This window comes from Zootoca vivipara, chromosome 3 (assembly GCF_963506605.1).
Source record: "Zootoca vivipara chromosome 3, rZooViv1.1, whole genome shotgun sequence".
NCBI classification, from domain to species: Eukaryota; Metazoa; Chordata; class Lepidosauria; order Squamata; family Lacertidae; genus Zootoca; species Zootoca vivipara.
Window position 1 is genome coordinate 7034727 of NC_083278.1, and position 65019 is coordinate 7099745.

Sequence of the window (65019 nt, forward strand, 5' to 3'; positions counted from 1 at the left end):
ACAAAACAAAACATTCCACAACAAACACCACACACACAAATTTTCTCTATTCATCTATCTCAAATTCCCTGTGCTCTGTCGAGCTTTGACTTCCCTCCCTCCCCTCATCTGGTTTTCTTATCAACTCTTAACTCGCAGTTCCTTTACTCCTTCTACTTAAGGTCATTTCGTAGGATTTATTTCAATCCTGCAAGTGTCTTTAAACTTCTACAGTTCCTCTCCATATAGTTCACGAATTTACTAAAGTCTTTTTTTAACCTTGCCTCTCCCTGGTTTCAGATCCTGCTAGTCAGTCTTGCTAATTCCGCATAGTCTATCATTTTTGTCTGCCACTCTTCGACCGTTGATAACTCCTGAGTTTTCCATTTTGGGGATAACAAAGTCCTTGCCGCGGTTGTTGCGTACATAAATAATACTTGATCTTCTTTTACAATCTCTTGTCCTATATGACCCAATTAAAAAGCCTCCGGTTTTTGGGGAAAGGTATATTTTAAAATCTTTTTCAGTTCGTTGTATATCATTTCCCAAAATCTTTTAATTTTTTCGCATGTCCACCACATATGATAAAATTCACCATCCTTCTCTTTACATTTCCAGCATGTTTTACTACTCATCCTATACATCTTGGCTAATTTTACTGGTGTTAAATACCATCTGACTTCGTTGTTGTTCTTGACGAAACAGACGACCTGCCTAGAAACTATAACCATATAGTTTACCAGAGCATGGTTACTTTTTGCTGATGGAAGTTCCCCCTTAGTTTTAACTTTTAATTAATTTGATAAAGTCATAGTCTCTTAAAGATACCCCTACACTAATGTAAGGCTTCCAGTAGGTTCCCATTAGTTAATTTGAAACAAGAACAAAACTCCAACAGTGAAGTATATACATTTAAAACCATGTATGAGAGGGATAGGCTTTTTGTAGCTGGATTCTTAGAATAACCATACATCCATATTTGCTTCCATGCCTAAACCAATGCAATTTCTGTTAATCATAAAAAGGAAAGGATTCCTCCCTTTTCTTTATCCTCCCAGTTCTCCTCCAGCACATGGAAATTTGGTAGCACCCACATTCATAATTACAGCAAATAAAAGTAGAATGTTCCTAAAGCAAAACCCTGCATTTTAACAACTTTGCTAATGTGGGAAGCAACTTGTGCAGAATAAATATGCCCTACAATTAGTTGTGTGCTGTCATTATTTATGGTTACCTTATACATAAATAAACTCAAGCCTCTGACATTTTCACCCTGGGGGCTTTTGTCTCCATAGCCCCAGATCTGCAGACAGATTTGTTGTAAGTAACACTATCATCGTAATAAGTTTGAAAACCCATTATTGTTCAAATTCATCTGCTTTTGCATCTGCATAGCTCCAGGCTGAGCCCATGGTCCTGATATTGTCTGTATGATTAACAGTCTTCAAGTCACCATTGCAGCTACAGCTCCCCAAAGCATGTAATTTCACTGAGGCTAACAGGAGGTGACTGGGCAAAAGCAGTTTCACCTGAGGGTGGCCGGGGTCAAAGGCCACTTGTAATAGCTTCTACATGCATCTCCAGACCTGTAAATGAGACCAGAGCCTGCCTCACTCGACTACACTTTCTTTGTCTTAGACGGATGCTCTAATCAAACAAATTACCTAGCTCGTGATCACAGTCACTGATCCAGAGATGTTTTCGCAGACGCTTGTCTGGAATGTTCCAAGCCTCCTCAACCATACAGCATTGTTTAAAAAGAAAGGCTAATGTGTTCAACCAAAGGTAATAAAAGATGTGCATTTTCTTGGTTAAACCAGCCTCAAAGAAATCCCTCAGGACAATACATGACACATTTGACACTCTCTGCGCAGCTTACTTAACTGAAGGGCATGTCTACTGCCTTCCAGTAACGGTGGGGGGAGGGGGGCTAATTTATTACAGACTGGCAATCTTCCAGAACAAAAAAAATCCTAATCCTAATGCTCCCCACCACCACCCCCGCCAGTTGCCATGCTAAATCTTACAACAAACCTGTAAGGTAGAACTGTATTACTTACTAGAGATGGGGGAAGGGGAAGAAGGGGTTAAGAGTATGCCTCAGACTACATTAGTTGTACACTTGTCTGCCCAGAGAACTATTGGAGGAAATGTATTACAGTGGAACCTCGGTTTATGAACACCTCGGTTTATGAATTTTCAGTTTACGAACGCTGTGGACCCATCTAGAACAGATTAATTCACTTTCCATTACTTTCAATGGGAAAGTTCGCTTCAGTTTATAAACGCTTCAGTTTATGAACAGACTTCCGGAACCAATTACACCCATGCTTCAGGTTGAGTACTCTGCGGACCCGTCTGGAACGGATTAATCCACTTTCCATTACTTTCAATGGGAAAGTTCGCTTCAGTTTATGAATGCTTCAGTTTAAGTACTCCGCGGACTGTCTGGAACAGAATACTCCACTTTCCATTACTTTCAATGGGAAAGTTCACTTCAGTTTATGAACAGACTTCAGGAACCAATTGTGTTCATAAACCAAGATACCACTGTATTATTATTACTACAGGTAGGTAGCCGTGTTGGTCTGGTGTAGTCGAAACAAAATTTTAAAAAAATATTTCTTCCAGTAGCACCTTAGAGACAAACTAAGTTTGTCATTGGTATGAGCTTTCGTGTGCATGCACACTTATTATTATTATTATTATTATTATTATTATTATTATTATTTCCATTTCTATACTGCTTTATATTTTGAAGAAAAAAATCTCAAAGTGGTTTACAACACATTAAAACATCAACTAAAACAGAATAAAACATCACTGAAGAAAGTCAAATATAAAGTCTATACACTTCAGGCATTAACAGGAAGTGAAAACGTTATCTTAAAGATTTCAAAATAAAACATTGCAAAGGAGGTCAGCTACGGAATGCACATTTAATACAGCATAGTTAACAAACAAAAAAGTTATCTTCAACATTTCAAAAGAAAACACAACTAAAGGAAGTCAAATATAAAATGCACATTTAAAACAGCAAAATTAGCAAGATAATAAAATATTATCACAAGTAGAGAACATATCCGCTGCTGTTTGAAGCCAACCCTGCCAATGATGGCTCATGGTGGGCGGTGGCTGTGGAAGCTGAGGCTCAATGAAATGGGTCTGCACTAAGAGACAGCCAGGATTTTGTTTAAAAGATGTTTAAAAGACATATCTTGGATGCAACATTATGGCTGCAATCAGTGAAGCTGCGATCTCTGTATATGCTCATCATATGTGCAACAGCCATCTGAAATGTACACACCTCGGCTTCACCATGGCTTATGTTTTCCAGTTGGATGGAATCTGGCTTGAGGGGAAATGCAACATACAGCAGTATTTCTAAAGAAGGTACAGGTACATACGGATTGTGGCTAATGTTATGTGTACTTGGCATCAAACACCAGCAATGGGAGTGCGCTGGAACCAAAGTAAATGGCAATGTGTACACAGCCTTCTGCATTGTAACAACACAAATGCTGATTTAACAGCAGCAAAACAGCCTGTTTGTATGAATCACTTCTAAAGGGCTTCTATCAGCCTTCTCAATATTCATGTTCCTCAATGAAATGGCAATGCAAACCATTTGGAATATTTGAAACAGCTGATTGGCTAACTTACAATTTTAAAAAAACACGGTGCTTATTCTGAATCCACTGGATATGGAACGGATCTGTGGCAGGATTCAGCCTCACACAATTCTTCTTGTTCCGTCAGTGCAAGCATTTCTGCCTTTCTTTTGTTAACTTTTAATTGTCCTTTGCTCGGAGAAGGAGCTTCATTGCATCTTTTCCAGCTTAGGTTGTGCCCCAAAGTGACAAGCAGCTGGAAGTACAAATGACATAGCAAAAGAAAGAGAACATGACCCACGATCTCTTCTTCCTTTCTTTCTGTAATGGCTATTTCTTTTATCAAAGAAAAGAAAGGCAGGCAGATGATTAGGTTCAGCACTACCTGGCTTTACCAAGGCACTGTGCATGTCCATGAGGAAGAGAGGAGGAGGAGGAGGAGGAGGAGGAGGAGGAGGAGGAGGAGGAGGAGGAGGAGGAGGAGGAGGAGGAGGCAGGGATTAGAGCAGACGGGAAGTGGTGGGGCATGGACATTTAACCTGGGAAACTGGCCTGTGCCCCATTCATACACCAGGCATTTGAAGCAATATGGTACCACTTTGAACAGCAATGGCTTCCCGCAAATAATTTGTAGTTTGCTAAGTGTGCTAAGTCAGCTTCAGGATCTGTCCTTCCAGTGAGCACTCAGGGCTGATTTCCTTCAGAATGGATAGGTTTGATCTTCTTGGAGTCTCATGGACTGCAAGAATATCAAACCTATCCATTCTGAAGGAAATCAGCCCTGAGTGCTCACTGGAAGGACAGATCCTGAAGCTGAGGCTCCAATACTTTGGCCACCTCATGAGAAGAGAAGACTCTCTGGAAAAGACCCTGATGTTAGGAAAGATTGAGGGCACTAGGAGAAGGGGATGACAGAGGACGAGATGGTTGGACAGTGTTCTTGAAGCTACGAACATGAGTCTGACCAAACTGCGGGAGGCAGTGGAAGACAGGAGTGCCTGGCGTGCTATAGTCCATGGGGTCATGAAGACTGAACGACTAAACAACAACAAGTGTGCTGAGCATTGATGGAGACCCCATATTCTCCCTCACAGAGCTCCAATTTCCTAAGTGGTTGAACCATCAAACCCTCTTAAGAGGGAATGCTGGAACTGTGACCTTGAAACTCTCAGTGCCCTTAACAAACTACAGCTCCCCGAATTCTCTCAGGGGAACCAACTGTTTTAAAGTGGTGTTATAGGCAGTGCTTTAAATGTGATGGTGTGAATGGGGTGTCAGTATGCTGCAGATCACATGCCTACTTCACACTGCGACATGAACAGGAACAGATTAGGGGAGACGTAATAAGGTGGGTGTGAGGAATGTCAGGACAGGCAGCTGTCAAAACGGACAACAAAATTGTGCACTTTGCTGCCAGGTCTGAATGAGCCCTAAGTTAGCCATTCAAGAGTGATCTTCCCTCCTTCTGCCTGCTCCTAGTCCAAGCATATGGGTTCAGCTGATATGACCATTCCAAAGTGCTATTCTTTTCCAAAGTGAATGAAGTGAAGTGCAAATAATGCTCCACAGGGATACGTAGAATATCCCTCCCATATTCTAAGATGCTTGGCATCCTTAGGCATGCACTCTCATATGTTTACATGATTTTAAGCAGGCTTGCGGGATCTGCACCGAGGCATGAATCTCAATGAGCTGAAACAAGCAGGGCTTTTTTCCAATAGTGAATAATATTTGCATTTTAAAAGCTCTGACAAACCTCAGTTATGGCTGCATACATGCATTTTAGGCAGAGTATGTGCAGGGCAGAATGAGTCACAGTTGTCCACTATCTGACTCAGACTCCTTTGAAGGCCAGTTCACATGGCCCAGTTGGTGTGATAATGGCTTCAGAAGATTTTTCTGCATTTACACCACCCCGGTTAGCCCATGAGCCAATCCTCATTTAGTGCACCATTAACCCAATTTACAACAACTCCCATTCCTAAGAAGGACAGAACCCTGTCTAAGGCTTGGTCATGCTTTGCTTACAGCTGGGCATCGGGCATGCTGGAGACCTTGGCTTTGCCACCCAGGAATGGTAGATTGTTGGTGGGAAATGTGTTGTGAGCCCCACAATGCTGACAGGGTGGGGTCTGGACTGGCAGGCCCTGAAGAATCAGCTGTGAGGGGGGCCTGAAAGATGGGAAACTAGATTGGAGGGGGGGTCCTCCTCTTTCCGCCTCCTCTTTAGCCACTTTGGAAGAGAAAGAAAGGGCGTCAGCTATTTCCCTTGACCTTCCTGTGGAGCAGAGAGCCTCACTGGATGTTGGAGTTAGCTGTGAGCAGCTGTGGGATGAGGCAGTACAGGAAGCATAAATTACAGAATGGAAGCCTGAAGAGCAAGGCACAGTCCTGTCACTTAAAACCAGGTTCTCCCAAAATATGGCGTGTGGAATAATTTAAATCTATATTTGGTGTAAAATGAAAAGTATAAATAATTTATTTATTTTTAAAAAAACAAACAAACCAGGTGCTCCCTATTCTGGGCATTTGCAATCCTAACATTTCCACAGGGCAAACAAGTGTCGTGAGTGAGTATGCCATGCCTCATCTTTAAAAGCTTGGTTGGTGGGGTACGAGAACTCGTTGGGACATCTTCATAGCTTCCATCGAGCCCTGAGCTTCTTGGCTTATTCCTGAAGTCCTGAATTGTGATGCCTGAGCTCTGTGTACTGTTACTTGCCTGAATAACTATCTATTTATTTACTGCACATAAGAGCAGAATAAAATGAACAATACTGCAACATATCAGTCTGTGGCTTTTCTTCACAACTGCAAAGTCCCCTTGCTGCCACAGAGGGTCTTTTGGAAGTTTCTTGTCAGTGCTGCTCTTCGGCCCTGGGTCTATGTTTAAACTGTACTAGGTCTGCCTCAGTCAGAGCTGTGACAGTCAAATGAGTTAGATGCTAGCTACTGATATGGGCATTTCAGCCTTTAATATGACCAAGACATATTTTGTGGCTGAGGCTGGGGCAACAGAGCGTGCAGATGGAACAAAGCACTCTTTCTTACTTCTTCCTGTCTATTCAAATATAAGTCTTAAAGACCTTGTCCATAATTTATCTGATGGTGAGCAGATTGTATATCAATATCTTGTGAAACCATACTGTAATCTGAAGTCCATATTCAGAATACCAGATTTTTTAAAATGAAAATACCACTTTGGCCTTGACTGTGCTGCTTCAAGTCTACAAGGGCCACTATAAATACCGTGTTTCTCATATTATAAGACACGTCTTATATTTATTTTTTCCTCAAAAAAACACACTATGGCTTATTTTCAAGGGATGTCTCATTTTTTTCCTCCTCCTCCTGCCGCGGCGGGCATTGCTGCTGCGCCTATCACTATGTCTTATTTTCGGGGTATGGCTTATATTCCTTGAATGCTTAAAAATCCTGCTATGGCTTATTTTATGGGTATGTCTTAAAATATGAGAAACAGGGTACATACATGCAATTTATATTGTCTGTTTCTTATGCTGCTGTGCATGTTATTTATTGCACACAGTCCATATTTGGTAGATGAAAAATGACTCCCTATCTAAGTAGGTGAGCAGAGTCAGGTATGAAAGTACAGCCATGCACCCATGTGATCAGATTTGGCATTCCTCTGCAAAGGCCAGCTCAGATTCTGAGTTTTCAAATAGGGTAGGAAAGGCTTACCATTTGTTGTGCTACCCTGCACCCCAGTATAGCTGTGCCACCCTTTCTGGCAGATAATGTACCAGTAATTGCCTGGGAGAAAAGGAGGCCCTTGAACCACAATTCAAAAAAAAATTCAAGAGTTGCAGGAGACCCAATTGCATTTCTTAACTTCCAAAAGAGAAGAAAAAGGCACACAGATCTCTCCAAGTGTTAATCAAGACCAGCCCTTCTGCACAACTGGCATTTTAGTAAATCCACGTCATTTCTTTCTTTTTCTTTGTTGATTTGTCTAGGGGGTAGGAATTCATCTCTTTTCAATGCAGATTTTATCACACTGTTCATATCCACTTAGTCAATGTAGAGGAATCTCAACCTTCTCTCCCAATCCAGCAATATGCTTGAGTAATCGCTATGTAACAATAATGATCTTACCCAATGGATATCTGTGTATAAATTTGAGCATAATTATCTGCTTGTGTTTGTGGTAAAAATGATCTCAGAGCTTCATTTCTGTTCACAAATAATATCCACATTTTAAAATAATTTCCTGGCAACTTCCAACAAGTGACGTGTACTCCTGCAACCTCTGCTTCAAAAGACCAATTGGGAGCAATAGCACAACATAATATAAAGGTGTAGTTGGCATATATGTCACGTGAACAGGATGAAGAAGATTCTGTGCATTGGCAAGGCCGCATTTGAAAACACCATCAAAATAGTTCTCGCTCCATGATACTTTGAAACGAAGAATATGCACAAGATGACAAAGTCAACCAGTTTATAAATGCTTTCAGCCTCATGATCTAAGTGCCTAAAACCATCTTGTAGAACAGGAGAAACTTCCAAACAAGGTTAATGGGATTATTTGAATAAGGTCCATAGGGAAGGGACCCTAGGACAGAGATGGAGAACTTCCCTCCTCTCTAACTATTGGCCATCTTGACTTTGATGGGAGTTGGTGTCAACCAACATCTGGAAGGCCACATGTTTCATGTTCCTGCCATAGGGCATTTTGAGTTGGTCTTCATGGCACTCACAGTATAGGTCATCCTCTGTGATGCAGCTCAGCATCATTGCATTATTAGACTTAAGAAAAGTTCTGTGCAACTTTTGTCTCCTGTGTGCTTAGGCAGAGGCATCAATACATAACCTGTTTCTTCGGTTTTATGCTTCCAAACCTCCTAAGCCAGTGATGGCGAACCTATGACACGCGTGTCAGATGTGACACACAGAGCCCTCACTGCTGGCACGCGCCCCATCAACCCATTTGTGCTGGTGTTGTTGTTGTTGTTGTTGTTGTTGCCCCCCCCATTTGTTCTCCCGCTCCTCCTACAGCTTGTCTCCGCTAGAGCTTGTCTTTGCTGCCGCTTGTCTCCACTGTCGGATCCTTTTTGTTGTTGTTGCTGCTGCTGCTGGTAGCCAGAGATTGGTTTTTAACCCTTTCTGTGCTGTTTTTCTGGTGCTTTGGCAGACTATGATTGGGTGTAACAGCGTTCATTTTTTAACCCGTTCTGTGCTGGGTTTTTTTGCGCTTTGGCAGACTATGTTGGTGCTGCGTGTTAGTTCCTGTGAATGTATTATTCATCATTTATTTCTGTTCTCTCTCCCCCCCCAAAGTGCAGCAGCTTTGGGGCATCCCCCCCAAAAAAGCAAAGCAACTTTTGCACACACACCCCAAAAAACCCTCCAAAACTTTGGTCAGCAGCTCCCCCAAAAAAGCTCAACAACTCTGGGCGCTTTGTGATAAATAAGGGGTTTTTGGTTTGGTTTGGTTAAATAATTAGTTTTTGGTTTATTAAATACAGTTATATATTACAATTATAAATTTTTGTTATTTAAACTATAAATATCGTGAAATTATGGTTTTTTTCTCGAAGTGACACACCACCTGAGTTATGCTCAGTTTTTTGGCGAATTTTGACACACCAAGCTCAAAAGGTTGCCCATCACTGTCCTAAGCCCTGGTCCCGCAAAAGTCATGCTTAAGTCCCATTGAGTTTTGTAAGCCATGGAAATTTCATTTATTCATTATAAGTATTTTTAGACTGCCCGTCGGTCATCCCAGAGTGAATTGCACACAAAAACATAGACCAATCAGCAAGATTACCGTAGTTATTTAGTTTATTTACTTAAAATTTAGAGTAGGACAAATATACAACAATGAACACTACAGTTCCAGTAATGTTGCATAATATGATTTAAAATGGCGTTGACACACAATTTAAAATTGTACCTGAACATTCATGAAAACCAAAAGGTCTTTGCCCTAATTCTGAGAAGGTAATAAGGTGAACCTTTTTGGAAAGAGCATTTTACAGCCGGTGTGTTTCCACAGAGAAGGTGCTTTCACCAAGTGGAACTTAGTGTCATTGATTTTAAATAGACAAGCTCAATGCACTTTTATTTGGGTTGATTCAGGCCCCTCTGCTATGCTACCCTAGCACTGGTACAGCAAAAGGAAAAAAGGACCAAGAACATGACCTCTGATCTGCCACCCTGACCACCAAACGCTAGCAGCGCTTCAAATACTCCAGTGTCTTTACTGCCCTGAAAATCCCCTGGGCAAGGATAAGATTGTTCTGCTTGCTGTTGAGAATAAGGAAGTATGTTTTCCCAGAGGACTTCACTATTCAGTAGAAAGCACAGGAGGTTACCCCTTGCACCACATTGTAGCGCAACACGGCAGCAGACCCTTCAACTGTCCCTATTTTCCAGGGACATTCCTGGATTTACAGAAGCCATCCCAGTTTCTGATTTGATCCTGGAATATTCTGCTTTTCCTTAGTACGTCCCTATTTTATCAGAGAAATGTTGGTGGGTATGGAATTACAGTGGTACCTTGGTTTATGAACACAATTGGTTCTGGAAGTCTGTTCATAAACTGAAGTGTTCATAAACTGAAGCGAACTTTCCCATTGAAAGTAATGGAAAGTGGATTAATCTGTTCCAGACGGTCCGCGGAGTACTTAAACTGAAGCGTTCATAAACTGAAGCGAACTTTCCCATTGAAAGTAATGGAAAGTGGATTAATCCGTTCCAGACGGGTCCGCGGAGTACTCAACCTGAAGCGTACTTAACCTGAAGCATGGGTGTAATTGGTTCCGGAATTCTGTTCATAAACTGAAGCGTTCGTAAACTGAAGCGAACTTTCCCATTGAAAGTAATGGAAAGTGAATTAATCCGTTCCAGATGGGTCCGCAGTGTTCGTAAACCGAAAATTCATAAACCGAGGTGTTCATAAACAGAGGTTCCACTGTATGTGACCCCCCACCCCACCCCCAGCTAAGAAGATAAGCTAAGGAGATAGAACCTTTAGAAGACATCTGAAGGCAGCTCTGTATAAGGGAAGGTTTTTTAATGTTTTGTGTTTTATTATGTTTTTATATATGTTGGAAGCCATCCAGAGTGACTGGGCGGGGTACAATTATTATTATTATTATTATTATTATTATTATTATTATTATTATTATTATGGATGTCACTATTTTCATTGGAGAAATGTTGGAATGTGAATAGGCCCTATGAATGTATGTGCATAGAGGAGAAATTTCCCATGAGGGAAAATCCTGGGCCAATTGCCATGAGGGTAAAGGCTAACCAGTGTGGCCCCATAACTCCCTCATGCATGCTTTCTAATGGGTTGGTTGATTGTGAATTACTTTGGGTTGCCCAGGGCAAGATAAAACAACTACAAATTCAAGTTGTTGTTGTTGTTGTTGTTGTTGTTGTTGTTGTTGTTGTTTTGACACTTGAAGCAAGTCGTGTGAACATCCCTCAGTCAGTGGTGAAGCTGCATGCTCCACTCCTGGGAGCGGAGAGCAGGCGGGGGTGTGGCTGGCACCCCCCTGTTCCTTCGGTCAGGAGATACAGAAGTATAGTCAGCCGCACCTACAGGTTAAAGAACAGTTTTTATCCGTGGGCTGTTGGGCTGCTGAATGAAGAAGAAAAAATAGTGGTGCAACTGACTTCCGACAATTTCGACTGCGAACAAGACTCAGTGGGGGGGGGGCTCGGTTAATTTCACTGCACACAGGTGGTGTAGTGACAATAAAGGTTTATTATTATTGTTGCTGTTGCTGTTGTTATTATTATTATTATTATTATTATTATTATTATTATTATTATTATCCCGGGGGCTTGGTACACCGCTTGCAGGGGTGTGGTGCATGTCCTGGGGGTCTGGCGCACCACCTGTGGGGGCGTGGTGGCCAGCACGTGGGGGGTGTCTGGGGGGGCGTCGCGATGGCACCCTACTGGAATAGTGGTGCCGGGGGCGGTCTGCTCCCTCTGCACCCCCGTTCCTCCGCCAGTGCCCTCAGTAGATCTTTCTTTGTCAGAAGAGTTTTGGGAAGCAAAGAAGAGCCTGCTTCTGCAGTCTGATTTACAGTTAGCGTCCACCAATAGAAATTTCATGCGGTCGTCTTCCAAGGCGATAAGCGAAGGAATTAGTATGAGGAGCCTTGGTCTTATTGCGTCGTATAGAGGGCAGTGAAAGAAAAAATGGATAAAATCCTCTATCTTTCCCTTGTTGCATGGGTATAGTCGGAGATCAGGGGGAGTGTTGGAAAATATACCCTCTAAAAATGCTGTGGGAATGGAATGGAAGCGGGCAAGTGTGAAGGCCCTTCTTTGTGAAGGGTTCGTCAGGTCGCTCAAATGGTGAGCCATAGTTCTTACTGCCTTCACACGAGGATACCACGTGGATAGGTTGGCCGCATTAGATAGGGCCAGGGCCAGCGCTTCGTCCCTATCTAGAATCCATTTACGGATTTCATCATTGTCCCAAGTGATCAGAGCAGAGAAAGCTGGGAGGAAATAACGTTCACAGATGGCCTCCATGCTATTACCAGATTATTACCAGATTACTTGTGGGCAGGCAGCCGTTGCTATTATTATTATTATTATTATTATTATTATTATTATTATTATTATTTAATGTTTTATGTGCTATGTGCTATGGCCAACCGGCTAATGCAATAAAATTTTGATTTGATTTGATTTACAGTTATTGTATGGAAACCCATACAAGAAGTAGAATCATAGAATCATAGAATCATAGAGTTGGAAGAGACCACAAGGGCCACCCAGTCCAACCCCCTGCCAAGCAGGGAACACCATCAAAGCATTCTTGACATATGGCTGTCAAGCCTCTGCTTAAAGACCTCCAAAGAAGGAGACTCCACCACACTCCTTGGTAGCAAATTCCACTGCTGAACAGCTCTTACTGTCAGGAAGTTCTTCCTAATGTTTAGGTGGAATCTTCTTTCTTGAAGTTTGAATCCATTGCTCCGTGTCCACTTCTCTGGAGCAGCAGAAAACAATCTTTCTCCCTCCTCTATATGACATCCTTTTATATATTTGAACATGGCTATCATATCACCCCTTAACCTTCTCCTAGATAATCCAACACATGGCCCTTTGTACATGGATGGGGAATGGGAATCACTCTTAAAGTGGCTTCAGATCTAATATGGCTCCTAGAGTAAAATGTAAAAATGCATAAAAGGGAGCAGAATTGGGGCCATTATGTGGTTTAACGGATAATGAATAAAAACATTCATATTTTACCTAACTTGGAAACGTCTCTCAGAAAAGAAGAATTGGTGTTAGACAGTTATTACAGCAGAAGCGATAGATCTTCCGGATCTTTCTTGCAAAATACTCTTTGCTCAAAGATCATCGCGAGCCCATGTGGGCAAGCAAGCTGCTTTCACTTTAAATGGGGAATGTTCACAAATAATGATGCAGTTAGAATTTGATCCAATGGGTGGAAACAGGGAGAGAAATCTTTCGCTCACACACATGAGATTTTTTCACACCCAGAATGCGCTTCCTTGGAAGCCTTGATGTCAGTGGAATTTGCTTTTAAGTCAATGTACAAAGCATCGCCGCCTGTGTGTGGCATAGGCATGCTTTCAATTTGACTCTGATAAAATGATTGTTTTTATTGCTAAAGCTGCTGTAGGTAACACAGAAATGCACAGTGTTCTGTGTGACGTACATACAACAACTTTGAATTGATTCCGTTTGTGCTATGCTCTTAAACTGCCTCTTTAAGACCAGGATCTTTGGAACATTTACGGGGGAACTACAAATTGCTGTCACATTTCAATTTGGGGGAGCACCTTCTCCCTCTCAAAAATAAAAACCCTCCACCAATCCAAACTTCCATATTTTTCTTAGAAACCAAGCCAAGGATTACGGCTGTGAGTTCTAGGTGACATACACCATGTGTGCCCCATAGGAATCAGCAGTATGAACATGTATAAATATTATATTTCACTGCACAACAGCATAGAGTCAGGTCAGTTTAAGCCAATCTTTCTGAACCTGGAACCATCTAGATTTTTTGGACTCCTACCAGCCTCTATTGAGGGACCATCTATTGAGGGACCCAGGTGGCGCTGTGGTTTAAACCACAGAGTCTAGGGCTTGCTGATCGGAAGGTCGGCGGTTCGAATCCCTGCAACGGGGTGAGCTCCCGTTGCTCGGTCCCAGCTCCTGCCCACCTAGCAGTTTGAAAGCACATCAAAGTGCAAGTAGATAAATCGGGACCGCTCCGGCGGGAAGGTAAACGGCGTTTCTGTGCGCTGCTCTGGTTTGCCAGAAGCAGCTTTGTCATGCTGGCCACATGACCCGGAAGCTGTCTGCGGACAAACGCCGGCTCCCTCAGCCTATAGAGCGAGATGAGTACCGCAACCCCAGAGTCGGACACGACTAGACCTGATGGTCAGGGGCCCCTTTACCTTTACCTTTACCAGCCTCTATCAGCATAGACAATTACCAAAATTGATGGGAGTTATGGTCCCATACATCCAGAGGGCACCAGGCTGGAGAAGGCCAATTTAAGCCCATTGATTACAACTGGTTCAGGGTACTCCTAATTATCCTGACCAGAATGTGGTCTTGAATCCAGTTCTCTACCAGAGGCTTTCATACCTGATATGTGCTCTACCACCAAACTGCCCTTTCAAAGGCATAATATCACCCACTGCATCATCACTTGAACCATACATAATCTTTCTTTTGTTGGACATCCTATGCATTCTCCAAATAAGTCATATATGCTTTCATTTTGTAGTGAGATTTGAGTTGCTCTGAGAGAGCCAGTGTAGTGTAGTGGTTAAGAGCGGTAGACTCGTAATCTGGGGAACCGGGTTCACGTCTCCGCTACTCCACATGCAGCTGCTGGGTGACCTTGGGCTAGTCACACTTCTTTGAAGTCTCTCAGCCCCACCCACCTCACAGGGTGTCTGTTGTGGGGGAGGAGGGGAAAGGAGATTGTTAGCCACTTTGAGACTCCTTTGGGGAGTGATAAAGCGGGATATCAAATCCAAACTCTTCTTCTTTATCCAAGAATATATCACCAATTATAGGCTACACTCATGATTTGAAAGTGACTCAGTAAAAGATGGCTGGCTTCCTTATATAATGTTATTGATTGATTTAAATGCCATAGATTACTCTGCAAAGGGCAAAATATATAAGAAGAATGTGCCCTGCCAGGGGGCATGGCTACCACAGCATCACTTTCTGCAATGCTACTGTGGGCATCAAGTAAAAATGTGGCATTGCTGCCTACACTTAGATTTACTAATGTAGGGTTACCAGACGTCCCCGACTCCCGGGGACAGTCCCCGGATTGGCAAAACTGTCCCCAGACATATTCCATCCCCGTAATGTCCCCAGATTTGCAAATCTGTCCCTGGGAAATGTAGCAGTGGCAGCCTCAGCAGCCCGGAGCCAGCCTGGTAACGCAGTTGGCTCTGGCTGGCTTCAGGAGCTGCTCGCTGCCGTGGTGCCCGCCATTTTTCTTCGCCGGAAGTCCCCATATGATGTGTTGCAACATATCATATGGGGACTTCCGGCGAGGAAAAATGGTGGGCCCCACAGCAGTGAGCAGCTCCTGAAGCCAGCCAGAGCCAACTGCATTACCAGGCTGGCTCTGGGCTGCTGACAGCTGCTGCCACCGCCACTGCCAAAGAGGAACCAGGGACGTCCGGCAGTACACATCTCCTGCCCCCTTCATCCTTTGTTTTGACTGATTGGGGCATAGCTGCCAAGTCTCCCGTATTCCCCGGGAAACCCCCGTTTTTCCAGCTGTCCCTAGACGAAAAAATGATTTTTTTTGTTTTCCCCCGGTTTGTTCTGGCGTGGCGGCCATTTGGGAACTGGGTGGAGCATGTTCAGAAGCGACTTTTGATGCTGCTTTGCCCAGTTCCAAAATGGCTGCAGCGTGACTTCTGGTGCGGCATCCATTTTGGAACAGGGCAGAGCAGCATCAAAAGTAGCTTCTCAGCATGCTCTGCCCAGTTCCAAAATGGTGGCAGCGCTACTTCCGGTCTGCTACTTCTGGTCCAGTCCCTTATTTCTCAGGCCGGAACTTGGCAGCTATGGATTGGGGGAGGCTCAGGAGTTGTGGGCAGGCAGCCGTTGCCCAGTTTTTGAAAAAACTCTGGGCATTTATGTTTCACAGGGTGCAAAAGAAGGGCTCCGCACCATTCCTGGCAGAGAAACCGTGTGCCTTGCGCCCCTCCTGGGCAACGGCCACCTGCCCGCGACTCCCAAGCCTCCCCCAATCTGTCAAAACAAAGGGGGAAAGGGGAAGGAGATTGGGGAAGGCTTGGGAGTCATGGGCAGGTGGCGCGCCGTTGCCCAGTTTTTTAAAAACTCTGCACATTTATGTTTCACAGAGTGTGAAAGAAGGTCTTTGCACCTTTACACAACATGCATGTGTACTTGGGCCCAGAGTCTTCTGCCTCACCATCCCCACTACTGACTTGCTGTTGCTACTCAGATTTCCCCCCCCCAAAAAAAAGTGTCCCCGGATTCATTGAAAAAAATCTGGTAACCATATACTAATGCCAACTACGTCAACCCTTTGCTGTAGGGCACATATCCAGTGCAATACTCCATGCAACCCTTTTTGCAGACAGTTCTTTGCAATGGTGCTCAGACGCATTTGCTAAACCAGAGAGAGAGAATTGTCAATGTCATAAATGCTCTGCATAATTTAAAAGGAAAAACATCTGCAGTTGATTTAAATGTAAGTATAAATTATAGTTTCCTTCAGCACTCCTAAAACAAATAATGTAATGGAGCATTTGAGTTCCAGGGCTCCACTGGCAAGCTATATGTTTTTGTACCACATCTTCTGTTTATATATGTTCTTGCTTGTTTGACTACAAATTCATTAAGCAGCCAAAGCAGAAAAGCATCAATGTTGGTCATCATTTCTGGAGCAATTACAAATGCAGCTTTGGTATGTCGTCGTCTGTTGATGTGGATTCAAAAATGCTTTAAGTTTTAAGTCAGCAATGTCAAACTCTTATTAGTCAACAAAATATTAACCCTGCTGCTGTTCTTACTAAAGTCAAGTTTGGATATTCAGATAGATTTATTGGGCCACATCATTCTTTTTTAGAGTGTTCACACAGCATGAAATTGGTCCCTGGATCAGCTCAGCATGATGGTCTCTGAAAGCTGTTTTCATGATGTCTAAAAGCAATAAACACCCACCACCTGATATGCATCTTGTCTATTAGCTGTAGAAGTACTCTAAATTCTCTTGATTGAGTTCTCCAGAGGAGTAAAGGAGTTATAATTTAGCTAAGGCAGAGTTGTACATTTGTTTGCAAAAGTATCAGTTTATTCATTGAGGCCATCATTCCAACTCAAACTCTCACCATATGTATTTATTGTCCTAATCTGATTAAAGGTATAATAATCAGATTCGCTTATGTTTGTCTCTTTGTCTGAGGTTTAAAGTAATCTAGACCTAGAGCTGGAATGGTTGGCTTTGAAGATTTCCTCTATTTCTAGGGCGCAATGGCACCATCAGGCAACCCCCAAATTTATCACATGACCAAGAAATTACAGCACACAACTCTCACCATTTTCTAGGTTAAGGAAGTTGCAAGCAGATTTTTTCTGAAAGCAATTAATGCAGAAACGAACACCCAAGTTACATTAGATTTAACTAGCTTTCCAGAAGAGACTTTTACATCATGTAAATGATCACATAAAATGTGACAATTATCAGTCAAGGGAAAGTTGGGACTATGGAATGAAGTGCTGTCTGAATGCAGCCATAGACTTAATTAATTTAATTTTTGGGTCTCAGTTTTGAAGATTGCAACGCAGGGTTTTTTATTATTAATAGACTTAATTATAGCACAGCATAGTAGAAAATTATGCTAAAGAGTTTGCGGAAAAGGTGTATTTTGAGGAGGGATTAGAAGGACATGAGTTGAGGAACATCACACTAGTGTTCTGCGAGGAAGTTTCAGTGATAATAGGTAAAAAGACAGATGTCCTATATGAGTAAGGAGGAAGCATTGCGACAGTTCAATTGCAATTTGTTGTTCTTTAGTCGTTTAGTTGTGTCCGACTCTTTGTGACCCCATGGACCAGAGCATGCCAGGCACTCCTGTCTTCCACTGCTTCTCGCAGTTTGGTCAGACTCATGTTCGTAGCTTTGAGAACACTGTCCAACCATCTCCAACCATCTCGTCCTCTGTCGTCCCCTTCTCCTAGTGCCCTCAATCTTTCCCAACATCAGGGTCTTTTCCAGGGAGTCTTCTCTTCTCTTGAGGTGGAGACAGATGAGGTGATCAGGCACTCCCATTTCTTTAAGAGCTTGCAATAATTGCAATATCCTTATCCTTTTAGGAGCTGGGATACATTGAACTATTCTCAACTGTAATAAGCAAAAATCTGCTCTTATTCCCTTATGGGGTACACAAGAGCCCTTATTGGGTTCTCCATCGGTCGGAGAATATAACAGAAGCCAACCAGAGAATTTTGAGAAGCAAAGCCTTTATTTTTGCTGTTGCAACAGGGTCCTTCCCCTCACACAAGAGATCAAGGAAGGAACCCAGAACAAAAGAGAACCTCCACTTTTATCAGTTTTCCCATCCCCAAGAAACAACCCCCAAATACATCATTCCTACATCACCACTACGTAATCAATACCTCACTAAAAGGGAGAGTTCAAGGTAGAAATCCGAGCATCTTTGACACCTCTCCTAGTCCTCCTCTCACCCATCCCAGGTGTGAATTCCTAAACACAAAGAGAAATTGTTGTTGTTGTTTAGTCGTTTAGTCGTGTCCGACTCTTCGTGACCTCGTGGACCAGAGCACGCCAGGCACTCCTGTCTTGCACTGCCTCCCGCAGTTTGGTCAAACTCATGTTCGTAGCTTCAAGGACACTGTCCAACCATCTCGTCCTCTGTCGTCCCCTTCTCCTAGTGCCCTCAATCTTTCCCAACATCAGGGTCTTTTCCAAGGATTCTTCTCTTCTCATGAGGTGGCCAAAGTATTGGAGCCTCAGCTCCTAAAAGTTGATCACTATCTTTTGTTCGGAGGAGTCTTCTTGTGAATGAGATGGCTAGTAGTCTGGCACAATTGATGGGGAAATGTCCAGTTGGCAGAGCCTCCGGTTTACAGGATTATGGCTCCCAAGTTGATAGTCATGTGGAAATGTGTGTGTGATTCTGGTCAGAGAGAGTCAAAATGGTGTCAGTCAGGCCTGTCTTCCTGTACTGCTTCAGACATGTGCCTGTACTGTACATTCATGTACATGTTTATGAATATATATATATATATATATATATATATATATATATATCCTTAAAATTTACAACACAACCAACTGGAAGTTATTGACAAAATGGTTCTGCATCCACTTGCTTCTAGTCACCATGTAATCAAAGATCCTCACATATACTCCCAGGGCCAGGGCACCATATAACAGGTTATGAAATTGTTTCATAAATGCGTTCTAAAAAACCTTAACTCAGGTTGCCATATTTGAACAGATTAAGTTAATGCAAACAGCAGATGAATTTTGCAGCAATGAGACAAATGTTTAGCTAAATTAAAGTTATTCACATGCAGTCTCCCAGGAAATATTTGCATGATATTTTACTAATTGCTCGGAAATCTGATTGAGCAAAACAAACAGAGGGGGAGGAGGGAGAACCCAAACAAAGATTAGCCCCAGGCCTCTTCAGTTATGAGTTCCCAAAGCCTATCTCCAGCCACGAAGCTTTTTCCCTCTCTGTGAGCCTGATGTTATTTCCCAGTCTTCCAATCACTCTTTTTCAGGCCCATTATCCTTCTGCAGACACTCACAGTTTCCCCCTGGTGACTAAATTTCTTCCAAAAAACACTTGGTTTTCTCCCTTCCTTGGAGTCCAAATCTCTTCTCACCGACTTCAGGGATGTCTGCTTTGGTTTCCTAACTCCAAGCACACACCATCTGAGTCCAGCTCACTGTTCGTCAAACTTACTAAAAGTATTCAAAAAAGACTGCTTTGGGTTTTTTGTTTTGTTTTTGTTTTTTGAGAAATATGGGCTCACCCACACTGAAGTTTAATGTGGATTTGAAGCTGCTAATGTGGATTTGATACTCTCTCCTTTGTTTTATTTTTTCCCTTTAGACATCCAAGTGGCAGACTGCACTTGCCTCCAACTAAATCAGGCATCCCCAGACTTCGGCCCTCCAGATGTTTTGGGCTACAATTCCCATCATCCCTGACCACTGGTCCTCTTAGCTAGGGATCATGGGAGTTGTAGATAGCCAAAACATCTGGAGGGCCACAGTTTGGGGGTGCCTGAACTAAATCAAGATGTTCCTGATGCACCAATAATGGGAGGGGGGGAATCCAATATAAAGGACTTAACCGTCCAGGGGTCCTTTACCCTGTATGGAAGTACATTGTAATAATGAGCTAGCTACTGAATGTTCCACTGAAATGATTGACTGATTAAAACTACCTTTCAGGAGCCTAAAACCCCTACGGCATGTACCATTTGAAGGAAGTCAGCTGAAGAATTTGGGAAGCCTCCTCAGGTCTCTGTCAGCTATCACCTGTGCCCTTCAAAGGTGTCTGTGACAATCATTTCATACAAATTACCAGGTAATGTCATTTAAAAAAAAAAAGCCTGTATTCCTAGATTCAGCAGTTCATTTTTACGATTAACAGCAAAGTACAAAGGGTGCCAAGAAAGAGATGGGGTAGGTTGGGCTCCACAGTCAACATACCAGTACCAGTATCACCGTTCTCACTGCAAAGGTAAGCTACACATAGTTTTCTTGTAAAGTGAATATTTTATGAAGGTCTTCAAAGTAGCAGACAGCTGAATATACAGTGGTACCTCGGTTTATGAACACAATTGGTTCCGGAAGTCTGTTCATAAACTGAAGCGTTCATAAACTGAAGCGAACTTTCCCATTGAAAGTAATGGAAAGTGGATTAATCCGTTCCAGACGGTCCACGAAGTACTTAAACTGAAGCGTTCATAAACTGAAGCGAACTTTCCCATTGAAAGTAATGGAAAGTGGATTAATCCGTTCCAGACGGTCCGCGAAGTACTTAAACTGAAGCGTTCATAAACTGAAGCGAACTTTCCCATTGAAAGTAATGGAAAGTGGATTAATCCGTTCCAGACGGTCCGCGAAGTACTTAAACTGAAGCGTTCATAAACTGAAGCGAACTTTCCCATTGAAAGTAATGGAAAGTGGATTAATCCGTTCCAGACGGGTCCGCGGAGTACTCAACCTGAAGTATACTTAACCCGAAGCATGGGTGTTATTGGTTCCGGAAGTCTGTTCATAAACTGAAGCGTTCATAAACTGAAGCGAATTTTCCCATTGAAAGTAATAGAAAGTGAATTAATCCGTTCCAGATGGGTCCGCAGCATTCGTAAACCAAAAATTCGTAAACCGAGGTGTTCATAAACCGAGGTTCCACTGTAATGGCACTTACTTTGGAGTAACTGTGAGAGCCTCAGGATTGGAGCCTTAGTGAAAAACTCGCAGGTCACATAGTTTTGCTGTAAAAAGTGAATGCGCTGGATTTGTTGAGATCAGATTTGGTGAGGTGGAAAAGACAGATATGTTGTTGTCCTAGTTTCCCTTCTGCAGCTTTCAGAATTTCCCCCAACCTAATCCAGAGTCTTCTGAGTAGGAGGAAGAGAGAGATTTTCTGTTCCTGAACTATATGTTTTCAGGTTGTCATAGTCTTACTCTTTTCCTCGCCTCCAATTTCCTCCAGCTACTAGAGAAGCACAAAGAAAGGATATGTTTTATTGGGAATCGCTTGAAATGAAGTACATGAAACACACCCTTTCCTGCTACATAACATCCCTGATGCCAAATCACAGAAATGAACCACAACTTCTTATTTCAATTATGGAAGACAGCCCAAAGTGTAATATTCTTTCAGGAACCATAAATTGTATTGCTGGAAGTAATAGCAATCTCCTTCATAGAGTCCCCTAGGAATCCCTTTATTGTCTTTAGTCAAGGACTCCATTCATACGCCTGTTGCATGTACTTCAAACAAGATGAGTGTCCTAAAACTTTGCTGTAGGGTACAGACAATTGGAGAAAATTCTAAAAAGTTGTGTTCATTGCTCTTGCTAAAAACCAAAATTATAAGTTTTGGAAAGGCCCAGCTTCATTGCTTTGGACCCAATCGCCTTCTCAATCCAGCCCGCGGACGGTCAGGGGATCAGCGTGTTTTTACATGAGTAGAATGGGTCCTTTTATTTAAAATGCATCTCTGGGTTATTTTGTGGGGCCTGCTTGGTGTTTTTACGGATCTTATACATTACCTCCTCCATTGCCCCATTTACTCGGGCTTTAGAGATGCGATGCTGCAAACTATACCCAACTCTATAATCAATCCTGAAGATAGAGTAAAATTTTTGTTAGTTGATGCTAACCCACGAATTACCCATGTGATAGCGGTCTTTGTGATGAAGGCCATGAAAGCCAGGGAAAGATTTATGGATGATAAAGCAAAGACCCCTTCATCGTCTGTTTAACTCGTTGCTTGTTTTCCTTCTCTTTCTGTTTTGTGGGATGAAGGTTTTGTTGGGATAGTATGTAATGAATTTTAACATTTTTAATTATTGTTTTTAATTATTGTTGTATTGATATTTGTGTACAGGCATGGTGCTCACAATAAACGGTTTTGTTGTTGGTGGTGGTGGTGGTGTTTTTACATGAATAGAATGTGTGCTTTTATTTAAAAATGTGTGCTTTTATTTATTCTGGGTTATTTGTGGGGCATATGAATTTGTTCATTTCCCCCCAAAAAATATAGTCTGGCCCACCACATGGTCTGAGGGACAGTGGACCGGCCCATGGCTGGAAAAGGTTGCTGACCCCTGAGTTAGAGTGATACAGTTAGTTAAGAAGTGTGTAGGTGTCTTGTGAGGTTGTTGTTGTTGTTGTTGTTGTTGTCATTATCATTAACAGTAGTCAGCAGAAGTCAACTTGCATATGAATCAGTAGAATCCCAAAGGCCATGCTGTGATGCCATACACTATTAATTGGATATTTCATCAGAGGTCATTGGTCCTTAGTTATAGTCCAGTCAGATGGAATCTTTGATTAGTTAGATGGTTCTGGCTGGAGACAATAAAATGTATGACACGGTTTGGAGAAGACTCTGAAGAGAGTCCGGTTGGAGAGAAGGAAGAAACTGGAGCTAGCAAGCAGGGGAAGAAGCTGAAGGACAATTAAGAGCTTAGTGTCCTTGGTGGCAGCAAGCTGCTGTTCAAGAACAAGCAGCTGGGATACAAAAGCTGAAATCACTGAAGTTAGATACTCCAGGAGCAGTCCTTCAGCAGAGAGGAAGACAAATTGTCAATGGTGGCAGTGTTCTGACTCTCAGATCTACTTCTCCAGTTCATCAGAGCCAGATAAGGTCATATGAACCCCTACATTGTTTATTAGAGCCAATAAACTGAACCTTTATGCCAGCAATGTGAAGTTTAGTTGGTACATAGTTTGTCAGACTGGGTAGATGGTTTGCAACCTCTCCTGGATAAGTTTTTAGGCTCCTTAAGATAAGGTCCACAGTTTTAAGGGTACCGATAGATCAAGCATTGTCACTGGATATCCAGGTAGTATCAGCCCTGAGTGCTCACTGGAAGGACAGATCGTGAAGCTGAGGCTCCAATACTTTGGCCACCTCATGAGAAGAGAAGACTCCCTGGAAAAGACCCTGATGTTGGGAAAGATGAAGGGCACAAGGAGAAGGGGACGACAGAGGACGAGATGGTTGGACAGTGTTCTCGAAGCTACGAACATGAGTTTGACCAAACTGCGGGAGGCAGTGGAAGACAGGAGTGCCTGGCATGCTATGGTCCATGGGGTCACGAAGAGTCGGACACGACTAAATGACTAAACAACAACAACAACATCACACATTGTGTGACTGGTACAACGGTTGCAACTCCTTTGGAGTGGAATTAGCTTGGACAGAGTTACCCATTCTCTAGTAACCTCTGCCTCTCAGATGACCTGTCAGAAACTTCAGTTAGCATAAAACCCAGTTGCTAGGCTGCTAACTGGGATGAGATATAGATTAGATGTAGATATAGAGCACCAGTGCTGAAATGGGTATAAATAGCTGCCCGTCTATATTGAGGCACCATTGGGACTCAGCTGTGGAAGGGCCTATCTTAACCTATCTTAACCTGAAACCTCTGTTCTTCATCTGGGAGCCTCTGCCAGGTCCTCCTCCTATCCAGGTTTCAGAAGGTAGTAACTAGAGAAGGGACCTTTTCAGTTGTGGTGCCCCTCATATGAAATGCCCTCCCCAGGGAAGCTTACCTGCTGCCTGCCTCATTGTCTATCTGTCCCTGGGGCAAGGTTTTTTCTTTATCTTTTGCCCAGGCAATTCAGAATGTTTTTCAGCTGACTTTGGATTCTGCTTCTCCTCCTCCTCTTTATTCTTTATATCTCAGCTGGATTTTTATAGGGTTCCTGGCTACCCTTGCTGTGCTTTTCTCTTTGATGTTTTGGGAGGAATTAAACATTGCACTACTACACCAATCATTCCGTCGGGGGCAAGCATTTAAGCCTGCAAGGTGGTGTGATCCACCCTCTGCCTCCCCCCTTACATGTTATTCTCGGGGTTTTCCCAATACATACACCCTGAGCCAAAGTTTTGGGTGGGGGCACAGATAGAGGAGAGGCAGAGAAGCACTGCACAAGCTAAAGTCCTTGTGCAGGCAGGCCTACCTCTAAGGAACTCATTAGTTGAATCCTGCTCTTTGTTCTAATGTTTTTTATTAAAATGCAATTACCTGGGATTTTTATATTGCGGGGAGCCTAAAACAAACAAATGGCTGGAGGTTTTAAGAAGGGGCTGGGTGGCTATCTGTCAGGGAATAATATACAGTAATTGCATCCTGCATTGCAGTTCCTGTACTGAGCAGTAGGGTTGAATATGACATCTGGCGGAGCTTCATGCTCTGGCACCAAGGGGCAGAGAACAGGTGGGGGTGGGGCTGGCACACGTCCTGGGGGCGTGGCTTGCATCCTGGGAGCGTGGCATGCCACCTGCAGGGTGTGGCGCCCAGCGCGGGCAGAGGGGCAGCCACAATGGCACCCCACCGGGATCATGCTGCCAAGGGCAGTGCGCTCCCCCCGCACTCCTCTTCCTCCGCCAGTGCCTTCAAGGTCTCCTGCAACTCTAAAATTCTATAAACAAACAAACAAAAATAAGACATGCAACTTTAATTTCCCCCTCCCATAATACTTCCACATGCATTGCGGAATAATAATAAACTGCCACATGCACTGGCCCTCATGACTGAGCCCTGCCTGGGGCCAAGAAAGTGCTTAACATGCTAATGTGCACTTTATAAGGGAACAAACCGTATATTTTGGGTGTGCAGAGGAAACATTCCAGCGTAAATACTCAACTGGCAGCTAGTTGGACACTTGCCACTTGAAGAGAAATAGCTCATCATGGCCAATGGTGTCAGGTTAACATTTTCAAGCTGGACAACGTACAAATGGTGTTCTTGGAATGGAAATGGAAATAGATTAAAGTGATCTCTCTGCAGTGCAAAATCCAAACTGGCACCCAGCTGGCCACTGGAAAAGAAAAGGCTGCTGCTATGGGAATGTGCTTAATGGCAGAAATATTTTGTTTTGGAGATAAGGATTAACAGTAGGGATAGGAGAAGGAGAGGTCTTTAACACAAACCATATTATCCTATCTTGCAGCCCCTTCCATGAAAAGCAGTTCATCTCCTGTCTTCAGTGAGAGTAAGTGCACCTCATTTTTCCTTGGGAGAGGAAATATTTGAAGGCATATCTCAACATCTTGGATTATAATGCAGGGTTTTCTTTGGTCTTTTCAGAATGACACTGGTCATCTGGGTAAAATGTGTTCATTGGTAAACATGCATATAAAAGGAGGAGAAGGAGCACAAGGATAAAGAGACGACCAAGGGAAAAGAGAAGGAAATGTAAGACAAAAGAAATCTGCAGAAAGGGCTTCCAAGCAAGTGTAAGGCAAACTTTGCTCACCTGGTGCCATCTTCTAGGTGCAACTTCCATCAGCCACAGCAAGCATGTGCAAGACTTCATCCACCTGCAGCACCAACTCTGCATCCATCAGGTCCTCTAAAGAAGCATTGCCACTGACTGAACTGGAAGTATTTCCACTCTGTGTCAGTTGGTTATGGCACTCTAAGTTGGATGACAAATGCAGGCTAGATGTACTCAGGGACACTATTTTCTTTATGAATCACCTACTATTGATTAGAAAACAGATGAAGAGCCAGTTAACCCAACTAAGTGTTATGTCTAGATTTTTTAAAAATGAGGAGGCAGCATGCACTGCGTGGTCTTTAAGTATGTTCAAGGTTTGGGCTACATCCTCATCATCCAAACACCTCCAGAAATCACAAGTAGGACACATAGCAAACACCTATAGAATTTATAAATTGGGGTATTTGTATTTATTACTGCATTTATATTCCTCACAGTCCTCCCCTCATTTCCTCACTAAAACAACACTGTCCGGTAATTTAGATTGAAAGATGGTGACTGACCCAAGGTCACCCAGTGAGCTTCATGGCAGAGTGAAGATTTGAACCCTGGTCTCCCAGGTCCTGGTCCAGCACATCACACGGGCCACACCAACTAGTGAACAACCAGAGTACAGTGGTACCTCTACTTACGAATTTAATGCATTCCGAATGCACATTTGTAAGTAGAAAAAAATTGTAAGTCGAATCCCATAGGAATGCATTGGGAGGAAAAAATTCGTAAGTAGAAGCAAACCTATCTAAAAATTTGTAAGTAGAAAAAATCCTATCTAAACCGCATCCAAGATGGCAGACAGAGCTCCATTCATAAGTAGAAACATTCGTAAGTAGAGTTATTCGTAATAATAATAATAATAATAATAATAATAATAATTTATTATTTATACCCCGCCCATCTGTTTTTTTATAATAATTTTTTATTCAATTTTTCCAAATTAACAAATAAAACAAACAAAACCACATTTTTAGCACAATTCATCTTAAATTCAATCATCTCAATTTGCTCTGCCGAGCTTTGACTTCCCTCCCTCCCTTCCCACGGTTTTCTTATTTACTCCTGTCTTGCAGTTCACTATTGTCCTAACTTCAGTCAATTCGTAGGATTTATTTCAATCCTGCGAGTGTTTTTAAACTTCTACAGTTTTTCTCCATATAGTCCACAAATTTACTCCAGTCTTTACGGAACTTTGTCTCTCCCTGGTTTCGGGTCCTGCATGTCAGTTTTGCTGATTCAGCATAGTCTATCAGTTTCACCTGCCACTCATCAATCGTTGGTAGTTCCTGATTTTTCCATTTTGGGGCCAACAAAGTCCTAGCCGCGGTTCTGGGTGGCTTCCAACAAAACACTAAAATACAGAAATCCATCAAACATTAAAAGCTTGCCTAAACAGGGCTTAGTAGAGGTACCACTGTAACTAGTGAATCTCCAGTCCATAGTCCAACTGCTCAAGGGCAAATGATATACCCTAACCAATTTGATATCTGTTTGGAATGGGGCATTTCGGTGTTGCCAGCCAATTATCAGTGACAGAAGCCTTTTATTGTTGCATCTAGACAGGTTTGTGCTGCCCATTTGGGAGGAACTATGAGAGCTCTGGAATGTGGGTAGCCTGCCCAGAAGGAAACCACCTTGCTCCAAGGTGCCGCCGCCCCAAACCCCTCCAAAAATGGGATGTGCTGAATTCCACAAGCACACTGCGTATACTTTTGCAAAAGCACAGAAATTTCCCTTATCGCCCTAGAAGACTGTAGGGCAATCAAATTTGTTAACACTTGTAATTCACGGGCTTAAAAGCGAGCTAAGGAAAAGATGAAAGGGGCTTGACAAAATAAATACCTTTTTTTCCCTGGTTGGTACTCTCTTTATCTCTGAAACTCCCCGAGCAGCCCATCGAGTACCTCACATAATAAAAACTTCAACTTCAGCACTAATCCCTCTTTATTCTGTCCTGTTATATTAAGATTGAAAACAATGCAGCACACTAATAGCTCAGTACACTTCGGTTGCATTTCCCCCCTGGCCTTGTCCTGTTCTGTTCAGAGTGGGGAATATGGGCAGTGAGTGATGTGGCGTCAGAGCAAAGGTGATGGCTGAGATGCCTTGCATATGTCTGGCCCAGTCTGGGTCTGTAGCATTACACTTTTAGAAGTCACCACCACCACAGTGCCCATGCTGTCAAAAGATCTTCACCAAGAGTGAGAGTGGCAAGTGGATCCAGTATGCGCTTAAGAAAAAGGAAAGGAGGCAGATGTGTTGAGTGGACACCCCACTCCTTGACCTGGTTAAGCTGCAAGATTTGGATTTAAACTAGCTAAGACCCAGCGAAGGCAGTGGAACTAAATTGGGAGAATTAAATCCAAGTATTTCAAGTATTTAACTGTTTTGTGGATATTCTGCAGGGCACAGGCCCAGCCTGAGTGGAGCCCCGATAGAGAAGAAGTATATTCATGAGCCTGCCTTGCTCTCTGGGCTTACTTCCTTTAAAATTGCCCATAACCCAGAACACAGGAACTATTTCTGCATCGCAGATATATCAAAAGCCTGACCAGCATGACTCTCTGATCACAGCAGATTTCAGCTGTGCGGTAAACAGTGTTAGGAATGTCTGCCTCCTTTTGAGTCTCTCTAACTGTCTGCATGAGTAGGGGGTGATACATTTTCATAGATCCCACTCCTGGGCTTTTAAAGAATTGTCTGATTTACTACATTAATTAAACAGGTAACTTTCCCCCGCCCCCAAGTCTTCCTGCTATAAACACGACAGCAGTTGTTAAATTTACAGAAAGTAAGGAAGAAAAGATGTAGGGAAAAGGGAGTGAGGTCAAAAACTGTGGAGCCCGTTAACAGGATTTCTTGAAAGTCATTTGACTGCAAATTTAGAACTTCTACATTAGGAGATTAAGACTATGGTCAAGATTTTTACCAATAGGCAGTTTCTTGCATTTGCCCCCCCCGCCCCCCCCCCCACATTTACACAGGTTTATTCTGCACCAATAAGGGACCCAGGTGGCGCTGTGGGCTAAACCACTGAGCCTAGGGCTTGCTGATCAGAAGGTTGGTGGTTCAAATCCCTGTGACGGGGTGAGCACCCGTTGCTTGGTCCCAGCTCCTGCCAATCTAGCAGTTCGAAAGCACATCAAAATGCAAGTAGATAAATAGGAACCGCTATAGCGGGGAGGTAAACGGCGTTTCCATGTGCTGCTCTGGTTTGCCAGAAGCGGCTTTGTCATGCTGGCCACATGACCTGGAAGCTATACGCCGGCTCCCTCGGCCAATAATGCGAGATGAGCGCGCAACCCCAGAGTCGGTCACGACTGGACCTAATGGTCAGGGGTCCCTTTACCTTTACCTTATTCTGCACCAATAATCTGCATACCTCAAGTGGACCAAAAGCCAAATGCAAGCATGTACATATCATGTCCTCCCAGGGCACTCACAATAATAAATATAATACACACAAATTCATAAATGGATAAAAACATTTTATATCAGTAGTATTGTGAAAGCATTGATCCCAGAGCAGAGTAAAATAGAGGAAGTGAGACAATGTCTATTTTTTTTAATTGACATTTCAAAATGCTGGAACCAAGATCTTGAAAAATACAGAATTGCTCCTTTGTTTTCAGCATCAAAGCAAAAAAGAAAAATGAATGTTACATACTTGGGCTGCTCTTTCTCTACCTGAAGCTTTGCTTTTCGGGAACTGGTTTGAGGGAATTAGATGTTTTCTATCAGTAAAAGGTTCAGAGCAAAGACCATGCATTTAGTCTTCTTCATTTTCATTGTTCTTTTTCATCTTTGATAGCATTTTTAGGTTCATTCACTGCCAATTTTGTTTCACTCTGAAGCATCAATAGCCAAGGTGCTCTGAAAGTAGTACATCTCCTTGAACATAAAGCTGAAATAGAAATATAATTTTTAAAACCTCTGCATTTGAAGGTTTTATGGAGGACAGGTGCTCTTTTCATTATGTTGTACCAGCAGCCAATTCTCTGCCCCTCTTCTGGGGTTCTTTTTATGTATTTGATTTTATTTTGTTCAGATATATATTATTAACAGGAAAATTGCCCAAAGGCAAAGGTTGCCTTTAGGCAGTGCTGAACCCCATGGTTCAGTGCTAGAACCTACACCAGGCATCCCCAAACTGTGGCCCTCCCATGATCCCTAGCTAACAGGACCAGTGGTCAGGGATGGTGGGAATTGTAGTCCAAAACATCTGGAGGGCCAAAGTTTGGAGATGCTTGACCTACACCATCTTACTAACCATGGTTTGTGAGGAGCTGCCAAACCAGCACATCAGTTCATGATTTGAAATCGGTTTGCAAGCCACAGTTTGTGCAAACTGTGGTTTGTGATATGTCTGGGTTCACAAACTGTTAACCAAGTAGAGTTAACCCCACGGCTTCAAGTCAAGAATCTGCTGCATCACAGGAAGAGGACTGATCTTATGAAGCTACAGTAACTGCTGAAATGGAAAGCAGACAAGTAGCAGCACCATTCATGGGTGGCCTGGTATGGCAGCAGTATTCATCTGACCTCCCAACAGCTGAGTCACTGCTCTTTTCCCGGGAAGGGGGCAAGTGAGGCTGCATTGCAGACACACTGGCACGAAGGCTGGATTTGCAAAGTAGCATGAATCCAATAAACATTTGTGAAGAATCAGAAGAGATAAAATGTTGTTTTTGTTGTTTAGTCGTGTCCGACTCTTCGTGACCCCATGGACCAGAGCACGGCAGGCACTCCTGTCTTGCACTGCCTCCCGCAGTTTGGTCAGACTCATGTTGGTAGCTTCGAGAACACTGTCCAACCATCTCGTCCTCTGCCGTCCCATAGAATCATAGGATCGTAGAGTTGGAAGAGACCACAAGGGCCATCCAGTCCAACCCCCTGCCGAGCAGGAAACACCATCAAAGCATTCTTGACATATGCCTGTCAAGCCTCTGCTTAAAGACCTCCAAAGAAGGAGACTCCACCACACTCCTTGGTAGCAAATTCCACTGCCGAACAGTTCTTACTGTCAGGAAGTTATTCCTAATGTTTAGGTGGAATCTTCTTTCTTGTAGTTTGAATCCATTGCTCCGTGTCCGCTTCTCTGGAGCAGCAGAAAACAACCTTTCTCCCTCCTCTATATGACATCCTTTTATATATTTGAACATGGCTATCATATCACCCCTTAACCTTCTCTTCTCCAGGCTAAACATACCCAGCTCCCTAAGCCATTCCTCATAAGGCATCGTTTCCAGGCCTTTGACCAGGCCTTTGTCCCCTTCTCCTTGTGCCCTCCATCTTTCCCAACATCAGGGTCTTTTCCAGGGAGTCTTCTCTTCTCATGAGGTGGCCAAAGTATTGGAGCCTCAGCTTCATGATCAGTCCTTCCAGTGAGCACTCATGGCTGATTTCCTTCAGAATGGATAGGTTTGATCTTCTTGCAGTCCATGGGACTCTCAAGAGTCTCCTCCAGCACCATAATTCAAAAGCATCAATTCTTCGGCGATCAGCCTTCTGTATGGTCCAGCTCTCACTTCCATATATCACTACTGGGAAAACCATAGCTTTAACGATACGGACCTTTGTTGGCAAGGTGATGTCTCTGCTTTTTAAGATGCTGTCTAGATTTGTCATTGCTTTTCTCCCAAGAAGCAGGCGTCTTTTAATTTCGTGACTGCTGTCACCATCTGCAGTGATCATGGAGCCCAAGAAAGTAAAATCTCTCACTGCCTCCATTTCTTCCCCTTCTATTTGCCAGGAGGTGATGGGACCAGTGGCCATGATCTTGGTTTTTTTTATGTCGAGCTTCAGACCATATTTTGCGCTCTCCTCTTTCACCCTCGTTAAAAGGTTCTTTAATGGATAAAATACAAGGTAGCAATCACCCATTACAGAAAGCAGAGGTTCCATAACCATCAAGTACTGCAGCAGAAAAAGCTTATGAGCAATGCAGTACTGTATATGGAAACATTTTCAGAACTCCCTATGTTGGAGCTATTATAAGCAGCAGCAGTGCCAGAGAGGAGCATCATCAGCCCTTGCATGCCAGACTCCCTGGAAGTAAGGGTTGCATTAAGAGTAAGTTGCTTGGCTCCCAATCATATTATTATTATTATTATTATTATTATTATTATTATTATTATTATTATTAGTTTCTCTGCAGAAACCAGTCCCAACCAATAACACAGATCTTGCCACTGTACTGTAGGTAAAATTCTGTGGTGGACACTTGGTGCTTAGGATAATAATAATAAATAATAAATTTTATTTATATCCCGCCCTCCCTGGCCAAAGCCGGGCTCAGAGCAGCTAGCATCATACAAGTAAGACAATGCATAAAAACAAGCAAGCAATAAATTAAGATGCATCCCACAATTAATTCAAACAAATTAAAATTAAAACTGGACAAGTGGCAATCTTCAGGTTAAAATTGAAGGCGGTTCCCAACTGTTTCCACTGATATTATCAGCACCTGTGAGTGGACTGGGAACCTCCTTCATGCTTGTTCTTATACAAGGAGAAAATGTGTCAGACTGAACCACGACCAAAGGCCTGGTGGAACAGCTCCGTCTTGCAGGCCCTGTGGAAAGATGTCAAGTCCCACAGGGCCCTAGTCTCTTGTGAGAGAGCGTTCCACCAGACTGGGGCCATGGCCAAAAAGGCCCTGGCTCTGGTCGAGGCCAGTCTGATCTCTCTGGGGCCCGGAATCTTTAGGATGTTGTTATTTGCAGACCCTAAGGTCCTCTGTGGGCCATACCAGGAGAGGCGGTCCCATAGGTACGAGGGTCCTAGGCCATATAGGGCTTTAAAGGTTAAAACCAGCACCTTAAACCTGATTATGTACTCCACTGGGAGCCAGTGCAGCTAGTAGAGCACTGGGTGAATGTGATCTAGGAGTATAGTGTCTAGATCAAGGGAAGTAATAGTAACACTGCATTCTGCTCTGGTCAGACCTCACCTGGAGTACTGTGTCCAGTTCTGGGCACCACAGTTCAAGAAGGATACTGACAAGCTGGAACGTGTCCAGAGGAGGGCAACCAAAATGGTCAAAGGTCTGGAAACAATGCCTTATGAGGAACGGCTTAGGGAGCTGGGTATGTTTAGCCTGGAGAAGAGAAGGTTAAAGGGTGATATAATAGCCATGTTCAAATATATAAAAGAATGTCATATAGAGGAGGGTGAAAGGTTGTTTTCTGCTGCTCCAGAGAAGCGGACATGGAGCAATGGATTCTAACTACAAGAAAGAAGATTCCACCTAAACATTAGGAAGAACTTCCTGGCAGTAAGAGCTGTTTGACAGTGGAATTTGCTGCCAAGAAGTGTGGTGGAGTCTCCTTCTTTGGAGGTCTTTGAGCAGAGGCTTGACAGGCATATGCCAAGAATGCTTTGATGGTGTTTCCTGCTTGGCAGGGGGTTGGACTGGATGGCCCTTGTGGTCTCTTCCAACTCTATGATTCTATGATCCCGTGGTGATGACCCCGTAAGGAGTCTCGCCGCAGCATTCTGCACTCGCTGGATGATAGCTTTAAGAATTTATTTAATTAGCAGGGTGTTCCAACACCTTGATTCCCCTTACCTTACTTTATCCTTATATTACCCATAAAGCCTGCAGATAAAGAAGAAATGCATTCTTGGGAACCCTCTTCATACTACTCATTGGTGGAGTCTCCCACAAAAGTTGAAGAAGACTTGGCCCTATTAAGAGATTGCAGTAGCCTAGTAGGGTGATCAACTCAGTGCTGAACCTGTGAAGGTCGAGGTGACATCGTGGCGGGGATGTAATATCAGGACTAGGCCAAAAACACTGCCTCACTCCTTCAGCATGAATGTTCTCAACACTAGTAAGCATGTCAATGGGACTCAGTGAATGCGATCTCTGGGGGAGACGTTGCATAAAACATGGTGGATTCGGTGCTTAGAAAATGTGGTTCCTTGCAACTCAAGCTCCAGATTAGACTGTGCACAAAAGAAACAGGTATATTCATTCCACAAACCACTGGTTGCCTGGAAAGCTAATCATAACAATGGCATGTATTGCTAGTGTTCACACTGTGAGTGTGAATGAAGTAGTTGCTGCATTCCCTTCATCGCAAGCTTCTCACCTCAGTTCTGTAAGAAACCACTCCGCACTTCCTTTTTCCTGCGCCGGCCATTTTTTGCCACCTCTCACTGGTGTGCTTGGCAGATGTACACTTCAGTCATTCACATGAATGGTACAACAAGACAGAAGGCAAAGTTCAGCGGAGAGCAGTTAACTTATCAGATGAGCTCTTCGATCTTCCTAGAATTTCTCCTTCCTTGAGGTACAATTTTGCCAGAGGCGTGAGAGAATCTGACCCTCTTCTTGCATTGTGCTATTCTAGAAAATAAAATAAAAACATTTGTTTTTGTTTTTACAGCATGCCTCTCACCACTAAGTCTTTAAAACGACTACCATCATATTGCAGGTAGAATGCATCATAAAATATTAAGTGGTGCTTTGCAGGACTTCCCTCTGTCAGAGGAGCTCCAGACACAGCTTGATCAGTACTCATTTAGCTACTACTTAAGAAAAAGTTGGCTACAAATGTTCAAAATGGCACAGTGCCTTTGTACTACCAAGACCTCTTAATAATAATAATAATAATAATAATAATAATAATAATAATAATAATAATATATTATTTATACCCCGCCCATCTGGCCGGGTTCCCCCAGCCACTCTGGGCGGCTTCCAACAAAACATCAAAACACAGAAATCCATCAAACATTAAAAGCTTCCATAAAAGAGCTTTATCTATGCTCTTTCTGTTGACAGTACTGACACTGGATTATTTCATTTCCTGCTGTAATAGGTGACTTTGAGCAAGTCAGTGTGTGTGTGTTTTACCATTTCTCCATAACCAAAAGGGTATTAATAATCCTATATCACAAAGGTGTGGAAGAGATAGCATGACCACATGATAGTATTGTCTTACCCATCAATATGTTTTAACTGTGTCTGCCATATTTTTTTGGACAGTGGATGTCCTTGACAAATGTAATTATATTATTACCTTGTAAACAATTCTGTGTGAATCTTTCCTCAAACCCAACTTCCTACTGAAATGTCTTGGCCATTCACCATGTTCCTAACATGTGCCCTGCATCTGGACATCAATATAACGCCGGAATAATCTCATGTTTTTGTAATATCCAACATAGCTTTGGTATGTACCAACCTAATCAGGGCCAGCCATGAGGCACTTACCTTCCAAGTCCCGGACTGCAGAATCCGGGACCGGCAGCCGTGTGACACCGGAAGTTGCGTCGACGTAACTTCCGGTGTCGCTTTGCCCTTCTATGGGCACAAAAATGGCCGCCGCCAGCTTCGAAAGTCGCTTGTACGCATGTCAGGAAGTGTATCGACGCAACTTCCGGTGTCGCTCCGCCCATCTATGGGCACCAAAAATGGCCGCTGCCGACACCGGAAGTCGCGTCTATGCACTTCCAGACATGCGTAGATGCGACTTTTGAGGCCGGTGGCGGCCATTTTTGGTGCCCATAGAAGGGCAAATCGGAAAGAAAAAAAATGGCCTATGGCAGGAGAAAATAACGGAGAAAAACGGGAGACGGAGTGATACGGGGGACCACCGGGAAAAAGTAAGTAAAATCAGGGTTTTCCTGGAGAAAACAGGGTACTTGGCAGCTATGATGAGGCAGACTGAGGCAAATGCCTCAGGTGATGGAAGCCAAGGAGTGCTTCTGTGGGTGCCCAACACCACCTCTGCCAGCGAAGGAAGGAGAAGCAACTGCAGTGGCTTCCAAGTTCCAATGAGATCTTACAAGACACCCACGAGAAGGCTTTGCACGACCTTCCTGAAACCTGTGTAAGTGAGGCAGAGTGTCTCCCTTACCAAGGTCCGAGGAAGGTCGTGCGAGGCATCTGAAGGTCTCTGCGCAATCTCACAGAGCTCTCACAAGATCTCGCCAAAACCTCGAAGTCACAGCCATGTGAGCCTGGTAAGTGAGGGTTTGGCGGGGGCAGCAGGGGGGCACAGCATGGGTCAGGGGAACACCTTCCCATTTTGCCTTAGGCAGGAAAATGGGGCACACACCCCGATCCTAATGTGCTGACATAACCAATTTGAGAATCCTTAGCGCTTAGCTTATTTCTAAATGACCGTAGGAGCAATTCATTATTGCACCAAGGTGATCATTGGAAGTCCTGTGCAAGATCTTCTGCTCATACATTGGGGCTTCCCCCTCTCCTCCTTCTGCGTGCTGTTCCAGGGGTTCTGGAACCCTTCCAGAGCCAATTTCAGGGAACACAAAAGGAGCGGAGAAAGGGGAAGGAAGCCCCACAACACAAGCAGGAGTCCTTGTGGAGTGCTTCCACTTATGGGATTTAGTTGACCCCTACCCTGTATGTGTGGGTATATCTACATCAACACACATCAACATAGTTCATCTGGGTATCCCTTGGTTTTGTTTTTCTTTGAGAACTTAAAGAGTCTCCTGCAGCCACCCTAGACATATTTAAATATAAATTTATAAAACAAATAATAATACAGTGAATCTCTTTGTCCACATTTATATTCTTTTAAATCATACTATTGAAAATTTCCAACAGCGTTTTAACTGCCTTCTAGCTTAGTATATTTTAAACCTCTGAATGAATTTATTGATGGTGGCAAAGAAAAAATATGTAGGAAAATGAATGAATTCCCTTGAGATACATGGTATGTCATGAACTTCCTGAAGTTATTTTCAAATGTTTCTGCCAGCACCAATAAATCCCTCAAGTTTCAGAATAGACTGTATTAATTAAAGAACTGGATTAGGTGTTTTAAAGTTGCTGAAAGTTATATCTGCAATCGGTCATGTTCGAAGTGTATGTTCAAGATGAAATATCTGCTCTGTTAACAAGCAGACATACAAACCAGCAGCAATGGCATTTCAGATGTTTGATTAGTCATATTCTTCTTGTAATTTTGGTTTACAATGTGTGTGTTTATCATTTCCATATACAGCATGCATGCCCACAGAGTCTAAGACTCTCCTAAACATATTGACTCTAGTTTTGTTTTTTTTATAAAAAGAAATCTTGAAATCTTTATGAGAACCAACTTTACTACTTCTGTTTCTGTGCTACTCATGAGAAGCTGGTGAAAAAGAAATGGGCCTTCCTTGAAGGGCTGTTGTGCACTTGTACTTTGGGACTCTTTAAGATTTAGATCCAATATCCATCATTACTATATCAGAAATAAAAGAAATATATCAAAGACAAGCATACAGTAAAGTCTCCTCTGTAACCAGAGGTAGCACTTTTAAAAGTTTCTTCTGAAATTTTTACAGCAAACTGCCTCTATATGATTTTCCTTTTCTCTAGCATAAGGAAGATTAGACCCCTGCTCATCATATTCTGACGTGAACAATATAAACCTCATAGCTTTAAAAAATTCCCCATATTATCTGCTAGAAAGGTAAAATTTTAAATTGATTTTAATATTGTAATATTGATTTGTGAGATGGAAGACGTAGTGAATGAATATTGTATGTTATTGTTGCAACCTCCCTTGGGTACGAATACTCCTGCTACTACTACTAATATTTTTTATGAGATGAATCAAAAATATCACATACATGGGGATACCTGGACTACCACAATAATAGCTAAAAGTCCTACCAATTAAAAAAATTTAATTTGAGCTGTTTTAAACCATTTTAATGGGGAAAGCTTGCATTACTAAGCACAGTTATAATTTGGAAACCAAGTTCCACTGAAACTCCATGAAGGGGGGGCGGTTTAAAGTGCCATTTGTTTGAAACAGAATTACCTCAGCCTCAACCTGTTTGTGGATAGCAGCTTGTTCTTATATGGTGCAAGTCACTAATTTGGAAACGGGTAATGTACCAATGCGGACATTTTTGACATGGTAAGTACTAGACGTTCCCACAAAGAAAGAATAATGTAAGTTTCCCAACCCCTGAAGGAAACATAATCCTGAGTTTATATCAGATGCTTTATGGAAGTTTATTGGAATATCCAACAGGGTTCATGTAGTGTGTCACAAGGTAAAGCCTGTTCATTGGTGATTTAGTAGCAGCAAGTGCCAGTGTTACTGTAATTTATAGAACACAGATGGCCAGGGAGTTGCCCCTGCTGGCTTGTACCTCAATAAGAAGCGAAGCCCCGCACGTTATGCGCTGTGGATACCTCTAGTTGACTTTCCGAAATTATACGCTGATACAGAGATCTCTCCTAATGTTAAAAGATTCCAGGAACCAGCAAACTTGCAATTAAGAGGCCTATTTGCGAAAGTGGGGGCAACTGCAAACGAGTAACGTTTACAAAGGCAGATACAAATGAACTACATGAAAGGAAAATGAATTGTAAGAATTATAGCTTCCTTTCTCCAGGGTTGAGATTTTAAACTGATGCTTTCTGTCATCTGGCAAATCGATAAGGGGGGAAAGGTTAACGCTATTATCTCGAGTCTCTGCAAAATAAGCATTTGGTTTTAGGTTTTAGTTTAGTTCACTGTTTTTGTTTGTTCCTTATAATTTAATGGACGTGACTCAACCAATGTTAAGCACATCTAGATCATGTTAATTTCAATGAAAGGGTTAAGTACATGCTTAAATATTTCTTGTATAAATCAATGGGTGTTAAAGAGCACAATCCTATGCAGTTCTACTCAGCAGTAAGTCCTACTAAGTTCAATGGGGCTTATTTCTAGGTAATTCTAGGGTTCTATGTTGGCCTCCAGTGGGCCTCCACCCCCATCGTTCTGCCCGGACACTGAGGTCCAGTGCCGAGGGCCTTCTGGCAGTTCCCTCACTGCGAGAAGCCAAGTTACAGGGAACCAGGCAGAGGGCCTTCTCGGTAGTGGCACCCGCCCTCCCACCAGATGTCAAAGAGAAAAACAACTACCAGACTTTTAGAGGACATCTGAAGGCAGCCCTGTTTAGGGAAGCTTTTAATGTTTAATAAATTGTTGTATTTTAATACTTCTGTTGGAAGCCGCCCAGAGTGGCTGGGGAAACTCAGCCAGATGGGCAGGGTATAAATAATAAATTTTGGGGAGTGGAGACGCTCCTTCGGGTATACTGGACTGAGGCCATTTAGGGCTTCAAAGGTCAGCACCAACACTGACCACTAAGAAGGAGCCAGCGGCCACTGAAGCCATGTTGTCCTGGGCTCTGGGCTCGGCCTCCTCCTGATGATGCCATGTTGCATGCCTTATGTCACATGCACACAATGTGCACCTTGTGCATGACATCACACATACAACACATGGCATCACATGCGCACTGTGCATGCCGGGCTTCCTCCATCTTGGGTGCAAGTCAGTGTCTTGTGTCTCTGGCCTTGTGTCACAGACTGCCTTGCAGAGCACTTTCCCACTAGGTAACAATAGTAGTGTGTTTATTGCGACCAACCAGCCAATGACACAAACTGGAAGATCACAGCTTTGATCAGGAACAGCAGACTAAGACCTACCAGATGAAGCAATTTAAAAAACCAATTATTTTTAAATTTCATCTGCTCAGTGAAAATGAATATTTGTCCCTTCAAGAGAAATACACGTGGGAACAAAACCAAAATCTTATCTTGTTCTGTTTGTTCTTTCTTTTGTATTCACATGATAGCCAGTTCTTTGTGGTCTGTGCAGAATATGGTGTGTATGTTCCTTTAAACAAACAAAAAAACCACCTTAGCGATGATAATAACACTTTGACCCCATCACTTTGCAAGAAGCATATTTTTGCTATAATGTCCTGTTCCCGGGTGCTGATTTTTAGAACAATAGTATTTGTTAAAGTACCCTTATTCAAAAGAACACTTGTGGAACTTAGTTCCAGGAGAATGTATTAGAAAGAGACTGCTTTCTATATGAAGTGAGGAGAGAGCAATTTAAGCAGCTAAAGAAGAAACTATATTAACTCACATATTAGAGCTCTTTGGGGGGGGTGTATAATCTGCTTCATTGTATTTGTTTCAGATAATTAGCATTGTATCTAGATGGTGTTAATGTTCTTCATCCTCTGCTTTCAGGCAGAAAGGAAATGTTGCAGGTGAAATGAGAACCAAGTTGAATAACTGGGCAGCTGCAAACACAAGCAGCAGGAACACCTTTTGCATTACCAGGTGATGATGTTCTTGACAATTTTGCTACAGATCCCCAGCTGGGGTGTGTCAGTTTCTATTTTCTCAGAGCTGTGCTGATTTACACCAGCCAAGAGCCTGGTCCATTGTCTACTCCATTACTTTTAGCAGGCAAATCATCTTGCTATGGAATGCATCTTCTGCATGCAATTTGTCAATGAAAGTATTGTAATATATATCTATACATACATCTATTTATTTATCTCAGTGTGCATGTGTATGTACACACACACACTCATCCTGGACAGTGTTAAAAGAAGCTACTATATAGATTGCTTCCCATTAATATCAGTCATTTCTACTTCTGGGGGGAACAGTTTCCATATTAGCAGCCTGGAACTGATACACTTTTAGTAGCCCTACCAAAAGCTTGGAAGATATACGTATTCTCAATGTAAGTCGAAGACTTCTGATTCCTCAGAACGTGGATTCTCCAAATTCAGATGCTTCTTTTGATAAATATTGTTTGACAATATTTAATGTTATATACAATTACCACCTGAATACATAAAGACTACTGGATGACCAGTATCACCTCCATATTTCCAGTCATAAAAGATTGTCAACATTGCCTCAAGGATATGGATTGGTTCCACATTTTGAACACATAACTATAAAATATATAGAGCACTCTGGTAATCAAAGGCTAAGATCAAGGGAGGTTGCATTTGACATAATATGAGGGACAGAATAAAGTTTGAGTTTTGAATGAATGATATTTAAATAACATAGATTTCCATGTAGATTACTTGTTCTGCTTAATGATGCTGATGAGAATATACGCTGAACATTTGGGGTAAATGGGGAATGGGCAAGGAGGATTAGATTTAAGAACAAAATAAGCCCACACAGAGAAAAGAACCAGAAGGAGAGCTGTAAGGCAAATAAAATTGACAGCCTCTCAAAACTCAGGTGGCACTTTCTCTTTCCAGTTAATTACAGTTTTAATTACATGGCTTCTTGTGACTCCTTCATACCTAATAAAGTAGACTCTGTGGGGCGGCAAAGTTGGGTTTTGCTTGAACTGCAGGTGTAAGGCTCAGCATGAGACATAAATCAACTTCTTAAACATGTTGCCAGGATATGTTCTGGTTTTTTCTTCCCATTCACTTGTAAAATTATGGCATCTTTTCACCATTTGTCCTCACAGAACCGTTCAAAGGGGCTGTGTGTCGAATTGCGTCTATATTTTCACTGTGTCGGAATATTTTCACCTAACTATATTCTATAGTCCTGGGGCCACTTTCATGATGTGCAAAATCAGCTAAACACATGGCAAGGTGGAATCTGGATGGTGGCTGAATGAATGAGTTCATTTTCAATAAAGCAAGAGGAAAATCAACCATCTGCCCCCTATTCCATCTTGCCATCCTTCTTTTTGATTTGATGTCAGTTCAAAGTAACTTCAATATGAACAAATCTGCAGCCGGTCTTGCAATACCATTTACCACTTGGTAACTTACCTATGTGCAGGTAGCAATTTAGTTACCCAGGCATCTCGGCTGTCCTACCAAGTGGCGAGTATCTTACTGCTTTGATAAATTTCTGATCAGGTGCAGAAATGTGGCAAAGACTTTTTCGTCTCCACTCGGCGAGAAATTACAGCATTAAATTTCCAGTTTATTTCATGTGCCAGTTCTAATACTTTTTTAAAAAATAAAACTGAAATTCAATTGGCACAGTAATTTAAAGTGTTTTGCAAGGAAATCTGTCTGGCAATAAGTACCGGTAATGGCAGCTGAGTTGTACTTTTTCATGGGGTTTCTTCTTCTTCTTCTTCTTCTTCTTCTTCTTCTTCTTCTTCTTCTTCTTCTTCAAGACTGCTAGGCACTAATTGCTAATGCAGATTCAGGACCTATAGAATTTCTCTGAACACAATCACAGGTACTTTGTCAGTTGTGAGGGTGTTTTTTTTGCTTTTGCTTTTAAAAAAGCATCTGCAAGGATGCCTAAATCAAATCAGAACCACAATGCTGTTGGTGAGGGCAAACAGTAAGGAGGAGCCAATGGAATAATGGAGCAGGGGATTCAGTCAACTCCCACACCCACCTACTGTGGCTACAATTATTAAAGGTGAGCTTTTGTGGGGGGAGGTTTATTAAAAAGATAATAGTGAAACTTGGAGATAAAATTACATCAAGCCTGTTGTCACATAAAGTTTGGCTCTTCATGTGCTGCCAAAGCAAAGAAATGTGGGGAACAGAGAGAGAACAGCCTAAGAAACCAATTTAGTGAAGAAAGCAATAACACATAAGTAAAGAAAGCCAGGTGTGGATCTTAAGCAGCAGCAAATGATCTTTAGGGACATCATTAGCTGATTAATTTAACCTTGCTATTATCACTATAAAAATTCCACTTTGGGAAGAAGAGTTTAATGGGGAAAGTGGTCCACGAGGAATAGCATGAGACTCAAGCGTAAGCAATTTTGAGTTTTCTCAACTCTGCTCGGCTTGTAGGGAGATTTTAAAGAAACATGATCTTAACTAAGTTTAAGGAGTTGAAGAGAATGCACGTGTCCATTTTGTATTCTTATGGGAGCACTTCTATGAGAAGCAAAGATAAATGTGGAGAATGAAGCAACATGGATCCAGGGGGTCATTATTTTAAGGTTGTTGGCAAACTGCTCTCCAATTATGGTTATTGAATACAAGATTCTACCCAGTTCCACCCAATAACCCAATCAACTGGAGAAAGCAATTTATTTAAAAACTTGACATAAGTTTTTGGAACTCCAAGCACAGTTCTTTCAAGGCCATAGTTGACATCTTAATCAGTTTGAGGTTTGGAGGAGAGGCTGGGATTTGTTCTAACCCAATTTGGTTTGTTTCTGCAAAAGATACTCTCCTACTCTGCATTCACCCCGATTAAGTTCTTGTGATGTACTGACTTCTAAATCTAGAGAACTAAGATGATTCTGTTATCACCAGTTACTGACATTATGAAGTGTCACACAATTTCTGTTTTGTATTCATATAAGCTCTAATTGAATTGTCACAGGCTGCACTTTATTTATCTCATTTGCAATTTAACGTCAAACTTTACAAAGACTTCTAGATGCCCAATTGGCCCTACCTGCCAACTGAAGATTGCATTTCATGCATCTGATGAAGTAGTAGTGTCTGGTCCACAAAAGCTTATGATTCTGTTGGGCATCAAGGCAGGGAAGGAAGCCTGTGATCCTCCAGATATTGTGGGACTCCAACTCTCATCTGCCCCAACCGGCATGGTCAAGGATGATGGAAATTATAGACTAACAACATCTGTAGGGCTGGAAGCTCAAAAGTATTAAGTTGCCAAAAGAGACACTTTTGTTCTTGGCACAACAGACTAACACAATTGCCCCTCTAAAAACAAAGATATGGTTATTACAGTGAAACTATTTGAGCTCGAACCATCAGCCACATGGGCCCCCACTCCGGAAGAAGGCCAGGATACAAGTATCCCAGGCCATAAATGTATTTTGGTTTTATTGACAAGTCTGTGGAAGTGAGATTGAGAAAGTGGAATCAGTTTCTCATGTCTCCATTTTTCAAGGAAAGATCACGTCTTGACTCCCCCCCCTATAGCCTTATACATGAATACTACAATAATGTTGTTCCAAAGGTTCACTCTATTTTTATAAATACCAAAATTATATTGCAACAATCATTACATTACTTCCTCCACCATGAAAAACAGTCTGTTGCTTTAGAACAGGCATCCCCAAACTGCGCCCCTCCAGATGTTTTGGCCTACAACTCCCATGATCCCTAGCTAACAGGACCAGTGGTCGGGGAAGATGGGAATTGTAGTCCAAAACATCTGGAGGGCCAAAGTTTGGGGATGCCTGCTTTAGAACATTCACTATCTCTCTGCCTAATCTACCTCAGAGAGTTGCTTTGGTAGGCACCAGGGAGAAGCTTGTACTGTATACCACTCTGAACTCCTGGGTGTGATAAAAATAATAACAATAAGTAATCTGAACTTCATATTTTAAAACACCTTTAATGATGTGTGGATGGAGAGGTGGAGAGGGAGGGTATATTTAGGAGAACATCTTAATGGACGGTCCTGTCCACACTTGAAGTAAATGAGGTAGGTGCAAATGAAAGGGCCTTCTGTGTGGTGGTGCCCCATCTCTAGAATGACCTCCTCCAGAAGTGTATCTGTCATGCCATTGGGAGCTGAAGATCCACTCTTCACCCAGGCCTTTGGAAGAGGGCAATCATAACACCAGGTTTTGAGAGAAACTTTACTGCCACAATCCTATTAATTAATTAATTAATGGATTGTATTGTGCTGAATTAGTTTTTACTGTCCTGTCCTATTTGGCATACTGTATTTCATATATCATAGTGATGTATGGAAGTGAGAGCTGGATCATAAAGAAGGCTGATCGCCAAAGAATTGATGCTTGGAGGAGACTCTTGAGAGTCCCATGGACTGCAAGAAGATCAAACCTATCCATTCTGAAGGAAATCAGCCCTGAGTGCTCACTGGAAGGACAGATCCTGAAGCTGAGGCTCCAATATTTTGGCCACCTCATGAGAAGAGAAGACTCCCTGGAAAAGGCCCTGATGTTGGGAAAGATGGAGGGCATAAGGAGAAGGGGACAACAGAGGACAAGATGGTTGGACAGTGTTCTGAAAACCTGGCCCTGAATGGGGTGGACAGTAGTGCAAGAGTTTACGAGGGATGGGAGAACGGAATAAAATTCTCCCCCTTCCTCTTAGATGTTTCTGCTGGAATAAAAGTGAAATGGCAGCACCGCATGTCATCCACATATCATAGAGATATGGGAAGAACAAAAATCTGATCAAAAGTGTGTTAGCAAAACGTAAGTTCCTCATTGCAGGGAAATCAAAGTAAGATAGAAATTACACACACCCCACCCCCCAAAAAATGTAAAAAAGAGTTCCTGGAAGGTAGATCTTAGTACAGAAAGCTAAAAGGAGAGCCTATTGGAGCAAATGGTCTGTAATCACCCAGTGCTACAGAGCTATTGAATGTTGAGGGTTGGGCTGGGTTGAGCTTTTGGTCTTCAACAGCTGCAAAAAGGCATTCAGCATAAAACGTTGTAATTTGCTTCCAGGGCTAGTTAAACTAAATGGCCCATACTTATGGAAAGGAAACACCAAAGAATTATGAATATAACTGAATTAATGATTTCGGCATATCTTCATGAGATGTTTTTACTATGTACCCAACTCTCATTAATGTTCTCAGTAACATCCTTCAGAAGTTGGCAGTACGGAAGTCACAGGAATTTTAAATATTACAGATGCTGGTTTTAAAGGAACAAATCGCTCGATCTATAGCCTTGCCCAGAGTGGTGCTATGCATTGGATTTGCACCCCATTAAACCCTTCTCTATAGTGGTGGTAAATCTGGGGCTCATTAACATTTAGAGATCCAGTTTGCTCATAGCCAGATGACTCCATCTTATTCTTTGAGATGAATGTGCCTTTACCAAAAAGGGGGGGGAAACGCGATAATTGATTACAGAGCTGTGCTATTTGCAAATTCATTTTATTGGCCTTTCATTAGCTCAATACTAGCTCTTGCAGAGCATTTTTAATTAGTGCAGTACAATAAAAGGATCAGAACAACTTTATGGTGGATGCTATTAATAAGAGAAAAGGTAATTTTTAAGTAACCCTTGGGTGAACTGGTGGGGAAAAACCCCCACCCCCATTCCATGTTTGAAGAGGTTTCCTGTGCATTCCATGCGCCAGGAGTCTCTGTAGGGCTGTTTGAATTTTACCAGCATTTCTAAAATGGGTTCTCCATAGGTAAGATTTTTAAAATCCCTGACCACATTTGAGTTTGAAGTTTTAAAAACCCGGCCTCCATTTATTTTTATTTTATTTTTATTTTTTGCTTACTTCAGCACTGAGATGTGAATGTCCTGAAAGTATTATATGTTTCATATGTACGAATAGATTTAAAAAAATCTGAATAACTAATAAAACAAGACCCTCAAACTGAAACACATTCTGCCCTGGGCCCAGCATGTTTATAAATGACTAGGACAAAGGAATGGAGCGGATGCTCATCAAATTTGCAGGTGTTCCCAGTCTGGGGCTTAGCTCCCTGAAATTTCACTCTCAGTGTGGACTTTGATGTCGAAAGCGATCCTGCCTGAAAGGAGAACTATAAGGAAACATAAGCAGCAGGAAGTACAAGGAGAGTTCAGCTCCTGTCACCAGTGTGCTGCCTTCTGCCCTAAAAAATCTACTCCACTCCAGCTTTGGAGCAGACGAAATTTAAACAAATACATCTGTAACCATCACATAGCCTAATCCTGGTTTAAACATGCAGTAAGGAGCTGGCAGACAGTACCATCTGCTATAGACAGAACTATTTCTCTTTCTATCAGAATACCAAGGCATCCTTTGACATTCCCCTTGGGGCCTCTCTGCTCATCCTCCAGTGGGACAGGTATATCAGCTTATAAGGGTCATATAAGACCCTTAACAACAAATAACAATTGCTAGGTTTATCCATAAAACTTTTGGCTTACCCTAGGCCAGGGGTGGCCAACTCCGAAGAGACTGCGATCTACTCACAGAGTTAAAAACTGGCAGTGATCTACCCCCTTTTGGGGGGTTCAGGTCAAAGTTATTGAGATTTTTTTTAGGAAGGAGGAAGGCCCATTTTTTAGGGGTTCAGGTCAGACTTGTTGAGCTTTTCTGAGGTGGGAAGAAAGCCCTCTTTTGGGGGGGTGAAGGGCTAAAATGTTGAGCATTTTTGAGGGAAGCCAAAGTTGTTGAGCTTCTTTGGGGGGAGCCAGAGATCTACCAGTGATCTACCACAGACGTCCAGTGATGTACCGGTAGATCACGACCTACCTGTTGGACATGCCTGCCCTAGGCTATCACCAAGCAAAATCAACTATGGCTCGTTGAATTAATTGGATTGATTTGATTTGCTGTACTTCTACGCCGCTTTTCATTGTGTATGACTCTCAGAGTGGCTTACACACAGTAAATAACATAATAAAGCATAATAGAACATCACAAATACGGCATAAATAATATAAAGTAATTAACACATCATCTATAAAACAATTACAATATACTGTTAAGCCCATTGTTAAGCCAGCTCAAGCAAATGCTACGCCAGTGGGATCCTCAGGACCCACCTGGAAGGTGCATGATGAACCTAGAAGCCCTGCCCCGGTTCCCCGCTTTATTGAGAGTGAGGTCCATTTCCACTCAAGGCGTCCAATATGAGCCTGTCCCTCTGGAGCAGGCTTCCTCAACCTCAGCCCTCCAGGTGTTTTTGGCCTACAACTCCCATGACCCCTAGCTAGCAGGACCAGTGGTCAGGGATGATGGGAATTGTAGTCTCAAAACATCTGGAGGGCCGAGACACAGCTGCACTCAGTCCATGTGGCACCTCCATGCTCAGAACATTGATACTCTATGTCCTCTGCCCAGAAGGTTTGTTCCCCGCTCTATCTGGGTTTGTTCCATGCTCCCCAGAAAGCCATGCAAGATACTTAGGGAAATTATTTTTCCCCCCCCCAATATCATAGCTGCCAAGTTTTCCCTTTTCTCACGAGGAAGCCTATTCAGCATAAGGGAATTTCCCTTTAAAAAAGGGATAACTTGGCAGCTATGCAATATGCTTTAATTTTCACTAAAGGGAGGTTAATTGCTTACCTTCTGTGTTATCAGATGGCCAACTTAAGTGTACCCCTTCCAGAGAACCACTCAGCCTCTATTCCCTCAAAAATTTCCAACTTTCAGCAGATCGGAATCAATTATTATCAGAAACTGTGGCTAGATTTCTCTTTCTGGTTGCAAAAAATAAAACAAGGAAACCTCCCCCCAATTAAACCTTTCCTGTCCAGCTCATGTTGCGTGTGGAGACCCCTTAACCTGCCCTAGAAATAAATTCAGACAGGACTCAAATTTTGGTTTGGTTTTTGGGAGAATTTAGGCCACAACTTTATTGATTACAAATCACGTGAGTGGATGCATAGGCTCTGGTTCAGCAAGCTCCTGCAGCATTGCAGGCAGCGCTGACTCTGGTTAGCAATGAGAAGTCAGCCTTGGGTGAACACCTGGGACAGAGGCAGGTGGGGTGTCTGCCACACCTCCCCCAGACATAGCTGCCAAGTCTCCCGTATTCCCCGGGAAATCCCCGTTTTTCCAGCTGTTCCTAGCTGAAAAAACGGATTTTTTGTTTTCCCCCCAGTTTATTCTGGCACGGCGGCCATTTTGGAACTGGGCGGAGCATGCTCAGAAGCGACTTTTGATGCTGCTCTGCCCAGTTCCAAAATGGCTGCAGTGCGACTTCTGGCGCGGCGGCTATTTTGGAACTGGGCAAAGCAGCATCAAAAGTCACTTCTGAGCATGCTCCGCCCAGTTCCAAAATGGCGGCAGCGCTACTTCCCGTCTGCTACTTCCGCCCGGTCCCTTATTTCTCCGACAGCAACTTGGCAGGTATGCCCCCAGATGAGCCCTGAACTCAGGCTCGGGGCACAACCCCGCTTGGGGGAGACCAACCATGAGTCCTTGGATTCCTTTTACAGGAATACCCATGCATAGGGATGGCTAGGAATCCTGCCACCCCTATCAACAAGAACCAGAGCCTATCCACCAACCTTACAAGCTGTGACAATTTGCTATGCGGCAGGCGAAACCCAAGTGGCACCAGCCAATCAGCCAAATGGGGGAAATTCCTGCCGTGCCCCTGCCCCAAAGACAGGCGACACACAACGGCATGGCAAGGTCAAGCACAAGCCCTAAAATTAGGGAGAGGTAGGCGGGTGTTCCGGTGCACTGAGACCCGAAAGAGAAGCTCTGGGTCACGTGCAGCGGTTAAATATTGGTCCCTCTAATGCTTTGACTGGCGTGCTCATAGCCCAATTGCTCCCCGTTAGAGGGACCACCAATAGGGTGTTGTGGCTGCTCCAATTGTCCCCGCCCCAACACCTAGGCCTGGTTGCTGGGTCCCACCGCAACACTTGCCCTCTTGTTAGGGAGGACCCAATTTCTCGTGCATTGTATCTTTTTGTAAACTGCTTTGAGGATTTTTTTTTTACAATCAAAATGTGTATAAATTAAATGAAATAACTAAATAAATTTCATTTAAACAATTAAATGAAAGAAACAAATAAATGTCTTGAATGGGGTAACTGTGCCCCTGAAGGACCAGGTGTGCAGCCTGGGAGTCATTTTGGACTCACAGCTGTCCATGGAGGCACAGTTCCATTCTGTGTCCAGGGCGGCTGTCTACCAGCTCCATCTGGTACGCAGGCTGAGACCCTACCTGCCCGCAGACTGTCTCGCCAGAGTGGTGCATGCTCTGGTTATCTCCCGCTTGGACTACTGCAATGTGCTCTACGTGGGGCTACCTTTGAAGGTGACCCGGAAACTGCAATTAATCCAAAATGCGGCAGCTAGACTAGTGACTGGGAGTGGCCGCCGGGACCACATAACACTGGTCCTGAGAGATCTACATTGGCTCCCACTACGTTTCTGAGCACAATTCAAAGTGTTGGTGCTGACCTTTAAAGTCCTAAACGGCCTCGGTCCAGTATACCTGAAGGAGCGTCTCCACCCCCACCATTCAGCCTGGACACTGAGATCCAGCACCGAGGGCCTTCTGGCGGTTCCCTCATTGCGAGAAGTGAGGTTACAGGGAAGCAGACAGAGGGCCTTCTCGGTAGTGGCACCCACCCTGTGGAACGCCCTCCCAGCAGATGTCAAGGTAATAAGTAACTATTCTACTTTCAGAAGACAGCTGAAGGCGGCCCAGTTTAGGGAAGTTTTTAATGTTTGATGCTGTACTGTTTTTAATATTCGGTTGGAAGCCACCCAGAGTGGCTGGGGAAACCCAGCCAGATGGGTGGGGTATAAATAATAAAATATTATTATTAATTATTATTATTATTATTATTATTATTATTATTATTATTATATTACAGTTTTTAATCTGATGCTTTAAAGGCATGGTGAGTGCATAGCCTTACACACCACCAGTTTAGAGCAGGGGTCAGCAAACTTTTTCAGCAGGGGGCCGGTCCACTGTCCTCAGACCTTGTGGTGGGCCAGACTATATTGGGGGGGGGGGATGAATGAATTCCTATGCCCCACAAATAACCCAGAGATGCATCTTAAATAAAAGGACACATTCTACTCATGTAAAAACATGCTGGTTCCCGGACCATCTGCGGGCCGGATTTAGAAGGTGATTGGGCCGCATCCGGCCCCCGGGCCTTAGTTTGGGGATCCCTAGTTTAGAGCTTCCAGAGAATTAGGCACAGGGGCAGAAAATGGCAGGCCAGCACTGCAGCGTGGCTTCTGCTATATGGAGTATAAATGCTGCCTACATTCACCTCACTGGGACAACAGCAAGCTGGTGCAGGCACAAGATACGCATGTAAGTGGACTGTTACGACCCAAGTGCAATAAATAAGCCTGTCCAATCCCTTCCAAAAAGCCCTGTGCAACTAGGAAATCATGTCTTCATTTAGCCTCATCTCAGGAATATACATCTCAATAGAAGACTCTCTGTCCAAAATATTCTTCCTCAAATCAGCAACAGAGGAATCTTCTGAGGAATCAACAAGGAGGATTCTGTCTACATGCAGTCGTGTAAATCTTTTTGCTCTCCGTTTTCCAAAGTTACAGATGCAAAATCCAGCAGTCTGGGACAGCATAAAGATTTATGGCTTGGGATTTATGTACTGGCCTGGATAAAATGCAAACAGATCTGACTTTTGAGGGAAGCAGACAACACGGGGATTCAGTCTACAAAAGTAGGATTTGACTGTGGAAAGCATTCCTTGTGACGGACATTCAGGGGAGTTAATGGCTTTTTTTTTTTTCAACTTTCCAGAAGGGTCTTGGGAATCAAGCCTTTGTGAAACTTATTTTCTTAGTGATTTTAATTTTCACCTACTTCTGCACTTCCTGGTTTTGACTGGGATTGAAAGCTGAAATACCACAAAAAAAGTGATTCTCACCATATTTTCTCAAGTCTGGTTTCAGTCAGGAAGTAGTGGTAATCTTACAAAGAAAGATACCTCTCTCAAGACAGTTTTAGCTCAGTGTCCAGAGTTTTAAAATGGTACTGATAGGTTTTACTGAGGCTTAGATAAGCCCTGAATATTTTTAGGGTTATCCAGCCAAACACTCAGACACTATAAGTTTCATACGAATTGCCTCTGACAATTTCAGAGGAATCTGATAGCTATAAACCAATTAGCTTTATTCCCTTTTAAAATATGACAAATTGCCTAAGAAAACATGAAACTTGCCTGTATATACAGGGGGGGGGATATTATACAACTTTTCCATTTATTCATGGATAGGGTTGTAAAGTGAGGGTTACAAAGTTTACCAATTGAATGTTCTCGATTTATACTGATAGTTGGAATGGACCCAACAAGCTCACTCAAGACACCTAAAGTACATCCATATGCACATATGGGGACTTTGCCAATTGTTGCTTCATACTGCAATGCCTCCTCTACATCAAATGCATCTCCGGAGAATCTTTCCCCGCCCCGCTAATTTTCAGGAGTAACTTTTCAATGGGCGCGACAAAAGCATCTGTATGCACCCATTTTCTTTGTTGGACAAAAACTGGCAATTGTTTTGGCATAAGAAGGGATGCAGGTGGCGCTGTGGCGTAAACCACTGGGCCTTGGGCTTGCCGATCAGAAGGTCAGTGGTTTGAATCCCTGTGATGGGGTGAGCTCCTGTTGCTTGGTCCCAGCTCCTGCCAACCTAGCAGTTCGAAAGCATGCCAAGTAGATAAATCAGTACCACTCCGGCGGAAAGGTAAACGGCGTTTCCATGCGCTGCTCTGGTTTCGCCAGAAGCGGCTTAGTCATGCTGGCCACATGACCCGGAAACACTGTCTGCAGACAAACGACGGGTCCCTCGGCCTATAGAGCGAGATGAGCACTGCAACCCCAGAGTCGTCTGCGACTGGACTTAACTGTCAGGGGTCCTTTACCTTTGTAAGGTAAATGTAAAGGGACCCCTGACCATTAGTGAAGGGTAATGGGCACTCCAGCTTCCAGTAAGATCCCAGTAATGGTCTCCTGCCCGCCTGCCCGCCTTTCAACCCCAAATTGGTTTTTGATGAAATTGCCCATCAAACCCCAGAAACCCCAAATTGGTTTTTGATGAAATTGCCCCCCATTTTCATTCATTTTCATTGACCTTAGTATGAACTTCCCTGTAAATATTTCTTATATCCCTACCTGAGCATTTACAAAGTTTGTATACATTCATTTTATTTATTTAAGACATTTCTATACTGCTTATTGATTTATATTTCTGAGTGGTACGCATAAAAACAACCCACAGAAAACCTAATCATAGAATCATGCAATTGTAGAGTTGGAAGGGACCACAGGGGTCATCTAGTCCAACCCCCTGCAATGCAGTAACCTTTTGCCCATTGTTGGGCTCGAACCCATAACCCTGAGATTAAAAGTCCCATGCTCTACTGACTGAACTATCCATGCAACAAGACAATAAAAAGAATCATAAAACCAAACATGGTACCTTAAAAGGCCTGACAGAACGAGAAAGTCTTGTTCCTGGGCCTGGGGTTCAGTAAGGAAGGTGCCTGTCGACTCTCAGCTCTGCCGTCTCGAGCCCACTAAACTGACTGCACATTTTCTGGTAGTTACAAACCATCCATCTGATGGAGACCACCAACGCCATGGGAGACCACCAACTAAGACTCTCCCCAAAAGCTCAGTGATAAGGTTGGGACATAATGAATCAGGCGGATATTATGATAACCTGGACCCACGCTGTAAGGGAAAAATTGTGCAAATTAAAAGCCAATTGTACTTTAGAGAGCTTTCCTACTGAGCATTTAAGCAAACGTTTAAAACATTTCTGTGTTGCAGATAATTTTTACAACAGGGCAGAACATAAACCATCACCTGCTTTCGAAGACACAAGACTTAAAATTAGGTAATTACCTCAAGTCAAATAAATTAAAATCCACATAGAGCATAGCTGCCAAGTTTTCCCTTTTCTCGCGAGGAAGCCTATTCAGCATAATGGAATTTCCCTTTAAAAAAGGGATAACTTGGCAGCTATGACATAGAGAAAATGCAAAAGTCTTATCACATCAGTAAATATTAAGAAACTAGTTATTACCAATTTCTTGGATATGTATTAACAAATTACCATTTGCCCCGTTTGTCTGTATCAGTCATTTCCACCAATGGAACTAATATTGGTATAACAGTTTCGTGTAACAATCTATTTTAAATGTAAAAGTTTTTCCGTTCTAATACATACGAAATCAAGATTTGACTTTAAAAAATTAAATCAAAAACCCACACGAATACTCTTTGAAATGTTTTGAAACCTTGAAAATGTTCTTCTAAGTCATTTTGATGGGAAAAGACTAGGCCTGGAATGTGTGTGTGTGTGGAAGGAGACAACTTCTGTCATATGACTGAAAACCTTTAATTCAATAACTTGCCAGCATGTGCCAGAACTAATGACAATTGATTTACATTTGTTTCGTGTAACTGCAAAAAAAAAATCAGACTGAGGAGGGAATAGGCCTTACAATAAATTGTGCTCTCTCTCTGCCATAGTTTTCTGCAGAGGGCTGCCAAGTAACTGAAGTTTTCACTTCTTTTTCAACTGAGGAAGGGAAAAAGGCTCTTAGTGTAATGTCTTCTATCACTGGTACATCTGCAGTATGTTACACCTCACCTGAATAAAAGTGAAAAAGGAAAGCTGTCTAATAGCAGCTCCTATTTACACCAGATATCAGAGAGCAGGAGAGGTGACTATGAGAGCAGTGTGAGGAAATGTCAGCCTGAGCTAAGGAGGGAAGGCTTTGTGAAGTTTGGTATGTTTGTGTAAGAGCAAAAAGTAAGTCAATTCTGCTTTCTTTGCTCGGGGAACACCAGCCAACACTACAAGGAGGCAACTGCAATTGTTACCTAGATTGCTTTGTGAAATGCTGGCATCTTCTTCCCAGCTTGTTCTTGATCCCAGCATTAAAAACCTATCTACTCAGATGCTAGGAATAGGCAGGTGGTGGTATCCTGCCATCATGGAGGTTGGCCAAAGCCACCCAAAGATTTAGATTATTATAGGATGTCGACAATAATTTGCATACATGTTGAGAGGTGAGTGTCAACAATGCATGTGCCATTTGTCAAACATTAGCACCAAATCTTATTTGATGAAATAATTGAATATTTTTGGGAGGGGGGGGTTGGTAAGGTGGTTTCAGACCATCTCATTGGATCCTTTGGGGACTGGGATTTGTTGCAGCAAGGAATTAGTGCTGTTGTGGGGTGTCTCAAGTTGGTGAGGAACTGGGTACCAAAACAACCAGTTGCAATTGGGAGGCACAAGAACAGCATGCTGGAATGTAAATGCAATGCCTTTGTTTGTTTTCACTGTCTCGAAGGTAATAAAATGCAATTGTTTTACTCATTTGTATATAAACAGTGGGAGGAGAAAGGTGATCATTCCAAACTCGTCTTTTAGAGGCCAATGTTCAGCAAGAAGACTTCTCTCCTTTCCACTGCCTTACGGAGAGGTTTGTTGGCGTTTTAATTTTGTTTCTAGGAAAACGCCTGGCGCTCTACAGACCCTGTTTGTTCTGACTTTCCTTTCTTTCCCCTCCACATTGCTTATCTGAATATATATGCCTGCCCTTTGCTCAGATTTATGGGTTGGGGCAGTGCTGTGTGTATTTACAGTCTCCTGACCTGGAGCTGAACAAGCGGAGGAGGAAACCAGGGCCCGTTCCATAAACAGAGACAGATATGAGGGGGAGGAAGGAGGCACTGCTAGCACTTAACATTTTTAACTTCTTGACCAAGTGAAGGAATTAGCGATTAGATTAGAGGCAAAGAAAAATGAGAAACATGGTTAAAGATGTTTGGGGGGGGAGTAAGATCTGTTTGGGACCTGGGGTGTATTCTCTGTTTCTTAAGAGAGAACAAATGCCAAGATAGCCGTAATGAACTTGTTCCAGTTGTTAAAAATAAATAAATCAAGGTAGGAACAAGATTTCAAAAGTTTTAAAGGCATTTCGGTCAGAGCCACTCTTTCTTTAGGTGAAATAAAAGGAAATACTTTAAATGCAGGCAAAGGTGGAAATGCAAGCTATTGCTGAGGCAGAGTTTGGTCATTATGAATATCTCCTATTTTTCATGTTTCTTTCAGAGTTTTTATGAGTCAAGGCTTGTTTCGGATAAGATGAGCTGAAGCTAAAAATGGGGGTGTCTTCACATTGTAGACAGTGAATGCTGAAAAAGTGACAGTGAACTGAATTTGTAAAGGAAACGTAAGTTTGAAGAGAACCTGCAATTCAGACAATGAAAACACCGTGTTACTGTGACGAGCATTTTGGATTAAGCACTAAACAAAATGGCATTTGTTTGTTCCAGATTCCCTTTCACTATAAACAAACCAATGACTAAGTATAATAGAAATATCTAAGCAGAGACCAATATTTGAATATTTATTTTAGAGACATGCCCTAAAAGTTTATTTTACAGACATTTCTTAAAATTGAAATTGTCTTTTATTTTTCTGGTGCATTTCCCATTACATTCAAATGTGTCCTCGTTCTATTTAAAAACAACTTGCAGGCCCATTTGCCCTCTCTTTACAAACCTGGATAATCCGTTTAAGCTTTGCTATTTGAGAGAGTCTGATCTGCTTCTCGCTCATCAAATATGGCACATTCAAATGCTTTAAATTTCAGACTATGCTTTTTACAACTGCTGTGAACTAAACACATCATGGGTGGGTGGGAACAATTGGGTCGTGAGGCTTTACACCTGCAAACCCCACACCTGGGTAGCAAAATCCGACGAGTCTACAGTTAAGAGATTAGGTCTACTTTTTAATAAATTTGGTATTGTTCGCACTAGTACAAAACTGAGAAGCGCCAACTTAATAAACAAATGGATGACTGAGGCAGAAGCAGGTGAGCAACATAATGTGCAAAAAAAACCATTCCTCCCTGGAATTTGTTTATTTTTAAATGTTTTAGAGTAAACATTGCAACTCTTTGCTTGCAGAGAGGCAGGCTTGCAAATGCAGGCCAGGGAAGGTTCTGCCTGTGAGAATTTTGGAGGCGATGACTCAGCTTCCAACCTCTTCTGCTGTATTGTTTGTGCCGATCTCCAAAAAATTCCCTTTTTCGTATGGTGCATCTCGTAGCAACAGTCCATTGGGCTACAACCATTCCGAACGGAGGCCTATCTCTCTGTGCCAGGGGAGGGGAAAGGCACCACAAAGAACATTGAGATGAATTACTCCATTTTATGAGCCATAAAAGTTTTATTCATCTTGACACTGAAACAGGTTTAGGCAGTGAGCTGACACGCCTTAAATAAATAAGTGGAATTAATTCCCCGGCTCTTGAAACAATAGAAGCATGCCCGTACTGTGGGAGAGCTGCCCAGGTTGTTGCTTGTTGCTGCATGATATTGATATTATTTGTGTGTGTTTCTGTGCAGCTTCCTCAGGGGCCCGCTTGATCCACTTCAGATTCTTACCCTGTTTTATTAGAGGTTGGGAAAGGTTCAAGACCTGGTTGTACCAGCGCTCCCACCGACAGCCCAGGAACCAGTTTGGCGTCTGGTTTGTCTGTTGTTTTACTGCTGACCTTCAAATCAACTTTCACCCCTGACCCTCGGAGGCATCTATCACGACAAGAAGCTGTTTAACACAAATGGTGCCCATTTATAGGGGAAGAGAGTCCGAGGGTTTCCTTTTTATGAAGAATTTGGACGGGGGGGCGAGTGTTGTGTGTTTGGAGTTTTATTATTATTTTTATTATTATTATTCTACCCTTCTTTTCTCAGACACCACAGGTGAAATCCCTCCTAGCAGCTGGCTTATGAAATAATGCGAGGGGAGGCCTTAATGAGCTGAAAGCACCCTCAGCTGGAGATAAATATATGCAAATGAGATGCACAAACAAAGGCGCCTGGACAGAGAAATATCTGCAATTCCAGCAAAATGCTGCCTGCAGCTAGAAGATGAACAGCTTTGATAAAATGGTAACAGAAAGCACCTTTTTTATCCTGCAGCTTGTTTTACATTGCAATAGACCATTGTCATTGTGACCCATCTAAGCAGGCAGAGGTTGGATGCGAGGGGGGGACGACGACTCTTTAAACACTTGTTTTTAAGACATTCATGAAATATAACCAATGTGCTTATTTCGTTTTGGAAATGGGTATTTATTTATTTTCACGCTGGAGGTGGTCAGGTTTATTTTACCTATTCTTTGAGGACACTGCATTCAATACTGTGTTGTTTTTGGTATATTTCACCTGCCGGAAAATGTTGCTGCCTAAGGAAGATTAATTTGTCGTTTGAGATTTTACTGGGAGAAAACTCCAAGTGGGATCAGCATTAGGGTGAGAGAAGGTGTGGAGAAAGCAGACACTTAAAACGTTTGCGGAAAAGCACCCCAAAACAGGCAGCATTAATGAAGGCAATCACATCTCTAAATTCAAAGACAGACATGTAACATGCTGATTTTAATAAGCTTTTAAAGGCAATCTCTAACTTTTTTTAAGGCTTCCTTTGCGATGTGATTGTTTGGGATTCATATATTGCCAAACACATTCACTTAAATATGTTTCCAATGCATATGGTGGAAGTACCATATCTTTAAGAAAACGTGTTGGTTTAACGTCTGAACTTTTTGCAGATTTAAGGACATGATCAGAACAGTGCAGTTATATCTCTGCATTACTGAGCCATGTAAAGTTTAACTTTAGCACATCTATTTTTGGTTAGCAATTTATGATATTTAAATCCTCTTTGGATATAAAAATATAATCTAGAAGCTTGTAAAAAAAAGGTTGCATGAATCAGTAATGTATAAATCTAAAAACAAAATATCTAACCTTGTAAACTGATACTTTTATATGGACTTATTCATTCAGGAATTGTCTTTCATTTTTTTTGTACGGTACATAGAAAAAAAATCATTTTAAAGAATTCTTATAAAGTCTGGGTGTTTGCAGCTGCTACTAGGAAAGTTCCAAATTTTGGAGTCTCATATCATTCTCCCCACCACCACCAAACATTTAGTTATCTGTTTGGGAGAGCTTCATTTTTTTTAAAAAAAAATACAGTCATATAGATACAGATGAAAATAAGTATTTCCATGTGCCTTGTGACTGTGTGCATGTGTACACATGTATGTAATATTTTTATAGCATACAATACTCTTTTATTAATCCGAGTTTCGGTGTCTTTGGAGCCTCAAGAGTTAAACGGAGCCTGGGTGTATTAAGAAGGATTTCTCCTCCCACCCAGGTTCGAAGCGGCTGCATTATTGCATTCGGTTGCTGTTGTTTGGAAAGGGCAAACAGCATCTTAGGCACAGAACGATGAAATTACAGCTGAGATTTAGGTTAGCAAAAGCAGCCTTCCGCAGGCTTTTATGATTCATTATTTCCCATTAAATACAGTATTAGGAATGTACACCAGATAGCTCATGGTTGCTGCTCTCAGAGCACATTATCTATATTACACAGGCCTGGGGAGCAGAATTAGAAAACTTTTGGGGAATGAGCAATATGTGTTTGCTGATAGAAGTACCATATGGCTCATCTTCATCAATTGCTTTCATTGCGACTCGGATGCTGAAGAAATTAAAGTTTTATTTGATGTGGCACAGCTTAATGAACTGTCTTCTGTTAGGAAAATTGAATATGTTTCCTGTTATTTGAGTGCAGAGCCCTCATGGTTTGCGGCTGATGAGGGATGCATTATGAATTGTTTATTTAGCATCTTATAAACAAAAGAAAAAATCCTGAAGAAAAAAATTGTTTTGCATTGAAGTTATATTTTCAAATTTTTATCCGTGTATTGCTTTACCTCGTCATCCTCGGGTTCAATTTATTGCCTGCTTATTATTTAAATGCCAGAATGATTGTACATTTTAAAATGGTCTTTGATATACTATGTATCTTGTCTAATTCCCACATTATCATTTTAAAGGCATATGGAATCACCATTAGTAAGAAGGAAACACATCTTATCAGTTTGATTTGCTTAACTTTTGATGACGCTGTTCCCATCCCAATACCATTGAGGACTTTTAAATGCTTCAGCAGTTTGTGTTGAGATCTGGTTTCTGTGAACATAAATGCCAAAATTGGGACAAAGGGAAAAATCTAAATGACTGTCCACAGAACTCTGAAAATGCCTGAAGATTTTCTAAAGGAGATATCTGTGGATTGCGTGGCATTGTTATAAAGTTACACCAAGCTGCTGGTGGCAACATGGTCAAAATGGTAAGGGAATATACTGTAATGAAAATGTGAACTATTATCCGATGGTCTCTTTCCATTCAGGTTAATTAAGTTCCAGAAAAAGAGAACTTAGACAGCGATGAATTTGGCACAAAAACTGTAAATATAAGATGTTTAAAATGATGGGAAGCAATGAAACACAAAAGATAACGTTTGACATTTGTAGCAAAGTTGTATATTACGGTAGTTAAGTCACTAATTAGTGGTTCAACATAGACATGTTTTAATTTGGGGGAGGGGGAGAGGCATTTGAATAACTCTGGAAATTTTCCAAGGTCTTTGAGAATCAGCTTTGATCAAAGAAGAGGAATCCCCCTCCTTCTCCTAAAGCTTTTCTGTACTTGCATATCAACCATAAATAAATAAACTTTAAAAATAAAAATGTTTAGATGAGCCCATTTTTCCACATCTTGCAACACTCGAGAGTTATTTTTTCCAAATGCAAAAAGCTATTTGTCACTTGCCTCTTCCGGCTTTTAATTATTTATTTTATTTTTGATGGAATCTGGCAAATACTACCGTTATACAAATTCTGCTGGAATCAAAATACTATCCGTTAAAAGAACACTTTCTGTTATGTTTATAGTATTTATGCCAAAATTTGCAGCTTTTGCTCAGGGAAAACTTTTACGACTGACATCGCAAGGCAGTTCATATGAGGCGTGTCTTTGTCTTTTGCTGAATAGCTGTTGGGCAATTCCAGGACACTACATAGAAACCTGTCTTGGAGAAGAAATGGTGAAAAGTGATATCCTCCCTTTGTTTTTCCTTCTACCCTTGCCATCTTTAAGCAGTCACAACTGTCTTTTCCTGTGATCTAGAAATAACTAAATTGCAATGAAACAGAGGCAAAGATGCACAGCCAAGCGCTGCCGAAGCCACACAAAAAGTTTGGTTTAAAACAGTGGCGTTTCTTAGTGAAGAAGGTGGTGCATTTTATGAAACACTGTTCCATGACAGGCACCTCCTTTGAGGAACACCATTATGCATTGTTATCAGCATGGTGTAATTTGACTGTTGACAAAGTATCTGTGGCAGTGAGAATGAAAGCAGTTAGAAGTGTGTCGGATTGTAATCAAAAAGATGCTTAGCTGTGCAACACTGCATCTTGAGCAGATTTGAATCAACATTGCCTTGAGGGGACATGCACATACAAAAAAAAAAGTCCATTAATTTTTAGTGAGAAAATTAGAGTGGCACTTGATGAAGTGAAATTTGACATGCGTTAATTGCTCCACAGCTCTTCTAATTAGAGATTTTCAAATTCTTTTACTCCTGTCAAAGTGATGCCACATTGTCTTAGTGGACAAAGAGTAAAACTGCAAATTGGGTGGATCAACATGGAGGAATAAGACTAGCTTGTGCTTTATTTTGTTAACGTCAGTATTTGAATTTTGTGGCTCTGCTTACAAAAGTGAGGCAGGAAACTAACAGAGAAAAGAGCATTTTGTTGCAACACTGTATTATAATAAAACAACTTTCAGTTACTGTCTCATCAAACCTGAATGGAAAAGGAAAAAATACAATGTACTGATTTTTGAACTACACATTCTTAGCCTAATTCATGGCTTAGTAAATATGAATTGCTGCTATATTGAACTTAACAGGGTTAAACCTGATGTAAGTCCCAGTTCTCTCTAATAGCTTATCTTAAGCCATATGACCTCTTCAATTCGATTTTTGTTTGTATTAAAACAAATAGGAAAGTGCAGGGACGCATTGGTTCTTAATGTACTTTTAAAATATGCAGTTTAATAACTGAAGACAAACAAGAATACAGTGAAATTCACATTTTCTCTAGGGCAGAAACACAAGCTGAACCATGCCTCTAGTATTATCTTGTGAAACAGTAAATGTACAGTATTGCAAATGCAAAATGGATCTTAAAGGGTGATTTTGAAAGCTTCTGCTTTTTGCTAGCCCTTGAACCCTTTCTTAATTCATTAACTTATTGAATTTTTTTTTTCAATTTTCCATTTTCGTGCAATAACAATATTAATGCTAGGGCCAAGGCTTGATTGGAGCTAAATTACTTGTTACCTGCTGGCATTTATTTATATGGCATTGAATTATAAAGCTTTGCTATTGTCATGCCTTGGGCGAATTGTTTATGACACCAGTAATAGGAGTAATTGTTATTGTTGAAATTACCTGTCAGCTCCCCATAGCAGTGGCCCTTGTCCCACTGACAAATAGTGACAGGGGAGAGGGATCCTCCACGCGTCCTCCTGATGACTTCTCCTCTGATAATAAGGAGTGCAGGGCCTCTGATAATTTGCCTGTCACTGCTGAGTGTGGCTTAGAGAGAGTTGGCCAAATTGTTGTCATTCACTTTGACAAAGGCAGCAAAATGCTCTTGAGCAGGAGGGAGGTTTATCAAAATAAATGAAATTGCTTACACATCCTTTGTTTAGATTCCACCTCCTCCCAGTGGCTTTGTATGAGCCTTTTAGAATTGCAATACATTTCTTATCGTGGCTACTAGAATCCTCTGCATGCCACAGAAGAACCCTTTGGCAACTTGCTGTCTGCTAAAGCGAGAAATATTCTCAAAAGGCGAATCCACCCAGAATGGTTAGTTACACTGAGCTCAGTAATTATAAGCAAAATGTTTGGTTCTTTTAAACCAGCTGTTTGTTTGTTTGTTGCATGTTGCCGTGTGTGTGTTTATCCCCACACCCTCTGGTTTTATTTTATATATATATATAACTTCAGGCAAAACCTCATAAACAGATTACCGCTTTTAACACTGAAATTGCAGCTACGCTCAGCTCCTGCCTCCTTAAATCATGATGTGTGCCTCGGAAACCGGGACTCTTCCCTACGACACCATGTGATTCCTGCACAGAAATTAGTAGGTCCTCTAGAGGAAAAGCTTTAGCATCTTAATAAGCAAGGACTGCTTTCAGTCACAGGGAATCGGTGCTCACAAGGAATGTGAAGAAGCAAAGCGGCTTTGCTGTGCAATGAAGACTTTTGCTTTTCTTAAATTCTCTGCCTGACCAGTGGAATTTGGGATGATGTGGGCTGCAGAGAATGGTCATATCTGTCAGATGGTTTTTAACCAATTGGATTGTGCTATTGCTGAGAAGTGTTCTCTGATTTCTTCAACACATTTGCCAGCTTATAGCTGCCAAACCTGATCATGCATTTACGATGTTCCAAACAGGATATCCTTATAAACTCCCTCTTGGTCCAGTTGAATGGATGAGGCTGGTTCCTTGTTTTAACCCATTGTTCTGTGATAGCAATAATTACCTGTGTCTTGGTCTCCGTCAGCTGGCCAGATCAGTACGCTTTTGCCTCGAGCGCTCCTTAAACTTGTCCTTATCTGATGAGGAAAACCTATTTAACAAGTCACTGTTGTTGCATAATTTCCTTGGCTCTAACAATGTGGTTTTGTGGATGTAAATATCTGCAGATGAGAGCTTGACTGTACACAGCTGGGACAGGCATTTGTTTACATGGATGCTGTTTCTTCTGAAATCAGGTTTGAATCCTGAGAGAACTTGTGGGTGTGATGCTAATCCACTTCACATGGTTGAAGGGGATACACAAGGAAACAAAATGTTTGATCCACAAACCAGTTAAACTCCCCTGCTTGGATTTTGGCCTGTCAATAGCAAAGCCTTAAACTGTCTAGTCCAGAAAATGGTCTCATTGAAGTAAAAAAAAAGGAGATCTCCAAAAGTAAGTGTTTTATATATGCCAATTAACTGTAGAGGATTTTTCTTGAGAGTCCTATGGAAGTTAGCAGGACTAAATCCACCTAAATCTAAATATTAACTGGTTGCATATTAGGCTGCTTGACAGACATCCTGAGGAAAAAAATAATTTTAGCAAAATTATCAGGTACATTGATTTTTACCCACAAAATGTGTATAGTGAGTTAAAAGCAGACAACATTCGTTTAAGTGGAGAAATATTGTTATTTGTACATAAGCTTTAAAAAAATGAAACATCCTACATTTGATTAAAAACACTTTCTTAAAAAAACATTACAGATATTTGCGGATCAGTATTTTAAAGATTGCTGTTTCACTTCATGTAATGAAGAGGAAATATCCTTAAAGTGCTTAAAGACTAATAAAGCCTAAGATTCAGGTAGCTGGTGGTGGTTGTTGTTGCATAATATAATCCGGAGGCGGGGGCTAGTTGAGAGCAACATATGTAGTCCCAAGAGGAAAAATACAATGGAAGACGAAGCTATATATTTAAAAACTTGACATACTTCATTGTTTCACTTATCTGTACCAGTTGACGTCTTCTTTTATTAGGTTTCCTAGAAATCTGTGGCATGTTTTTTCTCCCTAAAATCACAATACATCTTAAATGCATTGCATTATTCCAGCTCACTTTGACGTGCACTTATTAACTGTACTTTTATTTTTATCTCTCCTCTCCCCCACCACATCTTTCCTCTCCCTGCCCCTCCAGCAAGCACTGCACTATATATAATTGCATGTGGAAATGTAAATGCAAACTTTTAAACATTAAAAATCGGCTATGAAGGTGTATTATTAAAGGGAAAGAACAGCAAATCCATTCCTTTTTCCCTCCATCCTTGTCAAGGGAGATTGGACGAATCACTTTCACTGTTCTAAATAAGGCAATGCGATGTTAAGAAAAACGTCAGAAACAAATCTCTCCGGATTAAAGTAACATTCTGCATCATGTCAGCCTCAATAGTCATGCTTAATTTTTTGCATGAATTTGGTGAGCTATTCTTTGCTTAATGTTCAACATATAAACAAGCAACCATTATTATTATATGTTTAAGATTGCTGTGGGTGATAATACACAGTGAGGATTGTTTTTTCCCCCCTAATCTTGTGTTATTTTTCAGGATGCATTTTGTTATAGGGTATAAATAAACTGTAAACTATACAATAACCCATAAAAGAAACTTTATGTAATTTAATATGAATGTGCAGCTTAGGGAGGAAAGGAGGGGGATGATAAGTTTTTTCCCAAGTTACTCCCATGTTATTATTTTTTTTAATAAACTGGATTAACTGTACTTAGAACAGCAGATAAGGAACATATTTCTGTTGGCTGAAAACATTCCTGAGGATTTACACAATCATTGCAATGCGTTTATGATTTTGGAGCTGCGTTTTCATATTTATGGAGTATGGAGCACACATATAATAAAGAACATTCACCTACCGATATCTGGAACAAGAAGTTCATATTTTTTAAAAATAATAATGTAAAGTTACATTTTAAAAAGGGCTCCCTCCCCACCTCCTCGAATCCATGCTGAGAGCACCTGCTCTAACTCCTGATTTGTTGTAACCTAAATCTTCTACAGAAGTATAGACTCTGAAGTTATCAGGCTTGCGAAATTATAGATAATAGTAAAAACAAATGGCAAACAAAATATAAGGTTGACTCTTCTAGGCAAATGGCAAATAGGTTTCAGTGGGCAATACTTCCCCCCCCAGGCCTGCTGCCCCAAAAAATGAGAGGTTAAAAAAAAGAATTTAGACAAATTTGCCTCTTAACCTTTAAAGATTTTCTGCCTATGCCTGTATGTCCTTTATTGCATTAATTTTTTATTTAAATTACACCATTAACTGGATATGAATTTATCAAGAATACATATATTGATTTATAAAACACTATCATTAATTATTATAATAGCTAGATGTGGCTGGTATTACAAAGCCATTTAAAGGTTTTTAATATAACTCGGACATACATAGATAGACAGACATTATGGACAAGACTACAATTTAAACTGGCTACCAACAGTTAATGAAATCCATGATTTATATTCTGCTTGAGAGACTGATTAGGTTGTTGCTTTGCAAAACTATTTACTTTTGTGTCATTTTTCAAAGAACGTCTTATTTTAAAGAAGAAGAAGAAGAAGAAGAAGAAGAAGAAGAAGAAGCCAAATAAAATACCATCCCAATTCACCAAATTCACCCAATAATGGTTTCAATGCTGGGAATAATTTATA

At 41.9% G+C, this 65019-nt stretch overlaps 1 long non-coding RNA gene across 2 annotated transcripts; it reads left to right on the top strand.

The window, feature by feature from the left end:
* The first annotated feature begins 54191 nt into the window (after positions 1-54191).
* LOC118082886 (uncharacterized) lies at positions 54192-60684 on the top strand. 2 transcript variants are annotated; one of them, XR_004692312.2, is made up of 3 exons: positions 54192-54295; positions 54928-55048; positions 56580-60684. It is a non-coding gene; the product is annotated as an uncharacterized LOC118082886 (long non-coding RNA). The 2 variants fall into 2 exon arrangements; XR_009557285.1 differs by having other exon boundaries at positions 56589-60684.
* Positions 60685-65019: the final 4335 nt, after the last annotated feature.